Raw genomic sequence first — 72,089 nt, forward strand, 5'->3', positions numbered from 1 at the left:
ATATAAACAGAAAGTTCATATCAATAGTTGCTTATTGCTGGAACTACACCTCATTCTATATTCATACAATTTAAATTTTACTTAGAAGTGAAAATAAAATCATAAAAATGATAGTCATTACAATATTCAATATAACTAAAAATGACCATATCAAATAATTATTTTATTTAAAAATTCCCATGACCATCTCAAACTCCTAGGGCCACAAATCATGAAAATTACAGTACTTTTAAAAATTATATGAATATGATTATAAAATAAGATATATAATTAGCCCAGTACTTAGCTTGTTATTTTTATAAAATCATTGCATCTGTAAAATCATTGGGATAGAAGAATATGTGCAGAATTTGATTTGTGAATAAAGAAAATATTTGTTTAGTAATTTAAATATCTTAAAAGAAACAATTGATTGCATTTCATACTTGACATTACTTTAATGATAAATGATTGGACCATACTAACAAAATATCTATGAACTTCATAGAATTCATGAATATTTGCCTTTGGTATCTGTGGTGTGTGTGTGTGTGTGTGTGTGTGTGTGTGTGTGTGTGTGTGTGTGTGTGTGTATGTGCACATACCCATGTAACTATTTGTAGAGGTCAAAGGCTGACAAATGATTCACAGGATCTGTCTACATCTACCCACTGCTAGTGTTACAGACATATACCACTGTATGTGACTTTTTGCCTGGGTGTCAGGGATCAAGACTAATGTCTTGTATTTCTACAACATATGCTTTACCCACTAAGCCATACCACTGTTCCCATGCATTTAGAAGTCTATAAAATGAGATGGGTTTTTTCATAAAAATTAACTATAATTCCAGTTGCACTAATTAAGAGAACCATGGAAGTCAATCAGATAAAAATACATAAATCACAATAGATGTCAAAATCCTACTTTATTTATTTAGCTACATGGTTATATCTCGATTTTTATCTTATGTCGGGTAACATCACTTCATGAAATATATAGAAAAATGAGCTCTGCAGATTAATATCCTTTCTGTAAAACATGTTTCATCTTCAAAATCTGATGAGAACTTTTCAATCCATAAAACACTGTAAGAAAAAAAAAAAAAAAACCTGTGAATCAGGATAGACACACATTCCAAAGAACTGTTGAGATTGCAAATCACTTCTGCTTCACTCACCAGTCGCCACGAAAATGCTTAGCACTTCCTCAGTGTTTTCTAGCTTCAAAGAGCCTACAAACTTTGACTAATTAATCTTTACACTACCCAGGGAGACAGTGATAAGAACCCCCTTGAAGAGAGCATCTAACTACATATTAACACTTGCTTCTGGAGAATTTAACATATACGCTGTGCTGTCCCTTCCTATCTTCTTATTCCAATAAATCTTCAGAGGATGATATCCACAAAGGGGATTCATGGCCATTTACTGTGGATAAAGACATATATACTGCACTCAATCTTTAAGAAAAAGATAACAAATGAAGATATGAGGGTAGCCATCACAGGAAAGCCATCTGGTACATTTTTGTTGTTTTCTCTCATTCATTTAACATCTTATCTGCAGTTATTCTACAATGGAATTGTTAAACTGGAATGTTACAATGCAGAATATGTGAATGCATTGCTGATTACTTTATAACTGTTTTAGATCCTCAAATACCATGTTTGAAAAAAATCATATGTGCAAATTATGCTGACCAGAAGAGAGGACCATATGTGGAAGTTATACCCAAATGAAAAGAATATTTGACTATTTTATTAAGCATTCCGTGAGCAGGGATTGCCATGTCTCTGCAGGTAGCTGGCTACAGGGGTCTGCCAAAATAAATCTTTTCCTGCAGTAAAGGTCAACATTAGGTCATTGAGGGGGAACAGTCTGGAAAGGAATCACACAACTTTTCTCTGAAACAGGGGGTGTCCTTCTTGAGTTTCATTGTGAAACTTAAATCTTATTTGAAAAGTAATCATTTCCTGTTTAAATTATACATAATTTGTGGTTACATTCTAGTTACTTGTCTATATCTAATCTCTAAGAAATACAAAGTTACTAGTCACACACATATTCAAACACACAAGATCATGTTGCACATGCACACACAAAGGCAAACATGCACATGTATTTGCCTATGTCCACACATTCATGTTTACATGGGCACACAAACACACATGCGTATACAATGCATGACCATATGAACAGTCACAAACACAACCACACACACACACACTCATGGGAACAAGGTGAAGCAACAGTGTATTTGAAAAAGCATCCTGGGTGCTGCAGAAATCAATCAGCATTTGGTAGCACTAAAAACTTGGAGACTGGGAGTAGAAGAGGAGGAAATTGCAACTGGAATATATTTTATGAGAAAAGAATCAATTTCCAGTAAGAAAGGAAAAAAAGTACTAACTGCTCTCCCAGAGGACCGGGGCTCAATTTCAAGCACCCATTTAGTTGCTTATAGCCATACTGTTACAGAAAAAAAATGAAGTATTTACAGCTAGCTCAGAAGAATATGGACTTGGTAACTCCAGTTCCAGGGAGTCTGATGCTCTCCTTTGTCTTCTGAAGGCACTAAGCACTAGAGTGTTGCATATGCATACATACAGAAACCAGCTATACATATTAAATAAAATTGGCATAATACAAAGGGAAAGGCATCCAGAGTATATATTTCCTCTCTTTGTTTCATATGCTATTTTCATTAAGCCGATAATTACCGTTCAGTAGAAAAGCCATTTTATTAAGGTCCTCAACAGGCGTGCCCATCCTTGACTAAAAGGCTTCAGACAGCAAAGGATAGCAATGAATGGGTTTAACACAAGATCATAAACAAAAGGAATTAAGAAGTTGCTTTTATATATTGTAACTTAACTGTGTGGTTCTCAAGAGTGAATTCTGTAGACATTACAATGTTCAAGTACAGGACATATGCAAAACAGGTAAGAAATAAAGAAGAAATATATTCTTTCTTTGAAACTGAAGTGATATTAAGTGGTTAACTTTAACATAAAAGTTTTACTTTTAAACATATTCTTTATTACTAGTTGTTAATATGAATTGAAATATTGTTCAGAGATGTGGTTTTAATCTGGGCACAAATAGACCAAGAAGAATAGAGAAAGTCACATGCTTGGAACAGAGGTAAAGTTGTCATTGTTTTACCAACCCAAGCTTGTCATGGAAACAAAAATATGCACCTAGTTTTGTGGCTTGATAACAATTTTTACAGTGATACATCAGATAATCAAAAGAATTAGCCTAACTATATCCACAATTGGGAAAGATTTAAGAAAGTTTGAAAGCATTCTGACAAGTTTCACATGGTGGTTATACTTAATTTTATTGCAAAATTACCACTACATATGGTCTTTGGGCTGTGAACATATATGAATCATGAAGCATGTTGTGAAGGGAGAAAAAGGAGGGAACCTATAGAAATCATGAGGCAGAGGTGGATGTTTTGCTACATCTTATCCTTGATGGAAGAGACACACTGATTCTTCTCTTGGGTTGTCTTCTGTGTGATAAGGAAAAGCACAAAATGATCGCAAAGAAGAGCTGAGCTTGTTGTTTTCTACCCTGAAAATCATTTAGGCTATTGATATGGCTTCTTGCTCATATACTAAACTTTACATTCTGGCTTTGATGCAATAGCAGAAGGACTCATGTAGCAGCTGCCTGAAGCATCTGGCCTGAAGGTAAGAATCAATGTCATGTGTCTGCCTGGCAGTTCCAGACTTCCAGACTGAGACACAGATCAGCCCTTTAGGGATTTGGGGGAAATATGGGAAACATCAGAGGACATATAACTGGTCGGCCAATGTTAGTTGAGAAAACTAAGCAAATGGACATCAGAGCAGTGGGATCCTGATCAGGGCACTGAGAATGTGCACAGGAAATCAAATTTCTTTCACACCATAAATTAAAGATACACTCCAAGACAGCCTCAAAAAAAATATCAGTGAGCTAAAAAGCACAATCTTAAATTGTTTTCTATTAATTAAAAGGAAGAACTCTTGATAAATCAGTTTTAAGTCATACAATTTTACCATCTATAAAAATTAACATACAATGAATATTTTTCTGTATTAACATTACAGGATTAAATGAGCATGTATGTGTGTCCTCAAAACTTTTTAACCTTCATGTTATCATGATGCCTTTATTAACTGATAAATCTGAAGACATAATAAGTGGCTGTTTACATGCTGTACTCTTTAGTGAACTAATGTTTCTCCTCCTCAGAACAGAAATTGGGTTAAACCAAGAGCTTAAAAGTCATGTCTTCAAACATGAAAGGCTGAGAGATACCATTTCAAATATTATGATTGAAGCTCTTCAGGAGCAACGATGTGGAAAGATACTACACGTAGACATGCTGGAAGAGGGAGGAACAGAACTAACTCACTCTAGTGATATTCTGGGTATCTTTAGATTTTTGACACTAGCCAATCTGTGTTACACACACTCTGCCTGAGCTTTCAACAAGCCTTCCAACTGCATTATTTTTCTTTCTTTACAAACTAGACAAAAATAAAGCCCCATATGCCTTCAATTATTTTCCTGACCCTGTACTCTTTCTGAAGTTTATGTAGAAATTAAGATAAAACTCGTCATGGTATGGCCAAGAAATCCGCCCTGAACAAATTACCACAAGTATGATTTGACATATCTAATCTTCTTCATCAGTATTTTTACACTGTACATTAACTTCTCTGAGTCAGAGCAATAATTGTATTATCTTCTTTTTTACTGGTTACAAAATTTGAGACATTTCTGAAGTCAAGTTTTTTAGTAAGTAAAAATTATACTTATTTGAACCTTTCTCCTGCTTCCTCATTTTGTCCTGATTTCTGTGCTTGGACCACATTCTTCCTATGGAGATATGTACTGCCTACCCTTTTATTCTCTGTAGACCAATTAAAAGAGAATTCAGAGACTGTATAGCTTTTTGGAAAGAGACCTTTTGACTGAGTCATTCTGCTCTATTTTCGGGAGCGTCATGAGCAGCTCAGTTTTATAACTAAAACTGGCACAAAAATACTCAGAAGAAATGCCTAATATTTTTCCAGGGGCAGAGTCAGTCTTTAAATGTCTCAGGCTATGATTACATTCAATAAAAGATGTTATGAAAGCTTATTGCAGCTGAATATGGTTTTAATTAAACACAAAAAAATAAGAGCATAAAGGTTAAAAATATAATAATGAATGAAATTTTAACTATGAGAAAGTGAAATGAATAAAATACAGTTTCATACATATATGAAATATATATTAATTTTTTAAAAAATCATCAGCTTCTAATGTACATTTTTGGCTCATTCTCTGTAATTATGTGAACAAGTATCGTGCTGAGAGAGGATTAGTCCTGATGGACAATCAGAGACAATGCTTCCTTCCTGGTAAAAGGTGAGAAAAGAGGTAGGCATGTGTGCTTGAGTTATTAGGCAAGGCAGCAGGAGGTCCATATGACCAGTTTGTGAGCAAGATCAGAGTCCTGACTTAGAGCTATGCCCAGCATCTTCTCAGGCTTCTCAGTGCCATTATGGAAGGGATGCTTCTGATTTGGACAGTGGAGAGACTTCTCTGAGAACACTTCCCTGGCAGCTCTGTTTAGTGTACATCCTCAGCTAAGCATCACAATGCTGGCAGTGTGAAAAACTCCCTGCAGGATGGAGCATTTGGCATAGCAGCAGGATTTGAGATCCTGTAATTCTGAAAGTAGAGAAAACATTCTTATGCTTAAAAAAAAGAAGCAAGCAAGCAGGAAATAAGGAAATAAACAGAAAAAAAAGGTCATGGAAAACCAAGTCATTTTATACTATTTTGGGATGAAGAAGAGGTTAGAATTGTAGGATGGAGGGAGAGAAGAAGAAAGGGAGATAGAAAGGGAGGAAGGAAAGAAAGAAAGGAGAGGGAAATGTTTAAACATAAGATTCCATCACTTTGAATTCCCATGGAGATGTTGTATAGTAACCAATATGACAGGATGCTGGAAAAGAATTAAATTCCCTTTCAGTGGCCAGTTCAATTAATGAATGTAATGTAGCTTAGCATTCAGTCAGAGGTTTACTCAATATTACCTTCTTAGAATACCTTTAACATCAGAATCTTAAACCTTTAAATCAGATAATATTTCTCTTCTTTATACTGTTAAATCTTGTCATTCAATGTCAAAATTTAGTCATAAGATTTTCAAAACATTCATCATTTGAATAGCCTAATCAGTGTGCACTAGCTTATACATATGGTGCAGGATGCTGATATTAATGAGAAAACTACAGTTCTCCAAGTGAACTAATCATATAATACTAAATAAACATGCCTGAGTCTAAAGAATATGGGTTAAGTTACATTCCAAATGGACAGCGTGGAATAAAAACATGGTATCTTACAAATGAGTGTCTAACACAGTCATTATTAATGTACCTTCCAGAGATTGCTTAAAGGCAAAGGTGACCACAAGGCCAGTGGTAGATGGTTACAATCCATCTTCCTCAACATCTGTGTAAATAGATTCAGAGAACCATAGGCTACAGCTTCAAAACTGAAACTACAAAAGGCTATACCTTTAACTGTACACAAAATACCCTTGTCTACTTCTTCTTCTTACCCCCTACTACTAATGGGGCACACTTAAACAAAAAGAATGAGTGACCACCAAGGAGAAAGAGGGCAGGATGAGGCCATGGAGATAATTATTTTCAAGACTTTCTTGTAAAAGCATTTTGTCTATATAGAGGATTTATCTAAGCATGTCAATGCAGTGTATGAGTTCAAATGGCACTAATTCATAAAATATTATTTATAGTATGGATGATATTTAATTTTATTATTTTCCAACGTCTCAATTTGTAGCCCAAAACATTAATCATAGTTATAAGATGTTGATATTTGTCACCTCTACATAGAATTTTTTTCAGCAAATTACCAAAGAGAACCCTTACTATTTTTTAACTTATCGATCTTAAATAGATTTTCAGTAACCAAATATAAGAAAAAATATGAAGACAATGATTGAGTATTTGCCTATAGTGATTGGGGCCCAAATTCAATCTTTATTGAAAGAAAGAGATGTAGGGAAAAGGAAAAGAAAGATAGAAAAGTATATATAGAGAGAGGAAGGAAAGAAGGAAGGTAGGTAGGAAGGAGGGAGGGAGAGAGGGAGGGAAATAAGAAAGAATTAATGTTTTGATGAAAATCAGCTGTTTGAATTGGGGTTTCTGTTGCTGTGAAGAGACACAAGACCAAAGCAGCCCATATTAAAAAAAAATAGTTGAGGCTCTCTTTTCTTTCCTTTTTTAATTGGATATTCTCTGTATTTACATTTCAGATGTTGAACATTACTTAAGGTGCTTCTCAGCCATTCTATATTACTCAGTCGAAAAATTCTTTGTTTAGCTCTGTACCCCTTTTAAATAGAATGAGTTGATTCTCTGATGTCAAACTTCTTGAGTTCTTTGTATAAATTGTATATAATACCTCTATTATGTGTAGGATTGGTAAAGATGCTTTCCCAATCTATTGGTTGCCATTTTGTCCAATTGAAGGTGTCCTTTGCCTTATAGATACATTGTAATTTTCAGAAAATTTTAGAAAATTTACAGAAAATTTTCATGAGGTCCCATTTGTCAATTTTTGATCTTAGAGCATAAGTCATTGGTGTTTTGTTCAGGAAAATTTCCCTCATGCCAATGTGTTCTAAGATCTTTCCCACTTTCTGTTCTGTTAGTTTCATTGTACCTAGGTTTATGTGGAGGTCCTTGATGCACTTGCACTTGAACTTTGTACGAGAAGATAATAATAGATTTATTTGTATTCTTCTGCATGCTGGCTGCCAGTTGAACCAGCACCATTTGTTGAAAAGGTTGTTCTTTTTTCATTGTATAATTTCAACTCCATTGTCAAAGACTGAGTGACCATAGGAGTGTGGGTTCATTACCAGGTCTACAATTCTGTTCCATTTATATACCTGCCTGTCTCTGTACCAATACCATGTCATTTTTTAAAATCACAATTGATCTATAATACAATTACAGAGTTACAGAGGTTTGAGGCCAAGAATGATGATTCCCCCCAAAAGTTCTTTTGTTATTGAGAAAAAATTTCACTATCCTGGGCTTTTTGATATTCCAAATAAATTTGCAAATTGTTCTTTCTAACGCCATGAAGATGAGTTGGGATTTTGATTGGGATTGCATTGAATATGTAGATTGCTTTAGGCAAGATGTCCATTTTTACTATGTTGGTTCTTCCAATCCATGAGCATTGGAGATCTTTCCATCTTCTGAGATCTTCTTCAATTTAGTTCTTCAGAGATTTGAAGTTCTTGTCACACACATCCTTCACTTGCATAGTTAGGGTCACACCAAAATAATTTATATTGTTTCTGACTACTGTAAAGCACCTTGTTTCCTTAATTTCTTTCTCAGCCTATTTATTCTTTGAGTAGAGGAAAGCTACTGATTTGTCTGAGTAAATCTTATATCCAGCCACTGAAGTTGTTTATCAGCTCTAGGAGTTCCCTGGAGGAATTTTTTGGTCACCTAAGTATGCTATTCTATCATCTGCAAATAATGATATTATGACTTTTTCCTTTGTGATTTGTATTCATTTGACTTCCTTTTGTTGTCTAATTGCTCTGGTTAGTACTTCTAGTACTATATTGAATAGTTAAAGGGAGAGTGAGCAGCCTTGTCAATTAGTGGAATTGCTTCAAGTTTCTCACCATTTAGTTTGATGTTGGTTACTGGTTTGTTGTATATTGTTTTTATGATGTGCAGGTATGGGCCTTAAATTCCAGATCCTTCCAAAACTTTTAAAAGAAAGAGGTATTGAATTTTGTCAAATGCTTTCTTAGCATCTAAAGAAATGATCATGTGTTTTTTTTTTCTTTCAGTTGGTTTATAGTGGATTATGTTGATGAATTTCTGTATATTCAGACCTGCATCGCTGGGATAAAGCCAACATAAAAATGGTAAACGATCATTTTGATGTGTTCTTGGATTCAGCTTGCAGGTATTTTATTAAATATTTTTGCAATGATGTTCATGAAGAAAATTGGTCTGAAGTTCTTTTTTTTTGTATGGTCTTTGTGTGGTTTAGGTATAAGCATAACTGTGGCTTAGAAGAATGAGTTGGGTAGTGGTCCTTCTCTTTCTATTTCATGGAATAGTTTGGAGAGTATTTGTATTAAGTATTCTATGAAAGTGTGATAGAATTAATTCTGCACCTAAGCCATCTAGTCCTGGGCCTTTTTTTTTTTTAGGTTGGGAAGCTTCTGATGGCTGCTTTTATTTATGGAACAGTGTGGATGATTTATCTGATTCTGATTTAACTTTGGTACCTGATATCTGTATAGAAAATTGTCCATTTCTTCTAGATTTTCCAGTTTTATTGAGTATAGACTTTTGTAGTAGGATCTAATGTTTTCTTGAATTTTATCGTTTTCTATTGTAATGTCTCCCCCTTTCATTTCTGATTTTGTTAATTTAGGGTTAGGGTTAGGGTTGTGTGCCCCCTAGTTAGTCTGGCTATGGATTATAAATCAGATGATTTTCTCAAAGAACCTGCTCCTGCTTTTGTTGATTTTTTAGAGTTCTTTTTGTTTCTATTTGAGTGATTTCATCTCTGAGTTTGATTATTTCCTGCCTCCTATTCCTCTTGGGTATATCTGCTTCTTTTTCTTCTAGAGCTTTCAACTGTGTTGTCAGGCTGCTTGTGTATGCTCTCCCCAGTTTCCTTTTTGAGGCATTCAGAGCTATGAATTTTCCTCTTAGTGCTGATTTCATTACATCCCATAAGATTGGGTATATTGTGCCTTGATTTTCATTAAGTTATAAGAAATCCTTACTTTCTTTTGTTATTTCTTCATTGACCAAGTTATCATTGAGTAGAGCTTTGTTAAGCTTCCATGTGTATATGGGCATTTTGTTGTTTTTGTTGTTATTGAAGACCAGTCTTAGTCTATGGTGATATGATAGGATGGATGAGATTATTCTAATCTTTTTGTATTTGTTGAAGCCTGTTTTATGATGGTCTATATGGTCAATTTTGGAGAAGGTCCCAGGAGGTCCTGAGAAGAATGTATATTCTTTTGTTTTAGAATAAAATGTTCTATAGATGTCTGTTAAATCAATTTGCTTCATAACTTCTGTTAGTTTCACTGTGTCTCTGTATAGTTTCTGCATCTATGATCTCTCCATTGATTAGAGTGGGGTGTTGAGGTCTCCCACTATTAATGTATGTGGTCCAAAATATGCTTTGAACTTTAGTAGACTTTCTTTTATGAATGTGAGTGCCCTTGTATTTGGAGAATAGGTGTTCAGGATTGGGAGTGCATCTGGATAGATATTTCCTTTGATGAGTAAAAAAAAATCTTACTTAATTTTGATAACTTTTGGTTGAAAATGTACTTTATTCAATATTAGAATGGCTACTCCAGCTTGTTTCTTGAACCATTTGCTTGGATGTTTTTTCCCAACCATTACTTCAAAGGTAGTGTCTGTCTTTGTCGATGAGATGAATTTCTTGTATGCAGCAAAAAGCTGGATCCTATTTGCATATCCAGTCTGATAGTCTTTTTTTTTTTAATAGGGAATTGAGTTCATTCATGTTAAGAATATATTAAGGGGGAGGCGACTTTCAGACGCAGAGCGGAGCCTGGCCTACCTGCCACCCAGATCGGCGGCTCATACAGGCTGAGCAACTGCGATTGGGAACAGAAAATTAGAACTTCTGTTTCCACCCGGAGGCGACTTCCGGAGGCAACTTCCGGACGCAGAGCAGAGCCTGGCCTACCTGCCACCCAGATCGTTGGCTCGTAGAGGCAGAGCAACTGCGATTGGCAACAGAAAATTAGAACTTCTGTTTCTGCCCAGAGGCAACTTCAGGACACAGAGCAGAGCCTGGCCCATCTGCCACCCAGAACGGAGGCTCAAAGAGGCTGAGCAACTGGTGGGTGGAAGACCTGGGCTGCAGGGGAGCAGAGAGATCTCTGTGGAGTACACACAGAAAGTGCACCCCCTGCCTTGCCCTGCCCTGCCCTGCCTGATCCAGCAAACAGAAACAGAACGTTGGAACTTCTGCTCACACCCAACGACTCTGAGGCATAAAACAAAGCTTGACCCATCTGACACCTGAACCAGTGGAGAACGAGGAACACAGACCAGATACAAGGGAAAGGCAAGAACATATCACTGACAACAAAATGGCAAGAGGAAAGAGAAAGAGTATATCCCAAGGGAACCAAGACAATCTAGCAACACCAGAGCACAGCTCTCCCATAACAGCAAACATCGGAATTCAAAAAACTCCAGAAAAAAAAAACACAGACCTGAAATCATACCTCAAGATGTTGATAGAGATACTTAAACAAGAAAAAGAGGAAAAGCAAAAAGATTCAGAAGCTTTTAAAGAAGAAACAAGAAAAACACTCAAAGAACTCAAAGAACTAGAGGAAAACAGAACCAAAGAAATAAAGGAATGGAAGAGGGAAATTAAAACAGAGATTGACACAATAAAGAAAACACTAAAAGAGATAACCCTAGAGTCAGAACACCAAAAAAAGAAATCAGGAGTCACAGAAGCAAGCATTTCCAATAGATTACAAGAGATCGAAGAGAGAATCTCAGGGGCAGAAGACAACATTGCAAACATAGACAAAACAGCCAGAGAAGATGCAAAAAACAAAAAGCTCCTAACCCAAAATGTCCAGGAAATCCAAGACACTATGAGAAGACCGAACCTAAGGATAATAGGAATAGAAGAGGGAGAAGAGTATCAACTAAGAGGCACAGTAAATATCTTCAACAAAATCATAGAAGAAAACTTCCCTACCCTCAAGAATGAGATGACCACGAGCATAAAAGAAGCCTTTAGAACTCCAAATAGGTTGGACCAGAAAAGAAATACCTCCCGACACATAATAGTAAAAACATCAAGTGTCCAAAGTAAAGAAAGAATACTAAAAGCAGTAAGAAAAAAAGGTCAGGTAACATATAAAGGCAGACCAATCAGACTCACACCCGATTTCTCAACAGAGAATATGAAAGCTAGAAGAGCCTGGACAGACATCATGCACTCCTTAAGAGAGCACAAGTGCCAGCCCAAGCTGCTATACCCAGCAAAATTATCAATCACCATCGATGGAGAGACGAAGATATTTCTAGACAAATCAAAATTCACACAATATCTGACCACAAACCCAGCACTACAACAAATTATAGGTGGAAAACCCAATACAATGAGGGAAAATACAGCCTAGTAAAAACAAGAAAACTCCTAAACAAGAAAACTAAAAGAAGAAAAAAACACAGACACAACTCAACCCAAAAAAGCAATAATGGCAGGAAACAGAAAAAACTATTCCTTGATATCTATTAACATAAATGGTCTCAAGTCCCCAATAAAAAGACATAGACTATCAGACTGGATACATAAACAAAATCCAGCCTTTTGCTGCATACAGGAAACTCATCTCAGAGACAAAGACAGACACTATCTCAGAGTAAAAGGGTGGGAAAAAAACTTCCAAGAAAACAGCCCCAAGATGCAAGCTGGAGTCGCTATTCTAATATCGAATAAAGTAAATTTCCAACCAAGAGTTATCAAAAAAAGATAAGGAAGGACACTTTTTACTTATTACCGGGGAAATCTGTCAAGAGGAACTCTCAATTCTTAACATATATGCTCCAAATAACAAAGAACCCACATTCATAAAAGAAACCCTACTAAAGCTCAAAAAATACATTTCACCCCACACAATAATAGTGGGAGACTTTAATACCCCACTCTCACCAATGGACAGATCATGGAAACAGAAACTGAACAAGGACACTGCAAAACTAGCAGAGACCTTGAACCAAGTAAAATTAATAGATATATACAGAATATATCACCCTAAAGTAAATGAATACACCTTCTTCTCAGCACCCCATGGCACCTTCTCGAAAATTGACCACATAATTGGACACAGAACAAACCTCAATCGATATAAGAAGATTGAAATACTCCCATGCACCCTCTCAGATCACCATGGTCTAAGGCTGGTCTTTAACAACAACAAAGACAACAAAAAGCCCACATACACATGGAAACTAAACAATGCTCTGATAAAGGATAGCAGGGTCAAAGAAGAAATAAAGAAAGAAATGTAGGATTTTCTAGAATTCAACGAAAACAAAAACACAAAATACCCAAACCTATGGGATGCAATGAAAGCAGTATTGAGAGGAAAACTCATAGCCCTAAGTGCTTCCAAAAAGAAACTGGAGAGAGCTCACATCAGCAACCTGACAGCACAGCTAAAAGCCCTAGAACAAAAGGAAGCAGATATACCCAAAAAGAGTAGACGGCAAGAAATAATCAAAATTAGGGCAGAAATAGACCAAATAGAAACAAAAAGAACCATTGAAAAAAATCAACAAAACCAAAAGTTGGTTCTTTGAGAAAATCAACAAGATTGATAAACCCCTAGCCAGACTAACTAGAGGGCAAAGAGAGAGTATCCAAATTAACAAAATCAGAAAGGAAAGTGGCGACATAACAACTGAAACTGAGGAAATTCAAGAAATCATCAGATCCTACTACAAAAACTTATACTCCACAAAATTGGAAAATCTGGAGGAAATGGATAAATTCCTAGACAGATACAAGTTCCCAAAGTTACACCAGAACCAAGTAAACCGTCTAAATAACCCTATAACACCTAAAGAAATAGAAGAAGTCATCAAAAGCTTCCCAACCAAAAAAAGCCCAGGTCCAGACGGGTTCAGTGCAGAATTTTATCAGACTTTTATTGAGGATATAACACCAATACTCGCCAAACTATTCCAAAAGATAGAATCAGATGGAATATTACCCAACTCATTTTTTGAGGCGACAATAACCCTCGTACCTAAACCACACAAAGACCCTACAAGGAAAGAGAACTTCAGACCAATCTCACTTATGAACATTGATGCACAAATACTCAACAAAATTCTTGCAAACCGAATCCAAGAACACATCAAAACGATCATTCATCATGACCAAGTAGGCTTTATCCCTGGGATGCAGGGATGGTTTAACATAAGAAAATCCATCAACGTAATCCACCATATAAACAAACTCAAAGATCAAAATCACATGGTCATCTCACTAGATGCTGAGAAAGCATTCGACAAAATCCAACACCCCTTCATGTTAAAAGTCCTGGAAAGAACAGGAATCCAAGGCCCATACTTAAACATAATAAAAGCAATATACAGCAAACCAACAGCCAACATCAAACTTAATGGCGAGAAACTTGAAGCAATCCCACTAAAATCAGGGACTCGACAAGGCTGCCCACTCTCCCCCTACCTATTCAACATAGTACTGGAAGTCCTGCCTGGAGCAATTAGACAGCAAAACGAGATCAAGGGGATACAAATCGGAAAGGAAGAGATAAAAACATCACTCTTTGCCGATGACATGATAGTGTACTTGAGTCACCCCAAAATTCCACCAGAGAACTTCTACAGCTGATAAACAAGTTCAGCAAAGTGGCTGGATACAAAATTAACTCAAACAAGACAGTAGCCTTTCTATACTCAAAGGACAAACATGTGGAGAAAGAAATTAGGGAAAAGGTACCCTTCACAATCGTTACAAAAACTAAGAAATACCTTGGTGTGACTCTAACTAAGCAAGTGAAGGACCTGTATTACAAGAACTTCAAACCTCTAAAGAAAGAAATTGAGGAGGATCTCAGAAAATGGAAAGATCTCCCATGCTCATGGATTGGAAAAATCAACATCTTAAAAATGGCCATCCTACCAAAAGCAATCTACAGATTCAGTGCAATCCCCATCAAAATTCCAACCCAGTTCTTCATGGAATTGGAAAGATCAATGTGCAATTTCATATGGAATAACAAAAGACCTAGAATAGCGAAATCCATCCTCAACAACAAAAAAACATCTGCAGGAATCACTATCCCTGACCTCAAGCTATATTACAAGGCAATTGTGCTGAAAACTGCATGGTACTGGTACAGAAATAGGCAATTGGATCAATGGAATAGAATAGAAGATCCAGAAATGAGCCCTCATGTATGTGGTCACCTGATTTTTGACAAAGGAGCAGTAAACATTCAATGGAAAAAGGACAGCCTATTCAACAAATGGTGCTGGTCCAACTGGCACTCAGCATGCAAAAGAATGAAAATAGACCCGTTCTTATCTCCTTGTACAAAGCTCAAGTGTAAGTGGATCAAAGAGCTCCACATTAAACCAGATACACTGAAACTATTAGATGAGAAAGTAGGGAAAACCTTAGAACACATAGGCACAGGAGAAAATTTCCTGAACAAAACACCAATGGCTCAAGCTCCAAGATCAAAGATTAACAAATGGGACTTAATGAGATAGCAAAGTTTCTGTAAGGCTAAGGACATCATCACGAAAACAAAACGGCAACCAACAGAATGGGAAAAGATCTTTACCAACACCACATCAGATAGAGGCCTAATATCCAAGGTGTACAAGGAACTCAAAAAGCTAGACACCAGAGAATCAAATAACCCTATTAAAAAATGGGGTACAGAGCTAAACAAAACGTTTTCAGTTGAGGAACACCAAATGGCGGAGAAACATCTGAGGAAGTGCTCGACATACTTAGCCATCAGGGAAATGCAAATCAAAACAACCCTGAGATTCCACCTCACACCAGTCAGATTGGCCAAGATCCAAAACTCAGATGACAGCAGATGCTGGCGAGGCTGCAGAGAAAGAGGAATACTTCTCCACTGTTGGTGGGGTTGCAAGCTAATACAACCACTCTGGAAATCTGTCTGGCGATACCTCAGAAAATTGGATATAGTACTACCTGAAGACCCAGCTATTCCACTTCTGGGCATATACCCTAGAAACACTTTAATACACAACAAAGATATATGCACCACAATGTTCATATCAGCTCTATTTATAATAGCCAGAAGCTGGAAGGAACCCAGATGCCCTTCAGAAGACAAATGGATACAAAAATTGTGGAACATATACACAATGGAATACTATTTATCCACCAGAAACAATGACTTAACCAAATTCTTAAGAAAATGGCTGCATCTAGAGAATATCATCCTGAGTGAGATAACCCAGTCACAAAAGAACAGACATAATATGCAGTCACTGATAGTGGGATGCTAACCCCAGAGGCTTGCACTCCCCCAGAAACAACTCACAGACTGTATGAAGTCCAAGAAATAAAGAAAACAAAAAATATACATATATTTACAAAACAAGAAGAATTTGACTATTTCCATGTTGCGTTTTGTTTTGCATGTACTTTACGCTTATTGTAACTATTAGGTTTTCAATGCATAATGTCAAGCCCTTGAAAAACATCAAGTACTGACTAAAAAATATATTCACATGGTTTTATGTAAAAATTATTTTAATGTCTGAAAAAACAGTACTGACAAAAATGTATAATTTTAAGCAAAAAATTTTTAAAATCTGTACATTTATCTTTGTTTTGTAAAATAAATTCGTTTAAAAAAATAAACAAATAAATGAAAAAACTGAAAAAAAGAGTATATTAAGGAATAGTGATTATTGTTTGCTGTTATTTTTGTTGATAGATGTAGAATTATGTTTATGTTGTTTTATTCTTTTGGATTTGTTGCAAGAACATTATTTTCTTGATTTTCTTTAGGTGAAGTTTCCTTCCTTGTGTTTGAGTTTTCCATCTATTATCTTTTGTAGGGCTGTGTTTGTAGACAGGTATGTGTAAATTTGATTTTTTCTGAAATATCTTTGTATCTCCATCTATGGTATTGAGAGTTTTGCTGAATATAGTAAACTGGGCTGGCATATGTGTTCTCTTAGGGTCTGTATGATGTCTGTCCAGTATCTTCTATCTTTCATAGTCCCTGTTGAGAAGTCTGGAGTAAATCTGATCCTTCTGTCTGTATGTTACTTGTCTTATTTTCCCTTACTGCTTTTAATATTCTTTTTTTTGTTTTTAACATTTGGTATTTTGACTATTATGGGTCAGGAGAAATTTTTTTTCTGGTCTAATCTATTTGGAGTTCTGTATGCTTCTTGTATGTTTATGCTCATCTCTTTCTATAGGTTAGAGAAGTTTTCTTCTATGATTTTGATGAAGATATTTAGTGGCCTTTTTTTCAAAGTCTTGGCTCTCTTCTACACCTATTATCTTTAGGTTTGTTCTTCTCATTGTGTCCTGGATTTCCTGGAGGTTTGGGGTTAAGAGCTTTTTGATTTTTGTATTTTCTCTGACTGATGTGTCAGTGCTTTCTTTGTTATCTTCTGCCTCTGAGATTGTCTCTTCCATCTCTTGTATTCTGTTGGTTATGCTTGCATCTATAAATCCTGATCTCTTTCCTGGGTTTTCTATCTCAAGGGTTGTCTCCCTTTGTGATTTTTCTTTATTGTTTATTTCCATTTTTAATTCCTTTGCTTGTTTGGTTGTGTTTTCCTGTAGCTCTTTGAGTGATTTTTTGTGTTTCCTCTTTAAAGGTTTCTACTTTTTATGTGTTTTCTCCTGTAATTCTTTAGGGAAGTTTTTCATGCACTTCTCAAGGACCTCCATCATCATTATGAAATATTATTTTAAGTCCAAATCTTGTTTTTTTGGTGTGTTGGGCTGTGCTCTACTTACTCTGGTGGGAGAACTGGGTTCTGATGTGGCCAGGTTGTTTTGACTTTTATTCCTTAGGTTCTTGTGCTTGCCTCTTGCCATCTTGTTATCTGTGACGCTAGGTGATTTTGTTGTCTCGGATTGGAGCTTGCCTCTTCTGTGGGTCTGTGGGCCTGTGTGCTCAGGAGAAAGATTCCTCCTGGGTGTTCAGCTCTTATGTGTAGACTGTGAGTTCCGATGATGGTGAACTGGCTCTGGTTCTGTGATCAGTTGAGGGCTGAAGCAGTCCATTCCCAGGCAGCATTGTGCTAAGTGGGCCCTGAGAGTTCCCAGCAGTCTCTCCCCTATTAGTCAGTGGATAGGAAGTGGGGACTCAGCTTTGGGCTTACGAAAGAGGGTATCCTTAGGCTCTTCTGGGTGCCCACCAGTCTGAGGGAAGCCTGTGAACCCTGATGACGGTTGCCCATCTCTGGCTCTGGGCCGAAGCAGTGCCCTGAGAGTCCCAGACGGCCTCTCCCTAGATTGTCAGTGGAGAGAAAGTAGGGACTCACCCATGGGTTCAGGTGGCTGATCACTTCTGAAGCTCCTCTGGGTGCTCAGCAGTCTTTGGGCAGACCGTGGATCCAGAAGATCAGTTGTAAGCTCTCACTCTCTTTTTTTTTTCTTTTTTTCTTTTATTGGATATAATCTGCATTTACATTTCAGATGTTATCCCCCTTTCCCCAATCTTATCCCTCATCCCCTTCCCATTGCCTTCATGAAGGTGCTTCCTCTCCCGACCACCCACTCTTATAGTAGCAATGTTTAGTCCCTTGTCAACATGGCTGGAAGCATGGTTTCATGCAGGCTTCTGGTGATGAAGGTGAGGATAGAGAGAGTAGAGTTCAATATCAAGCAGCAGGAAGAGAGAAACTGACACTAGGTCTGCCTTTAACATTTGAAACCTCAAGCCATCTTGACGTACTTCCTCCTATAAGGCCATGCCTATGTCAACAAAGCAACAGGTCCTTCAAATAATGCTACTCATTCTCTATAAGTTTGTATGAGTCATTTTGATACAAAGTAACACATGATCTGTGTGCTTTAAAAGTGGTAGAAGAATAGTGGTGGTTTTTCACCTCTTACAAACTTATATTCCATTGAACTATTTGTTAGATATATAGCAGAGAATTTAACTCCTTCAGTAAAAATGCATAAAGAGAGATTTCTTGGAGAACATGCAGGGACATGATAATTTACAAGAAGAGTTTCCCCTTTTACGGACCTTGTTATATTTCAAGATCATTGATTCTTAGGCAAGGATTTTGGTGTGAAAATGGTTTATAATTAAATCTTAGAAATGGCTGCATTTCCATATAACTGCCTGAGTATTAGTCTTGCCATTTCTTGACTAGAAGTCTGAAGTTTATTGTGACTTTTCTGTTCACTAGCTTATTTCTTCTCCACTAGTGCACGTATACTACAAAGGATGATACATCTATTCTCTCTAATCCACGGTCAATTGCTGTTTTGAAGCTTTCTCATATTTGTTTCTTATTTTTATTGTTTCATTTATTTACACTCCAAATTTTGCCCTTCTTCTCAGTCCTGCATTCAAGAAATCTCCAACCCCTCCCCTTCCTCTTTGGCTGTGAGAGAGGGTGTTTCCTACACCTAGCCCTCCCCATATGCCCACCCTATTTGCCCAACCAGCTCACACACATCCCTCTTTCCAGGAACATCAAGTATCTACAGGATTAGGTACATCCTCTCCCACTGGAGCCAGACAAGGCATATGTGCGGGAGTCCACAGATCAGCCACTGTATGGTCTTTGGTTGATGTTAGTCTTGGGAAGCTCCCAAAGGTCTGGGTCGAATGATAGTGTTGGTCTTCCTATTATGCCATCCACTTTAGCACCTTCAGTCCTTCACCTAACATTTTTATAGGTGTCCCCAACCTCAGGTGAATGGTTGTCTGTAAATATCTGCATCTGTCTCAGTCAGATGCTGGTATTGTTTCTCAGAGGACAACCTCTGTCTGCAAGTACAACATGGCACCTGTAATACTGTCAGGGTTTGGTGCTTGTCCGTGGGATAAATCACAAGTAGGGCTGGTCACTGGGTGGTCTTTTCTTCAATCTCTGCTCCACTTAAAAGGAACACTCCTCCACTGTTAGTGGAAATGCAAACTAGTACAACCACTCTTAAAATCAATCTCAAGTTTCCTCATAAAAAAAAAAATGAACAAGAACAAAAAAATCTACCTGAAGTCCCAGCTATACCTCTCCTGGGCATATAACCAAAATGCTCTACCATATCACAAAAACATGTGCTCCATATATTCATAGCAGCCTTATTTATAATAACCAGAAGCTGGAAACAACCTAGATGTCCCTCAACTGAAGAATAGATACAGAAAATGTGGTCTGTTTACACAATGGAATACTATTTAGCCATTGTAAAGAAAAACATCATGAATATTGGAGGCAAATGCACGGAAATTGAAAATAGTATACTGAGTGAGGTAACCAAGAATCAGAAGGACATTCATGACATGTTCTCACCGATAATCAATTCTGCTTAGAAAGGGAAAGAAAATAATCATAGGAGACAGGGGGGAACCTCAGTGAGATAAAAAAGGAAGAAGAAAAAGGGGAACAGGATCAGGAATGTGGGGAGACAGGTGAGAAGCACAGAATGAATGGAAATATGCAGTCATGTGGGGTGAGAGGTTAGAGCAATCTCTAGAAAGTCCAGAAGATCTCTAATGTGATAAATGCCCAGGACTCAGTGGATATTATCACAGCTAAAATGCCCAACAGTAGGGAGATGGAGCCTGAGTAGTCCACTCCAGTAGGCAGGGCACCCAGTGGAAGGATGGTGTCACCAACTTCCCTTCAAAATGTTTTACCCAATATCATTTTTGACTAAAAAAAATCCAGAGATAAAAATGGAGCACAGATCTCACTTAGTTTTTGAAGATTTTATAATTATGTTCATATATGTATCTCTGTGAGTAATGTGCTCAGTATTGGTGCCATCAGAGGCCAGAAAAAAAAAAAAAAGGATCTTCTGGTTCTGTAGTGACAAACAGTCAAGAGCCTCTTGACATCGTTACTCAGAACCAAAGTGAGACCCTCCCAAAAAGAATTAACTGCGGAGCCATGCCTCCACTCCTCCCTTTCTTTTTCAAGGAGCTAAAAACACATTTTATTTCATTACTTAGAAAAGGAGGATAGTGCATATAAGTATTTTCAATTTCCTATTTTGTTTAGATTGTACTTTTTCTTTCCTCTGTAGACACAACCAAATGTTCATGCTGATTGTTATATGGATGATTTTTTATTTCCTTGGACAGTTCTGAGAGAACATAACTCTCTTTCTGTTTGTTGTAGGTTAAAGTGCATATATCCAATGGCTCCATGGTATATCCTTTGGAAAAGGTGGTGCATGGTAATATAAAAATCTCAAACTATTATATTGCCATATTCAAAATTGTTTATGAAAGCTAATAATAAAAGTCATGCAGAGAGCAAGTGTGGTAGCAGTCCCAAGATGGCTCTTGGAACTCCGGCCAAGTCTTGTGACTAGCACCTGACTTCCTCCTGCCCCCAAAATTAGCCACTCCCACCGTGCAAGCTGCGCAGGCACACCCATGACACAAGATCAGACCAGATGATTCGCCCTATGGACTGAGGAGGTGGAGTTGAGAGAGGATAAAAGGGACTGAGCTTGGGGGCGGAGAGAGAGAGACTGAAAGACTTTCACTTGCATGCTGTAAGGTTCCTGAATAAACCGCTTTGAGAAGAATGCTGTGTCATCACTCCTTTTCTGCTGGTTGGAGACAGTAGGGACAAAGTCACATGTTTTCTCTCTATTCTAAAATCCATGTCAAAACAATAAGGTTTAGAACTCAGATTTCTGGAGTGTCAGTTTTTGCTTTGCTTTATTTTTTATTTGTTTTTAAATAAGACACTAATAACAAAGCCCCTACATGTATAAAACAAACAGAGAAAGCTACCTGGGTATGCGACATAATGAAGGCTACACCTGGACCTGAGAAAGCTGAGGGGTCCAGACAATAAGAAACCTGCAAAATCTATCGAACATCTTGGATGGGGTGTATCAACCTTGTCTATAAAGAGAAGTAAAAGCAAGAGCTGTATTCTTGCCACTGAACAGGTGAACTCTTACCTTATCCACTAACCTAAGAATATTTGCAGTCTCATGAAGGGTGTCTCCTTTTCCTACACAGTAAAAATCATAGATTGTTATATTATATTACTAGATTTTAGCCAGAATTTTCCTGCATGATTCTGAAACAGCAACAAGTAAGCTAAACATCTGAGTAAACAGTAGAATTAGACATCTAAAATCGTTCAACCTGTCTTTATAAAAACCATAACCCATGCACAGAAAATCTCTTTTTTCTTGGAAACAATATTTAGGAAGAATCTAAAATAACTGCTGAGTTTTTTTTTTTTTATATTTGTATACTTTTATGCAAAAATGCTTAAAAATTTGTACATTTATTTTTGTTTTTTAAAATAAAGTTTTTCTTTTTTTTTTGTCTTCAAAACAAGATTTATTTTTTTTTAACATGAAAATACATGGAAAATACATTGGTCTCTTATCTGTTACAAATAAGACTCAAATTATTAATCATAACAAGAAGTGTTTCTTGAGATATTTCCATCTACACAAAAGACTAACAGCTTATTATTTTTTTAAAGATTTTAAACATTTTTTGCTTAAAATTATACATTTTTGTCAGTACTGTTTTTTCAGACATTAAAATAAATTTTACATAAAACCATGTGAATATGTTTTTTAGTCGGTACTTGATTTTTTTCAAGGGCTTGACAGTATGCATTGAAAATGTACTAGTTGCAATAAGCGTAAAGTACATGCAAAACAAAACGCAACATGGAAATAGTCAAAGTCTTCTTGTTTTGTGAATATATGTATAGTTTTTGTTTTCTTTATTTCTTGGACTTCATACAGTCTGAGAGTTGTTTCTGGGGGAGTGCAAGCCTCTGGGGTTAGCATCCCACTATCAGTGACTGCATATTATGTCTGTTCTTTTGTGACTGGGTTATCTCACTCAGGATGAAGTAGTGGCTTAGAGGAGATTTGAGAGGAGGGACTGGTACAAGATACTACTGAATTAAACTTTAATCTTGCTGAAGAGCTTGCCTTTCACTTTATATCTAAATACAATTTGAAAAATAAAAAATAAGTACACTTTGAACACTACGTAAACTCTGTCTCTCTGTCTCTATGTCTCTCTCTCTGTCTCTCTCTCTCTCTCTCTGTCTGTCTGTCTCTCTCTCTCTCTCTCTCTCTCTCTCTCTCTCTCTCTCTCACACACACACACACACACACACACACACACACAAACACACACACACACACTCACACCTTATCGCAGAGTCTCACTTTACAACTTAGTGACCAATACTCTGGATAGATCATAGATCACACTAGTCACTTTAATGCCTATGCAACAAGCTCAAATCACAGAACTAATAAAACAATTTACTGAAGAAATAGCACCTTGTTTTATTTTCAGGTTAGAGTAATAAATATCTTGGGACTAATTTTCTGGATGCAGCTGAACTTAAAGCTAGAGAAATTGTTCTTCTCTGTAGACATGGCAACAGCAATTTTGCTTTATCTTCTTTTTTTAATCTTTATTATTTAGTTGTGTGGTGTGTGTGTGTGTGTGTGTGTGTGTGTGTCAGTATGTCTGTGTGAGGATATATGTAGTAAGATTATAGTATCTACAGAATCCAGAAAAGGATATAAAATACCTTGGTGTTGTGGTTACAGAAAAGAGTGAGCCCCCACTGTGGGAACTAGGAACCACACGCAGGTCCACTGCTAGAGAAGAAAGTATTCTTAATGCTGAGCCATCTGTCTGGCATTGCTTTATGTTTTTCTTATCATCAGTTAATGTCTAAGGATATATTACCCACTTATTGGACATACATGATTTGCCCTTATAATTCCCTTTATAGTAGACAATGTAGATTGTTCTATCTATTGCCTTTGTTTTGAAAGAAATTTTCTCTTGGACGTTTAGATGTTTAATATATAAGGTAATTTTCTCTTAGAATATCAGCAACCACCCTATAGTATAGGATTATGTCCACAGACAGACTTTGTATTGATCTAAGCAGTTTGAATCTCTCTTCCTATTGGCAACAAAATAATCAACATCAAACATTTAGTTCCCTTTGATTCAAGTGTAGAAGCCAGGCATGGGGCCTTTGAAAACTCTGCTAAACCAGAGGATTTGGTGGACTAGGTGTAACATTTCATCAGTCAACACATACTTCAATTTCACTTAGATTAAGGGCGTTGGTGACAACCCAAATATACCCATGCCAGAGTGTGTGAGGATGACTTCAGAAAAAATGCCTGTAGTCCATCTTGTCTTCTGAAGATTTCTACCACACAATCTTTTTCAGAAGATCACAAAATCTGCTTCCCTGTTTTCTGGAATCCTAACTTATCTGTCCCAATATAATTTTTCCAGAGGTAAATTATGAAGATGGAGCCACAATCACTTACATCTCACACCAGAAGGTAGCCTTCAGTATTATTTCATATATATGTACACATACATGCTGCTTCTTGTTTATAAAGTCATAGCCAGAAAGAGCAAAAAGATTGTGTAGGAAAGGGTAGATGGTGGATTTTAATGATGTTATCACTTCAGAAAAAAGTTGCATTAAAGAAAGTGACCTTGGGATTTCTCCCCTACTCTGTCACACTGTGATTTAAAAACTTTGAAATGCTGATCGTAACTACCTCAAAGCTAAGCTAATTTTAAGCAAAGAGCAAATGATTTAGTTTAAGAAGTGACATTATTTTAACAAAATGGTGGTTCACCATTGGCTTTCTATCTTCTGGTGAAGTATCTTGTGCTTTATTTATTATCTAGCATACTAAACATATAAAAAGGTGATTTATGGAATATTTATAAGTTCTCAAGTAAATTAACTGCATAAATATCTGTCTCTTGCACCTATTGGCACTGTGACTAGTTCTAAGCTCAGCAAGCCAACTAAATAAATATTTTTCTTTAAATACAATACAATGATGTTACCTTGTCTAAGTTAATTTTGAGACTATGATAAAATATCAAGAAACTACATTTTGAATACAAGTTAAAAGCCATATTAAATGGTGCAAAATGTGGAATAGAAGATTATGATGCACTGTATAACTATAATCTATTGAAATAAAGGTTATACATGAAAGCTTAATTTTATGACTAAAAAGGGATTTTTTGGTTTTTGTTTTTGTTTTTTGGGTTACTTTATTCAATTGCATTCCCAATGTTACCTCCCTTCCTGGTTTCCTTTCTGAAAACCCCTACTTTTTTATTTTATTTTATTTTATTTTATTTTATTTTATTTTATTTTATTCGATACTCTCTGTACTTACATTTGAAATGTTATGACTTCCACCCCCCCACACTCCCAACTCCCCTCTCTCTTCACTTGTCTTCAGCAAGGTGCACTCACTCCTAATCACCCTCTCCACTGCATTGCTTTGGCAGTCCCCTACCTTGGAAAAACTTGCTGTCCCTGGACCAAAGGCATTTTCGCACATTGATGCCAGGCACAGCTATTTTAAGTTACATATACAACTGAAACCATAGGTCTTTCAACGTGCCCTCAATGATTAGTGTTTTAGTCCATGGGAGTTTTGAAGTGTTGTCGTGGTTGATAATGTTGTTCTTACCATGAGGCTGCAACCCCTTTCAACTCCTTCGGTTTTTTTTTTTTTTTTTTTTTTTTTTTTTTTTTTTTTTTTTTTTTTAAGCACCTTCATTGGGGTTCATGTGTTCTGTCTGATGGTTAGCTGCAAGCATCCTCAAATGTATCTATATGACTCTAGCAAAGCCTACAAGAAGGCATCGATATCTGGCTCCTGCCAGTATGAAACACTTGGCATCAGCAATAGTGTTTGGGTATGGTGACAGCATATGGGGTGGATCCCCAGGTAAGAAAGCCTCTGAATGATCTATTCTCCAATTCCTGCTCCCCTATTTGTCCCTGTATTTACTATCTTGAGTGTTTTGTTCTCCCTCCTAAGAAAGACTGAGGCATCCAAATTTTGGCATTTCATCTTTTTGTGTTTTATAAGTTCTATGAATCCTTTCATGTGTATTCAGAGTTTTGTGGGGTTGTATCCACTTATCAGTAAGTGCATACCATGTGTGTTTTTTGAGACTGGGTTACCTCAAAACAATCTACAGATTCAATGCAATCCCCATCAAAATTCCAACTCAATTCTTCATAGTGTTAGAAAGAACAATTTTCTAATTCATTTAAAATAACAAAAAAAATTAGGATAGTGAAATCTATTCTCAATAATAAAAAACTTCCAGGAGAATCACCATCCATGACCTCAAGTTGTATTACAAAGCAATTGTGATAAAAACCTCATGGTATTGGTACAGAGATAGGCAGGTAGATAAATTGAACAGAACTGAAGACCCAGAAATCAACCCACACATCTATGGTCACTTGATCTTTGAAAACGGAGCTAAAAATATTCTATGGAAAAAGGACAACCTATTTGACAAATGGTGTCAGTTCAACTGACACTCAGCATGCAGAAGAATGCAAATTGATACTTTCTTATGTTTTTGAACAAAGCTCAAGTAAAAGTGGATCAAAGATCTCCACATAAACCCAGGTACACTGAAACTATTAGAAAAGAAAGTGGGGAAAAGGTTAGAACACATATGTACAGTGGAAAATTTCTTGAACAGAACACTAATGTCTTATGCTCTAAGATCAAGAATCAACAAATGGGACCTCATGAAATTGCAAATTTTCTATAAGGCTAAGTACACTGTCAAGAAGACAAAACAGAAGCCAACAGATTGGAAAAAAGCCCCTAAAGAAATATTCAATATCCCTAGTCACCAGGAAAATGCAAATCAAAACAACCCTGAGATTATATCTCATACCAGTCAGAATGACTAAGATCAAAAACTCAGGTGACAGCAGATGCTGGTAAGAATTTGTAGAAAGAAGAACACTTCTCCACTTTTTGTGGGGTTGCAAGCTGGTACAACCACTCTGTAAATCACTCTTGAGGTTCCTCAGAAAATTGGACATAATACTACCTGAGGACGCACCTATACCACTCCTGGGCATATACCCCAAAGATGCTCCAACATATAACAAAAACACATGCTCCACCATGTTTATAGCAGCCTTATTTATAATAGCCAGAAGCTGGAAAGAACCCAGATGTCTTTCAACAGAGAAATGGATACTGAAAATGTGTTATATTTACTCAATGGGGTATTACTCAGCTATTAGAAACAATGACTTCTTAAAATTCCTAGGCAAATGAATGGAACTTTAGACTGTCAACCCTTTACTCTTAAATGTCACTATTGGTTTAAAAATCACTTTTAAAATTTAATTATTAGTCTGTAACACAACAGGTAAGTTCAAAGTGGGCTCTCAAAAAAGCAGAGATAGTACCAATGTTCTGGGAAGAAGGAGAATGACTGGTTAAACAGAAGGATTGTTACTGAGTAAACAAAAATCTAAATTAAGCATTTCTCAGGAATCTCATAATACAGGTTTCTATTTACTGGAATCTTCCATAATCTGCTCACAAACAACTCATGATCCTCCTGCCTCTTCTTCCTTCAGCAAATCCTACTAGCATGTTCCACCACTAGTCAAAATGGCTGAGATAAAAAACTCAAGTGACAGCAGATTCTGGTGAGGATGTAAAGAAAGAGGAATACTCCTCAATTGTTGGTGGGATTGCAAGCTGGTAGAACCACTCAGAAAATCAGTCTGGCACTTCCTCAGAAAACTGGGCACAGTACTACCTGAAGAACCAGCTATTCTACTCCTGGGCTTATACCCAAGATATGTTCCAACATATAAGAAGAACACATATTCTACTGTGTTTATATCAGCCTTATTTATAGTAGCCAGAAGCTGGAAAGAACCCAGATGTGCTTCAAAAAAGGAATGGATACAGAAATTGTGGTACATTTACACAATGGAGTAACTACCAATGACTTACTGAAATTCTTAGGCAATAGATGGAACTAGAAACTATCATCTTGAGTGAGGTAACCCAGTCAAAAAACAACACACATACCCTTACTGGTAACTGGATACTAGTCCAAAAGCTTAGAGTACCCAAGAAAAAATTTCCAGACTATATGAACCTCAGGAAGAAGTTAGACCAAAATGAGGGTGCTTCAGTTCATTTTAGAAGAGAGAACAAAATACTCGCAAGAGGAAATACAGGGACAAAGACTAGAGCAGAAACTGAATAAAAGGGCACCCAGAGACTCCCTCACCTAGGGATTCAATCCATATGCAGCCACCAAACCCAGTCACTATTGCTGATGCCATGAAGTGCTTGCTGACAGGAGCCTGATATGGATATCTCCTGAGAGGCTCTGCCAGAGCCTTACTGATAGGCATGAGGATGTTTGCAGCTAACCACTAGACTGAGCATCAGGACACCAATGGAGGAGCTAGAGAAGGACTGAAGGACCTGAAGGAGTTTACAACCACATAGGAATAACAATACCAACCAACCAACCCCTTCTTCAGAGCTCCCAGGGACTAAAACACCAACCAAAGAGTAAGCATGGAGAGACTCATGGCTCCAGCTGCACATGTAGCAGAGAATGCATTGTCTCACATCAATAGGAAGAGAACCCCTTGGTTCTGTGAAGGCTTGCTTCACCAGTGTAGGGGAATGCCATGGCAATGAGGTAGGAATGATTGGGGGAGTGGGAGCATCTTCATGGAAGCAGGGGGAACTGGAGGGAGCAGAGGAGGGGGGAAGGGGATGACCTTTGAAATGTAAATACATAAAATATCCAACAAAATTATCTACAAAAACAACCTGCTACCAAATGTCAGCAGCCCCAACTTGAACAAGGACATTCAGTTAATGGTCAATCTGAAAAACGTTTATCAACTTGAAGCCCACCACCTTGCCAACTATCATATAAAATCTGTTTGCTTTTTTATCATTTTGTCTCATTATATCCCCAAAGAGAAAGCCTTGGCAACTTGATCCCTTATAAAGCTTTCTTTCTACACAAAGAGTGGTCTAGTAAAGAGGGTTCAACTGAGCCCTTACTCATGAAATAAAGATCATTCAGACGGAATTGTAACAGTTAAAAATTTAAGGTATTTCTAAGTTCAAGATATATTTTAAAAGTTATTGGAAGAAATCTTTGGACTTTGTAGAATATGAAGTTATTCCTATAGTGATGGCATTTTAAAATTAATAGCCATTCAAATAAAGTGACAATAAGTTTTTAAAAATATACATAAGATCCATTGGCTCTGAAGTTCAGAAATTGGTTGTAATCTCCAGATCTCTCACAGTCAAATTCTCATTGTTGTGGAAATAAAGGAACATTTACTGTAGAACAGTTTTTTTCAAAAAGCCTTCTCAGACCCAATTCTCTCCTGATTCCCATTTATAGTTTTAAGTTTACCTGGCAATTGTGTTGTAAAAACAAGAAGATAAGGGGGAGCACACGCTCTAGTCCGCATTTACCCATCAACCCACATAGCCCAGTTTAGATAGCCTAACTCAGATGATTTACTTGCATGGCACTTAAGGCACGGTAGCCTAGAGAGTTTTCTTAGTTTATCAAGGGAAATAAAATACTAATAAACTAGCTAAGACTGAAAAGTAAACATCTATTTTTTGATTAGATACCAGACTGAAAGTAATAGAAAACATAAAATTAAAGCAAAATATTATTTAAATAGTATTTACTAACAGAATAAACAACATATTTACTGAGATGGTCTGTTTCAGAACTTATTAAAAATTATCAGAATTAATTATGTTTAATGTACTTGGAAGATGAACCACCCTAATTTTATGACAAAAAAATTGCTTGAGGGCAACAATGAGTCAAAATATGTGATTATTATTGTTATTATTACTATTATTATAATTGTTATTTTAAATGTTTGGAAAATAACTCCAACACAAAAATTTATTTTCTACAATGTATAATGTTAAGTACATCTGTACAGTTTTACCCTTAAGAAAATTAAATTATGATTTTTTTCTTGCTATATATATTTATGTCATGATTTGTTAATACTTTTGAACTTCATGTGTCAAAATTGAGACATCTGCCCAAATGGTTCCTCACTTGTAAAGACCACAGCATTTACAGCCTTCATGACTGGTACTCATTTCCACTAAATTGGCCCCTCCCTGTCATTCTCTGATGACTCCATCATTCACTTTGTCCCCCTTTCTCAGTTGCCATGCTTCTTAAGGGAGCTCAAAAATATAAAGGTTTTCTTTGTTCCCCACCCCTGAAAAGCCACGGTTATAGGACATTTTTTCTGATAGTTATACTTACACAAAGTCCACTAAGAACTCTGAAAAAGCTTTTTCTTCAGGGAAAAATGTAGAAGAATGTTTCTCACATAACATGAATGCTCTGGCGAGGGATCACATCCAAAGTCATATGCTACCTGGCTGGAATGCAGACACATGCTTCATTACAGTATGATCTGGCTGGAATATAGACTTGACATAAGTACACACCTTAAATTCTAAACAATCAGAGTTAAGTTAGTTTGTAGAAGGAAGCATCCAAGTTTGAAAGTATCAATTACATTGAGGGGCAGACAATGTCATAAATGAGAGAAATATTTGACACAGTGTGTCAGAGATTAGCTACACAAAACTTTCAGATCAGAACAGAAAGAGAAGCTACTTCCCTGCAGCTGGACTGGGGGGGGGGGGTTATTGGAATGGGGTGTGTGTGTAAGTTTTACCAGGACAGCTTTACGGAGACAGGCTACATACAAAGAAGACAAAAGAAGCCAGAGGATGAACAGGAGCCAGAAGCTTAGAACATATTGTCAAACTTAGTTTGAAGCCAAGCAGAGCAATTCAGTCAGAAACCGAGAGAAATCAGTTGGAATCAACCAGCGTGGAGAGAAGTTTGAGTCAGAAAAGGCTGAATTGAAAGAGACAGCCAGAGTTCATAAAGAACTAGAGAGCATGAGCTTATTTAGCAATAAGTCTCAGAGGCTGTAACATGTTAGGCCTAGATTAGACTGTTACAAAGGTTCGAAGCTTCCAGTCCTGGGTCCAGAGTAATCAGTACAGAAATAAAAACACTCTGTGCTCAGCCCAAGCCACGTATTGGTACAGCTTGGGTACAGCTCTTATCACAACTCATCATCGGAGGAAATAAAAACAATACAGAAAAGGATGTACACTTTGACAATACAGGCTTTGTCCTTTTCACTCTCTAAACATGAACACAATCCTGATGATTAGACAATTCACGGAAAAGCAGCAAAAATGGCTAAAATGATGTCACCTACTAGCTGAACAACTGAGCCAAAGTCAGAGTCTGCCTACCAAAGACTGAGAAGAAAACCCCTTTCATCTAGTTCAAGATTACTTTGATGTGTTAACATACACACAGAGAGAGACTCACACAAAAACCTCTTAGTGGTACAATTTTATTTTATTGTTTTTGTTTTTGTTCCCTCTTCCATATTTTTGTCTTCTCATGAGTTACAGTTTATAAGTTCTTTGCCATACATATGAATGAGAGAGCATTGTTGTACAGAGCAACTGGAACAGAATCAAAACATATTTAGCTTGTTTGTATACAGTGTTACAGATTAAATCTAGGCCCTTGTACATGAAAGAACTTCATCCCTGAGTTTATAGACCCAGTCATTTTTCCCCTCCAGCTTGTTTGGGTCGGCATTCCACTTCCAATCTTCCTGTCTCAGTCTCCAGAGAAGCATTTAATATTTAAGCCTCCAAAATTAACATCTAAATACTCTAGAGGAGACAACTCAAGTAAATGGTGCTATTGGAGCACTGAGTTAGAGAAATTACACAATGTCTCTATCTTGTCAGATCTGCGATCACCATAAGGACATAATCTGGTTACTCTTCATCTTGTCCTCTCCTCCCCTGTCCTGCCACTCCTTGATTTGTACTGTGGCAGCAGAGCCAAGCAGCACAGGGACAGTAAGTCCACCTCACATCAGCAAGAGACTGATCACACACAAGCAGGACTCTCCTAATTCTGAACAGTCAGCCTCAGAGTGGACTGTGTTGTAACACTGAAGGTAATCAGGTCCTGAACTGTATACAGAGAAAAATCAGACACAAATTCATATTGGAAGACTAAAGAAGGTATGGTTCCTGATTGGTTTGCATATAAAAAAATATGTGAATCACAGGTATAAAATAGGACTCATGATATTTTTTTAAAATATCTTCTAGAAAAATAGAAAAAAATAAAAATAGAAAGAGATTTTAAAGATTTTAAACACAAGTATTTTTCCTTTTCTTCTTATGATACTTTGTAAACATTCTTCTTTTCATCCTTTCTGTCTGTCTGGCTTTCTTTCTTTCTTTCTTTCTTTCTTTTTTGAAATTTACCATTCATTCATGTGAGGATATTTATTGAACATCTGCAATATTCCAGAATATACGTACATAAAATCATATCCATTCATATTTGTATTAGTCAGAGTTCTCTAGAGTCACAGAACTTATTAAATGTTTCTCTATATTGGGGGAATTTATTGTGATGACGTATAGTCTGTAGTCCAACTAACCCAACAACTGTCAGTAGTGAGTGGGAAGTCCAAGAATATACTGGTTGCTTAATTCCACTAGGCTAGTTGTTTCAGCTGTTCTTCTGTAAAACTAGGTTCCAACAAATGAGCTGGCCAAGTTCAAACAGGTGAAGAACTTGAAATCCTCCTTCTTATAATGACCTAACAAAGGTCTCCAGCAAAAAGGTGTGGCCCAGATTAAAGGTGTGTTCTACCATGCCTGCATCTTGCATCTACGACTTGCTTTGTTCTAGGCTGACCTTGAATTTAGAGATCTGCTTGTTTCAGTCTCCTGGAATTAAGGACATATACTGCCTTGAGCCAAAGATTTTCTTGGCCAGTATGCCTCAAGATCTCCATGCCAATATCCAGGTCAGAAACTTGTGTCTTCTAGAGTCACTCTCTGAATCACAGGTAAGCCCTCCAATTCTGAATTGTAGTTCATTCTAGAGTCAAACTGACAACTAGGAAGAACCATTACAATATTATTCTATACACTTACATATCTTTTTCCCACAAATCAATTTTCCAAACACTGTCTTTGAAATTCTTAAACCTTAACATTCCAGCTAACTGTCCCTTGAAAGATGTTTAAATGATGATGTTCTGATCAAAGGAGGATGCTGCTGGCATTGTACTAATCCTAATTTCATAGTATAATACATTATTATTTAATAATTATAGCCATGCTTATATTAATTAGCCTTCTTCAGAAGAGTAGAAGAAAGGTGTAATGGCATCAGCTTCATAGGCCTTGTATTTCCTACATCTCTGGCTCACATCCAGAGGCCATGTCCTGTGTCCTGTGATAACAATTCCTGTTCTACAGAATGTAGCTCTATCATGTTGTGTATTTGAAGAATAATGATGAGACATCTTACGAGTCCATCACTTCCTATTTCGTTTGCCCTAAGCACTGAGCAATTATGTGCACTGAGAAATGTTACCATTATGAATTCAGTATGCTACTCTACCAATATGCAAACAAGAATTCATGCTTATTATGAAGATCAAGCACAGCAATAAGGCATGTAAAAACTATCTACAGCTTAGAACTCATTCTCTAATAATATGTCCCCAACTTTGTGTTTGCTTTAAATAAAAGAGAAACTGAGACAGCTAAATGTTTCTTTATTGGAAATAGCTTATATCATCTGCTTATATCATCAAGCAAATATGAGCTTGAAACCAAGGCAAGCATTTTAACATACTATTGTAATTTAGATTCCCCTTGTTTTAAAACATTTTCACCAGAGTTCTGTCCATTGTCCCTACAGCTGAGACACGCTATGTGACATGCAAAGAGAAACCCTGAAATACATATCTTAGTGATCAATTTAGCTTTTGCAATTCCCCAAACTTTGTTTTAATCAGTAGCTAATGATGTATGGCACTTCTAGTAAGTAAATGAATGTTTGAATTGCTGTGAGTTATTTTAGTAATTGCTCAGCTAACCATTTAAATTATCAAAGATCTTTACTTGTGCAATGTCATATAAATGCGGAAAATTAAAAATTAATCAACACGATTTACGTAACTAAAAGCTGCCTTCTAATGGGATATTTTTCAATAAGATGACAGCAATAATTATGTGGAAAAATATTCATTCCTGTAGTTTGAACGATTATAGCAATTTCTACCAGGGGATTTCGCAGTCAGATTCTCATTCTGGGCAACAGGGATTAATATAATGGTTATTAATGAGAAGTCATTTGATACTTCTGGCAGTGCTTAGGTGTCAATGCCTTGGAATCAATGTGTTTAGAATTTTAATAACAAATATTAAATTGGACTGACTACTAAGCAATCATCAGTATTCCTTATGTTCTGTCATGTAGAAAGTCAATGAAACATCTGGAAACCATGGTACATTGCACAGCCTGCCCTATTCCTTTCCTGAGATGGTACCTCTGTATCCTTCTATTCCAATTACTAAAAGTACAAGGGCAGTACTGTTGTAAGAAGCTCCTGGCAGGGTTAAAGGTTGAAATTCATAGCAGGCTCAATCCCTTACGAATGGGATCCTAGGAGCAGAATTGGAGTGAGAATCTCCTTTCAGCCAGCCAACAGAGAATGAGAGAATGATGCCACCAACAGTTAATATCATTGAATTAATCAAAATAATTAGCAGAGATTTGGTTGGATATGCATCACACTAAGTGCTGATAAGGCATACTTTCATTATATTGTACAAATGTAAAATGTATGTTAAATGTTACATTAAATACATTTATAATTATGCCCACTTACAAACACATAGTATACAAATATGTGTATTTGCTCAATGCATAAAATATCACTGACCCAGAATTTAAAATATTATTCTGCCATACTACTATGCTGTTTCCAAAATATTTATGACACATTATTTCCACATCTTCATGGAGTCTGCTGTTGAAAAGCAGTTAATACATGAACATAATAAAAAAACATCAATGCTTGATCTCTGAGAAAAGAGCAATCAATGTCACACGTTTAATTGTAAATCAAAATGACTGTAGGTTTCATCCATATTATAAAGCAGTACATTAATATTATTTCTAATGTATTATTAAAAATTGGTCATTTGGATGATAATGAGATGGCTCTCTGTAAAATACTTGTTATACAAACATGAGGACATGATTCTCAGCATCCATGAAAAACACCAACTACAGGATCCTGTAATGAGCCAGGGCTGAAGGGTCAGAGACAAGGAGCCCTAGAGTTTGCTTACCAGAAAGTCTAGATAAATGAGCGAGCTGAGCTCTGGATATGGAAAGGGACCCTGCTTCAAAATATAATATGAAATAACCAAACAAGACACCCAGCACCAACTTAAAGACTTCACATGCACCTGAGTACATATTCACCCTCACACACAAGAACAGAAACATACATGTATCACTCATGTATGAATAGGTAATGCTTTTAACTAATTTTTAATTAATATTCTCAGTTAGCTTACAAAGTTACGAGTTTCATCATAGCATCTTCATACATTATTTGCTTGTGCTCATTCATTTTTCTTTCTTACTACCATCCACGATGCTCCCTCTCAACGCTTACAAGGTTTTCTTGCTCCCTGTGGTGAGTTCACATTCCAAATTCCCATTACATGTATTTTATTACTTAATTTCAAACCCCCTTTTTAGTAATTCTTCCTTCTTTCTATTTTTAGGCCCTCCCCATACATATACATAGAATTAAATGCATACACCTATAAACCTATGAATATAAAATTTTACATCTTAAATCTTAGTTCAACATAAAATTTTAAATAAGGGTTCCACATACTCTTACATGGCTGATTTTGCTTAAAATATGAATTTTCATTTATATCTATTTTCCTTCAAATTTCATGACTCATTTATTTATGATGGCAACAAATTCCACTTTGTACATGTGCCACTCCCATTCTGTCAATGGGAATGTAATGGTTCTATTTTCTGACTGTTCTGATAGTGCAGCAATAAACTTTAGTGTGCAAGTGAGTCTAAAGTACTTTGAGTCTTTGCAGATATATCTAGAAGTGATAACGGATTCTTATATGGTAGCTTAGTTTTTCTATATTAATGTCTTAGTTGGGGTTTGTATGGCTGAAATAAAACCGTGTGATGAAAAAGAATGTTGGGGAGAAAATGGTTTATTCAGCTTATACTTCCACATTCCTGTTCATCACCAAAGGAAGTCAGGACAAGAAATAGAGCATGGCAGGAATCTGGAGGCAGAAGCTGATGCAGAGGCCATGCAGGGATGCTACTTACTAGTTTGCTTCCGATGGTTGCTTACTACCAAATCAGGGATGGATCCCACAATTAGCTGTGCTCTCCCCCATTGGGCACTAATTGACAAAATGCCTTACAGCTTGATATCATGAAGGCATTTCTTCAACTTAGACTCCTTCCTCTCTGGTGACTCTACCATGTGTCAGGTTGACATACAAAACCAGCCAGTACAGTGATTTTTCAGAGTGAATGCCTAAGCAATACTCCAAGCACTGAACAGGCATTGTATTTTTCCATACCCTCTCCAGTATTTGCTTACTTGATGATGAGAATTTTGATGGGGTGAGTATCTGAAAGCACCTTTTTCCCTTAATTTGTAATAATACAAGAATAAATGCTTGAGAAATTGCTAGGCATTCTCTAGTCATTGAAGAAATGCAACCAGGGTAGCCCAAAATCCTAAGGCAAACCCAAAGAAGCAATTAGAGGGAATTTGATGCACAATCCCCACTGGAGCTAAAGTGTTTTAAGATCTCTCATTTTCTGCATGTTGTCTGACTGTAGGTCTCTATATTTCTACCTGTCTGCTACAGGGAAAAGCTTCTCTGATACTGGCTGAACACAGCACTGATTTATAATAAAATATCACTTGGAGTCATCTAATTGTTACTTTCTTTTAGCAGAACAGTAGAATTTGGGTTTGCCCTAGGACTTTGGGTAACTGTAGCAGGAACAGATGGGTCAACTCTCTGTAAACACTGGGGGGGGGGGGCTTGCAGTCATAAATGCAGCTCCTGAAGGAGCTGATTGAGGACCGTCTGAAAGACCAAGCATTTCTGGTGCAGACAGTATCAGTCAACTGGAAACTGTTGTTTAGAAGAGAGACTTTCTTGAGATCAGTGGGGACCTGGGTGGAGGGTATTAAAGGCGCTTAAAAGAGTGTTCAGACAGGTCGCTGTGGTTTTTCTTACCTACTCCTAGAGCCTGTGTTGTTGAATCTGTGCCACCTCACCTCCAACCCCAAGGGCAGGTAGGGTAAGGTAGCCAGTAGTCCAGGGTACAGGCAACAAGCAACCCAAGTTGTATTTCCCCAGTAACTAGAGAATGTTGGCCAGGTTGTGAAGTATTTATTCTCATATTTATGAATCTTTTGAGAGATATGCATTTAACTTATTAGGTCTTTTGCTGATTGAATTTGGGGTATTTAGGTTTGTCACTTCATATATTCTGGATATTATTCTGTAGTCGGATATACACTTGAGAAAGATAACTTTTGCCGTTCTCTAGACTCTGTCTTCCGTTGGGTAATTATACATTTTACTTACCACAACATTTAATTTTCTAATATCTCATTTGTCAGTCCTTGGGATTGATTCCTATTTTATTGAAGTCCAGTTCTATTTGTATTTTTAAAATGTCCTTTCAATGTTTATTCTAGGTAATTCAAAATTTAAGGAGTTGCATTAAGGCCATTGATTCTTTAGTTTTTATCCACTTCTTTCCTTTCCCCATCCAGCCTCCTGTTTATACAATCTGTCAGCCTTCTCTTCTCTATGGTTCTAAGATCCCAGAGGGAAGGGATTTGATGGAGACTTCCCATTATGAGATGAGTTTTCCAAGACCTCGCAGTCTCTGCAAATTCCCTGGCTGTTGGTCTCTCTATTTGTTTCCATCTGCCACAGGGGGGGGGGGGGGGAAGATTCTCTCATGATGGCTGAGAAAAGCACTGATCGAAAAATAGAGCAGAATATTGTGAAGAGTCCTTTGTAGCTATGGTCCTTTAGTAGAAAGGTAGAATTTTATTTCCTTTTAGGTTTCTGGCCTATCTGTCTCAGCTTTTGGTTCACTTAAGCAGTCTCAGAGATGGGTCTCACCTTGTGGAGGGGGACTTATATCTAATCAGATATTAGATGGTCACAATCACAAGCTCTGTACCATTATTACACTTAGACATTTTGCATGCATGGTTTTTAGAAAGCCTTTTTTCTTTGTCTCATATCTAGCATCTGGCTTATAGAATTTTTCAAGTAAGCACAAGTCCATAGGAGTGAAGGTTCAAAATAGGAACCAACTATCTTGAGTTCTTTGTGTTCAAAGAACTGGGTCCTGTTTACGTCTGTAATAGGTTCTTACTGTCAATATGTATAGTTCAACTAATAGCAATAGCTGAAGGTGTTTCTAGTCCCCCATGGGAACTCTTTGGCCAACAATTCAATTAGATGTAACACATTTTTAATGATGGAAGCTTCCTTGAGTGATAAGAGAAGTTTGGATAGGGTTTGGTAGCCTCTTGTTATTTGGTGACTTCTGTTAGATAACCTTCATATATGTATGTATTAGAAGAAATGGCTCAAGAATTAAGAGCTCTGGCTGCTCTTTGATGGAACCCAGGTCCAATTTCCAATGGTTAGAATTTATTAACAGAATGGCTTCTTCTGAGGCAAAGGGAATATCATTCATATGTGATTGTTGCTCCTTCTACATCTTAGGTATATTTCCCAAGAATAATTGGAATTTCCTCAGTTAACAAAATGTTTATTCTACTTTAAGATATTCACGCTATAAGATTTTACAAATGTTGAGTCTTTTCAGATGAGTCATTCCCCTCAATTAACCCAGTTATTTTTTTAAAGTTTCTCACAGACATGCTTACATGTGAACTTAGGCAACTTAAGGCAATTTCTTACTAAAATTCTCTTCCCAGGTGGTTCTGGGTAATGTCAAGACCACAACAACAACAACAAAAAAATCAATGTTAGAATCTTAGAAATCAAATACCTCTTATAAATTTGTTTCAATACTATGCTTGTGAGGTTGGAAATTAATTATATTAACATCAAACTGGGCGTGTTTACTTCTATTATGTCACAGTCGATATAATGTAATATAATTCTATTTGCTTTTTATTAGTTCTTTAAGAATTATATACAATGTATTTTAATCATATTCACCTTCTTCCATTTCTTCCCAGATCTTATTCCCCTTCCACACCCATCCAGCTCTGTGTTTCATTACTTTTTAAAAGTATAAAATCAAATGTTTTTTATTTTTATATGCTGTTGGGCATGTGGTTAAATACTGTACTGTGGTTGATTTATTAGGAACTGTACTCTAGGAAAGCATAATCTGCATCTCCTGGAAGCTATGAATTGCTTAAATCTTCTTGGGTATCGGTAGGGTTTTGTGGGTAAAACTTTTATTTGCCGTAGATGATGCTTAACACAGAAACTCATGATTGCTCAAGGTGCTAATACCAATTCTATCTGTAGCCTTTTAAGTTCATTAACTGTGATTACTATTTAGTTAGCAAAAGTAACATAGTCTATAATGTCCAATTCTATTGTGACATCGACATCACATGATTTTCACCAGTCTTAAAGTTCTTTGCAGAAAAAAAAATATGGAGTGACAGTAAGTTCCAGAGATGACGAAGGACTACACATGAGCAGTCTCTTCTGAACCATTTTTTGTTTATGTTATTTACTAAAATTGTCTTAAAAGTTTCAAATGTTTCTCTAATCTTTATGTTTTACAGTCTTATTTTTGAGAGTAAGTGTTTGTGATTAACCTTCTTGGGGCTCTTTTGGTAATGTTTATTACAATGATTCCACCCAATGACTTTTCACACCTACCTATTGAGATACTTCAAACGGTGTTTTTTAATACAATCAATAACATAATAAGGACAAGTTATTAACCCAAAAAGTTTCACAAATATAAAGTTAGAAAAATGAATCTTTTAACTAGTAAATTCAGGTGTTTTAAAAAAGTAAGTGGAATTTGGGTTGCCCTGACCTTACACAAGTCATGTGCCTTTGACCTAAACACCTGGGAGTTCCTATATAAATCTGTACTACTGTGTCTAGAAGACACTGTTTGAGGGAAGAGCTATCCCCTCCCACTTCTGTTTGTAGCCTTTAAGTTCACTAACTTTGATTTATTAATGAGTTAACAAAAATTGTCTTATAAATCATATACAAAACTCGGTGATATTTGAAAAACATAAATGTAAAAATTCATGTCTGAATAGAAAAACACCAAAATTAAACATCATTTCAGTTTTTTACTCTACCAACATGAATATACACTATATTTACAATTAAAACTATAATTAACACAATCATATTTTACATCTTTGAGTAATCTATTTTCAAGTTTATATATGAACTGTACATAACACTGTAAAAATATAACAACTGCAATATAAAGCCCTTGAACTCTTCTAGACATGCAAATTATATTTATAAAAAATGTTATGGTAGTTATAGGGAAAACTCTCATTGTTTTAACCCAGGATTCAGTGGAGGCAGGAACTTAGAAACTTTGAGAGTTACCTAGGAAACACAAGAAGACTTACTTTTTTAAAAATCTCTTTTGCCTGAACTATGTCAAGTGTGGACCACACTTAACATTCCTATCCCTATTCAGTCTACCAAATGTTAGTGACATGCTTCTCTGATTCTCTCACTAAGATGAACAGTGTCCTCATCCTCTTTCAACATGCTCTAGAGATGAGAGTCATGGATAGAAAGTGATTGGGTAAATGACAATCACCTGATCACGTAGGTTCACCAGTGGCATCCGACTAACACGGTAAAGATGTCAAGATACAAATAACTGATGACCAAACTTGCTTGTGATGCCTTCAAATTAAAGCATCATTCCTCGAGTGTCCTTTAAATCCTCTAGTCCTGAGCTAGAAGTGTGTACTGAATCAGTTTCACTCAAACTTTCTATGGCAATCAACCTAGTTCACTTTCCAAAAGCTGCTTCACTGTCAGGATCTGCTTTTGCAACAATTTCAGTTTTATAGTTTCAAGGAATATAGTTTTTCAAACATTTTAATGAATGTCTTTAGAACTTTTACTATGAAGTAAATGCATATGAATATGATATACAGCTGGCATCCCCTTTCCAATGTCTACTCAGAAAGAAAAATCTCGTTAATATGTCCTGCTTAAGGTTAATTGAGTAACTCCTTAACTGTCTAAATGCCTTTAATGTCAACATGAAGACTTAAAAGAATAGTTGTGAGCAATGATCAATACTTCAGGAAATAATAAACAAAAATTAGGGAGAGAAAAAAGATCCTAAAGTTGTAAAAATAATCATCCTTTCAAATCAACTAGCTTAGCTTACACTAAACATAAAAATGGTGTCTTGAATGACAAATCATTTTCCACATAGTTAGATCAGGTGCCTTTGTCATATTTACCATCTGTATTTCTACAATTATCAGCAGTACTATTATTTTAATATACTTTTCTTCCTCATTATGCTGTAAGTCTAAGAATGAAGGATTATATAGGAAACCAATATATCTGTTGTTTTATGTTACTACTGTGCATTGGCAATCATCATTGACCCAACCTTACTTTTGGACTTTTGGATCTTAGACAGGCATTAACAGTAGGGAAAGAGAAATATGAAAAGAAATGGGAACAATGAAATGAAAGCTTCCCATGCAGAAGCATAAAGAATAGAGTGCTGCCTTCTAGCTGGTTCTCGGTGCACATCTTCTTGCTGGCACACGGTGAGAGCCATTGCTGCTGGCAAGTGATAGGATTTGATTTTCTACAGGAGATCTGTAAACCTTTTCACATCTCCTCCATGCCTCGTGCACACACAGAAGCTGACCGTCTTCATGTCTTCTTGCAAATGTCTAGGTTGCTTTAATTTACCTCATGTTTTTAATTGTTCCCTAAGATTTATTTTTCCTCCAGACAAAATGATTTTTCATATGGAAATAATATTTTCAATTTTGATGCTGAAAGTACAATTTATTTTAACTTAAGATTTCTGTGATCTTTATATGTTTGTTACTTCCTCTTTACATGCTATTTCTAAGAACAATCATTCTTGTCATAATAAGGACATAATCCTTATTATGTTATATGTTATTACATATGTCACTAAATTCATTTTGCTTATATTAAGTTACATATATTAATCTTTCAAAATAAAAATATGGCTGTCATGTAAAATATCAAAAACTAATAATTCCTATATATATGCTTTAGACATATTCTCAAAATTACTTAAGGCATTGTTACTAGATTTTGGAGTTCATTAAAAAATAATTTGAGATTGTTTTACATTTTCTAAAAGGAACTAAAAATATAGTTTGGGTGGCCTTTTGATATCTCAGAATAACTCAGTCAAATAATTACCATGTAGAAATGAACACAGCTTCTTGAGTTTTCCCTCTGGTTTTGACAACAGAAAGATTATCATAAAAATCACAAATACATTCATTTTATAGTAGCCTGCTAATTATGTCAAATTATATTACCTTATCTCTATGAAGATGCCATGCCAGGATGCTAGAACACCAAAACAAGGGATATTAAACAAAGTCAAGAAAGACTATGTATATATAAATGCATATGCTGTAGATTTGTTTTCATTGGAATCTTAGACTCATTTTAAACATACCGAAAACAGAGATTTTTAGCTCTTTTCCAACAAATAATGCCTTGCTTTGGTTTTTGAAAAGCAATTGAATCAAAGGAAAAATATTCATTCTGCACTCATCACTTTATCGTGGGTAGAGAGCACCCTCTACTTTCTCCTGATTAAATAGCACCACTCATCTGGAGAAAAAGAAATGACCGGATTTATGTGGACAATTTGCTCAAAACATCAGAAAAAGGGATTTGTTTATAAGGTTCATTAGCTCATGGCCTCTACTGGCAATAACCCATGTTGAGGAGGCCACCAATTGTGACACTCTCCAAAGATCCCCCAGAAGGAGGCAAAGTCCAGGAGGAGAATGTCTGCTCTGAAGTCTCCCACTTTCCATGAACTGGGTCTGCAGAGCCACCCCAGGAGGGGAGAAGGCAGCTTTGAAAACTAACACCTTTGTTATTCCAAGTGTTAGAGATGAAGCTGAGTCTCAGATGCCCCAAGGTCTGTGCATCCTTCACCAAACACAGATGGAAGCTGGACTCTTTGAACTGCTTTGAAAATCTGTTACTAAGCTTTGCTTTGGGTCTGCAGAGCAGCCATTGCTAACCTCTGACTGCTTGCAATTTTTATGGCTGTGTGATGACAAGGGATAAAATAGCTTCATTTTAGAAGCAAATGGTTCATATGCCAAAGATTTAAAAAAGGGTGCCACCTTAGAAAGATTTTATTACAACTACATAGTAAGTATAAGTGATGGTCTTTTAAATATAGAAATTATAGATAAATCGCAAACATTAATGTAATATTAATTCATTTGCTTTATTGTGATAGTATTTGTTTATCATATCAATAATTTTAAATACCAGAATAAGCAAAGATGAATAGGGGCTTCTTTAGATAAGTTATTGGCATACAGTTCCTCAGAGGTTTGCAGTGATGTTAAAATATATTGATTCTTGAATTCAGAATCAGAAACATCTGCTGAAGTAAGTCAATGTCATGCTCTCGCTTAAATAGTGATTCCATTTAAAAGCATTTTATATTTATCACCACAGTTTTCATTTTCCTGTGGTAGGAAAAACGTTCAATTAAAGTCTCTCTAAATAGACCATCTCCCTTAAGTCAGATTTAGTCAACAGTTTATCGTGCACTTTTTAGCCTGTTACATGTGCTGAGAGTTCTGCTGTTCTCGTTTTCCTTTCAAAGAACATTCAGTTTCTGCATAAAGAATCAAGACCTTCATACAAACCGGAGGATCCCAATTCTGTTGTTCTTAACAGAAAAAGCCATATTTGATTAAGACAGACATAAGTATACAAGGGTACATTCTCAAAGTAGTCCATTGCAGCTTTGGAAATGCCTAATATTTCACATTTGTATAAAAGTGAGTTTCCATCTGCACCAAAGAAAAAAACAAAAAAAAAATATCCCCCCATTTAGTTAGTGTCATATAGTTAAGTTATACCTGTGACATGTCTATGGAGACATTAATGTAACACTTGTTTATGGGCAACTTTTTAAGCAGGGGTTTAACAGGAACAACAGACGCCCCATACAGTATGTATTTAATAAGAATGCAGACTTTAACCACAGCAGGCTTCCTTCTTGAAGCATGGTGAGAATAACTGTATGACCTACTACCCTGTCTCAGCAGGTCAGCACCTGCAGGAACTAGCCGACTCAGTAATCTCCATCCAGGACCTCTTGAACTTGCTCTCCTGCTAGCTTTTTTAATAGATGTGTACATATATAAAAAGAGCTTCCTCCCAGCTCTCAACCCCAGGATACACCAAGTGACTATAAAATTCTTTATTCTATCCTCCCTGCCACAGCGTTAACCATGGTGAAAAGAAGACACTTAGAGCAAGAGAACTTACAGTCCCAGCTTCATAGTTGGGTTTTAAATGTTTATATAAGTCGCTACTGGCACTAAAACATCAATGATGTTTCTAGAAGGTTATGTTAGTTGTGATGTTAGAGTAGTGATGACCAGTGTGTCATAATAGCTACCTCATGTGAGAAAAGGGAGGGGAAAGGAAGGAAGGCATCCTGTGGTCAAGAGGAAATAAGTAGATGGAAGGAAGGATGTTTTGTCATCTGCTCATTGCCTACCACTTGACACTGACAAAATCAAGATGTACAAGAGCTCTTTATCCATTCCCCAAGAAAACTAAGTCACTTTACTGAAAGAGAAGGAAATAAAAAAAAATTAGTGCTCACACATCTATTTTTTAATTCTTTCAATTTTTGTTTAATTTTAAAATATATTATAATCAAATCTCTTCATTATTTCCTTTCTTCCCTCCATAGCTTACTCCTCCCAGAAAGAGTCAGAGAAAATCGAGACATAAGTGATGACGTTTTCAAGTGGCAAGGCATGCGTAATACGCTGAGACATCTCTCAATACATATCTGTCATTTGAGAACTGAGGCTTATATCAAGTGCTAGAAGCAGAACTGTGCTGATGGTAGACACTCAGAAATCTCCAAGCAAAAGACAAAGCAGCACATGACACTTATGTGGCCTGCGCACCATTGAGTAGATTCACAATGCAGAATGCATGATAGGGAAGAGATGGAGAGATGCTGCGTAATTCACATCCAGAAATTCACACTCCTGGTCTACAACTGTTCGAACACTGAGCTTGCTAAAAGGAGATCCACATGCCTGACAGAAGCTTTGTTGAGCATTTCCAATCTAGAAAGACAACTAGCTCCAGATTTTTTTTTTTTTTTTTTTGATTATGTCTCTTTTACTTAGCTCTCAGAAGAATCTTCATTCACAGGGCTCAGGACTTTTGTCAGTGATTAGCTCAAAACTTGCATGGATGCTAAAGAGTTGTTTTCTTCCTCTCTTGGGGTTCTTTAGTCATCCCTTTGTCATAAAACCTCACAAGTCTAACTAGGAAGAAGGTACTTCTGACAACTCTTAAGTACTTTGTATTCCTAGTCTTGTACTTATAATTTTTTATTTAAATTTGTTTCAGTGTAAATTGAAACATTTTTAAAATAATATATTGTATTCTGCAAGGATTATTTTGATTATTGTCATGTTTTGAACATAAAATCTCCCACATTGTTTTAAATGTTGACCACTTAGCCTTCAGCCAATGGTGCTATAATAAAATCAATGTATTGGAAATACTAGATGGGAACTGGTAGGGGACATGCCTTTGAAGATTATGCTCAGGCTATGTTCATTTTCTTCTCTTCACCATGAGGTAAAGACTAACCATTCTTACCAGGTTGTTTTGCTCATGTTCATAGATTGAAGCAACCAAGACCTTAACTCTGTAATGCAATTAGTTTTAATTAATTTTTCATGTATTTTGGTCAAACTAAGTACAAAATAACTCAGACATACGACAGAAGAAATGAAAGTGGTAAATAATTTTGTGTGCCATAATATTATATTATCATCCCCTACAGCATTAAGTTTCATATGGCTCCTAACTGAGAAAAGTGTTAGGCCACATATAGCAAACTGTAGAATAAGCTTGCTATGCATTTGAAGATTTAGCTCTGATGCTGATAACCCAAAACTGACACAGCTCTTCACAGATGCCATCAACACTACAGATTTATTTTATCTATCCAAACAGCCTCTCTTCTTATGTGATTTTTCTCCCTGAGGATCACAGCAATGTCTTCTCCTTCACCCTTTGTTACATACTCCAGGAAGTAAGGGGTGATTGTCAAACACATATTTCAGTCAAGGTCAACATTACATCAATCATTTTTCAGAATTTCAAAATAGAGAATTGTGGTTTTTATAGCTCCCATTACACAAAAAAAGGCAAAGCTTGCAAGTTCTTAGTAGGATTCCTTTTCATTTTTATTGAAATCAGGATTGGGGCTAGAGAGGTGGGTTAGCAGTTAAGAGTTTCTATTCCTTTTGAGGATCCAGGTTTAATTCCCAGCACCCACATGGTGGCTCACAATCATGCATAACTCCAGTTCCAGGGGATTCACCATCTTCAACAGGCACAAACTATGCACAGAGTCTACTTGTATATGTGCACACAAGACATTCATACATATAAATATATAAACAAATATTAAATCAAATTTGCTTATAAAAGAAATAATGAGGAAGACATTGTCATATAGCTTGTTACCATTGCTGGGACAGTAGTAGATGTCAGTGTCAACTAAAGACCTGCTTCTATGTAAAACACTGCTTTCTCAATGATAATTTACACAAATCTTCAATTATATTTCAATTCAGTCAATGACAAGATTTTATAAAATTTTGGCTCATAAAGAATTTATTCTAAAAATATCATTAAAATAATTATTGCAGCAAAAAAAGAACTATGAATATGCACATTCCCTAAGATTCCAGTAAAAAAGAGATAGATTCTCAGCCCAGTTGACAATAAAGAAACATCAGCTTCAATACAGGAGTATTACTTTATGTCCATCAGACATACAGGAACTGACAAGTTGAACAACAAACATTTGCACCATTGTGAGGAAATGACAGCTTCTTAATTCTAGCTGAGAGTGTAAATTACACACTTTTAGAGAAATTTGGTGCTAACTCTTAAACCTGAAAATGCGCTTACTTTTTCAGAACGTATGCACTGTGCAGAAACATTTTTACAGACCCAGAAAGCACATGAACACACACACAGACACACAGACACACACACACACACACACACACACACACCACTTTATTATGATTATCTCTCGCCCTAGTTAAATTGCATAGGTGAGCATATTTTTGCTACACCTGGAATTAACTTTTTAAGTACTTTCCTACTGATCACTTGTATTGTCTGTTTTATGACTGAACATGAGATATTCTGCCTACAAATTGGGTGGCCTTGTTCAGTCTTCTGCCTAGAAAGCAATGCTGCTGTATGAACCATTTACAAGTAGCTCTTTTAGATATTTCATTTTGTATTGAGGTTCAGAATAAATGTCCTTTTGTTTTATTACTGCTTTAAAACTTAAACACAACAATAAAAATAAATGTTTTCTCTGAGATTTTTTTTCTAGTTTTTTGTCCTGAACTTAGTATCTCAAACATGCCAGGTAACTGCTCTACCTCTGAGTTATAGCTCAGCAGTAAGACGCACTTTTAGGTGATCATCCAAAAACTTCTGTGCTGATGAAGTCATCGGTAAACACAGTGATTCTTTTTGTTTTTTTTTTTTAGAATATGAGTAATAAATTGGGCAAAATTATTCTGTAGAGTGAGGATGCAGGTTACACAGATACTTAACATTATAGATCAGGATCTTAATCAAAACATTGAATTTCTCTAATAAATCAACCACAAAACAGAATGTGAATTAATTATATTTAAAATTTTATGTTTATGTTTATTTGTGTCCTCACAGTAGGTGCTTCCTTGGAGTACTAAATTTCAATTTTTATACTCACTAGTCAAGATGTCCCTTAGATGGTATGAATGAGGAAAACTCTTTCTGAATAGCATTAGTGGTTTGCATGTATATTTGTCATGGCCAGACTTCCTTCTCCTTCATGCTTCATGCAATTTTCATTGCCAGTGGGTAATCCCACAGTCTAGTTCTGCTTTCCCTGATTGGATAATTAAGCAGTGCTGTCAATTGTTTGGATACCCCCCCAAAATTGTGATATGAGGGAAAACTGCACTATTATGTTAGTGATAGTATTTGAGTTCCCAAGAATAGTATACTTTTACAAAATTAGTAAACCACGATTTTAGATGTCTGTATTGAGATTAGTGATAATAAGTTTAGCATTGAGTGGTCTCTTGATGTGGTAAATTAGAATTTTGAACCCAAACTGAAAATGACCTCTACTGTCAAAACTCACTCTATCTGAAAAAGAAAACCTAATGGCCGCTAGGCAATCAACCTTCTACAGTAAGGTGTCTCCCAAGAGCAGCTTTTTTTAGGAGATAATAAAATGCTGAAATAGATACTAGTATTAAGTTCTCTTAAGTTCTCTTTATCACACCTTAATGTTAGCCATAGTTGACACAACAGGTAAACTAAGGTAGGTTGTAGATTTGGTAGTGATTGATTACTCAGCAGATTATTCTCCGAGGGAACAAAGATTGATTCTCTGGGGCTGGTGAAACACAAGAGAGAACTTTCACATTCACATGCACACACAAGCACACACACAAACACAAACACACACTAGATGGATGAAGCCGGGTTTCACAGGCACCAACCTTTTATATTTTTTAGTTCTTTTAGACCATCGCGTACCAAAATTTTCAATGTAAGAAAAAGATTATCTCATAACCATAAGTTACATATTCTCCAAAATGTCACCACAATGACATATTCAAGAACAGATTAAAGTCATTATATAAAAGGAAATTACAACGGGATTATTGATTATGTCTTCTTCTTTTGAAACCTGTTTCTAACTAAATGTTTTCCATCTACCTTTCTCTCTACAAGTTCTTTTGAACTCCAAAGCAGTGATTCTTTTGTCATTGAGTAACAATGTTTAAGCAACTCAAGTTGATAGTAGCAATTGTTGTTATACTTAGCTGGCAGCAATTTGTATGTAACAAAAAAAAAAAGATCATCATCTATCTTGTGTTTTATTTTTGAAATCTTGTTAAGCTGAACTAGCTGAGGACCAATTCTCTCTTCTTATACTCATAATAGAATTATTTAGCCTTTATTCATAAATCTGTGTTTTCATGGTGTACATAGTAACTCATGGCCACATCCTGAGACCACAAGATCGAGCAATTCAGAACCAGCTAGAATAAATGTTTTCTATGATCATTAACTTGTCCCAAACCTATTTTTTCTCTTCCAAGTACAATTACAGCTTGAAAGATACAAAGTCACACTGCACTTCTTTCCTAACCTATGCATCCCTCAGTTTTCAACAAGGGAGGAGGTACTTTCTACAAACTACTTCAACTTTCTACAACTATTTAAATCAAATCATGAATTCTATAAAATCATTAATTTATATAAATATATTTTATGAAAGTTCCTTTTCATATTGATCTGCGAAAAAAATTGTTCAATATAGTGGGCTGTCTTCCAAGATGCAGTCACCGCAGATTATAGACAGTGGGGGTCTCTTTACTCCCAATCACACCATGCTAGGTATATGAGGAATAAGGCAATAACTGGCATGGGAAGGCACAGCAGCAGCAAGAAGCAATATGCAGACAAAGCCCTTGGGGCTGTGGATGATTAATCTCCAGGAAGCTCACTTGCCCATTGCAGCTCCGTCTGCATAGTGTCCACCACCTTAATCAGCTCATTTAGTCATTCTGTACAGTGGGTATCAATGGAAACATCACCTTATACCATACAAAATATAATTGTTTGTTGGTTTAAAATTAATAAGTTTAATATAAAAATATTAAGTGAGGAATCATGACTGTACAGTTACATGTCATGTTGTATAAGTTCCATAGAAAGGACTTCTTTGTTCTTATATGATAATTTTATATTTATAAGTAAACAAGCCAAGTATATACATATATGTGTATGTGTATGACTTTCCCTCACAGTAGCTGTTTGATGAATATTTATTACAAGAACACACTTAAATACTAGACATTCTTTTTGTTTTTCAATTTTTATTTAAAATATTTTTTCATACATCATATTTTGATCATATTTTTTCTTCTTCCCAAACTCTCTAGATCTTCTTAACCCACTTTTATGTCCTCTCTCTTTCTTTCTCTCTCTCCTTCAAAATTATAAAAAACAAAAGAGAATGATCAAAACGAATAATAAAAACTATTAAAAATGCATTACACACACATCCACACACATGCACACACACACACACACACACACACACACACACACACACTCGCACGCACACACGCACACATCCTGGAGTCTATGTTGGTCAACTATTCTTGGATGAGGGGTCTGCCTTGAAGTATGGCTGATATACCCTATGACAATCAAGTGGAGAAAGCTGATTTGCCCTTTTCCAGTAAATATCTATTACAAATAGCTTCTTGATTAAGCGTGAGATTTTGTCTCTTTATCTTAGGGCTGGGTTTTATTTTTTCGGCTTTAAACCAGCACATTTCTTGTACCTGATGTCACAGTACATGAGAGTTCATACAGCCTCAGTCCTGTTGTATCTAGAAGAAGCTGTGTTTTTGGAGTCCTCTCCACCTCTGGTCTTTACAATCTCCACATTTCCTCTTCATCAGAGGCGTCTGAACCTTGAATCAGACATATTTTTTCTCACTTTCACCTTTCAATTCCCTTCCTATTACTCAGAATCCAACATTTATTTTCACTAAATTTCTTAAAATGTTTATTAATAAACACTTTTAAATAAGATCTCCAAATTCAGCATTAAAATGTAAATTTTCCAAAGGAAACATCTATAAACTATTTTCACATTATCAATCTGCCTACTTCTATCAATAGTAAAACATACTAATATATGCTAAACATCACCATATGTTCATTCAGGCATACGTGTATGAACTTAATTCTAGACATTTGATCTGTCCACTAGTTCTTAGTTTTAGTGAGAAGTTTTTTAAGATGACTATATTCACCACAATACTTACCTTGGCTTTTGAGAAGTCATTGTGCTAAGTAAGTTTATGCTTTGTCTTTTTCTATTGAAACATTTAGACACACAAAAAGCATCACATACACCCATGCATACATGTACATATGCAATATATACAGACCCAAATAGATAACAGCTATGAATAGGAAACAGAGATAGCTAACTCAAAATAAAATGAATCTTTGCAAATTCAAATTCTGCTTCCAATGATACACCTCTCCATCAAGGTCACACTTTATAGAATTCCCCAAATAACACCAACTGGAGATCAGATATTTAAGCATATAAGCCTATGGCTAGGCATTATCACTCCAAACACACTTTACCCACTTGTCGCCTTAGGATTGTGGCCATATAATAGTGAAAATTGATTTAATTCAACTTCAAAACTTTGGATATTGTCAGTATCAATACTACTTTTAAATCTTCAAGAGTCTCTTCTGAGACTTCTAACAGTCTCTTAATTGTAATCCTCTGTAAAATCAAAAGCAAATTATATACTTTCAACATGGAAGGACAGTGAATACAAATTACTATTTCAAAAGAAGAAGAATCAGGGTATGCTGAGGAAATATGAGGCCAGAGCAAAATTGAAACCCACCAGGGGTATCTCCAATACTGGAGTTCTATGCCTTGTATCAAAAGGCTCAGTATCTCAAGCAGTTTCCACATTCTGTGTGCAGATCTTCATTGCAGGTATTGCATAACTCTGACATCTCTAACATCCTGATGTCTCCAATACAATCCAGAATTTACTTCCCTAATTTCATTCAAAGGCCTCTCAGGGCCTCCATGCCAGTACTCCCCTTCCATGCAACTGGCCTAAGAGGCTCTCTTTAATCATGGAGGAGAAAGAATTCACAACTCCTTTATGCATGCACCCTTCATCGCTAAAGAACAGTGTAAACAACACTGAAAAGTCTAGCTGCTTGTTGAATCATATTGGCTTCAGCTTTCATTTGCTATTGTCTTTTAAAAGCAGAGAGTTCCTAGGTTTTTGTCTAAATTCCAATCTCTGTCTGTACCTCTGAGTTAACCCTGTGGCACAGCTCTCCAGACTCAAATCATACCCTGATAGAGCTGGTCTCCCAAGAGAGCTGACACACCTAAGATCACAGCTCACAGGAGAGACAGCAAGACCAACTAACAGCAGAGATAATCAGATGGTGAGAGGCAAGGACAAGAACCTAAGCAACAGAAACCAAAGTTACTTGGCATCATCAGAACCCAGTTCTCCCACCACAGTAAGTCTTGGATAGCCCAACACACTAGAAAAGCAAAATTTGAATTAAAACCACATCTTATGATGATAATAGAGGACTTTAAGAAGGATATAAATATCTCCTTTAAAGAAATACTGAAGGACACAGGTAAACAGGTAGAAGCCCTTAAAGAGGAAACACAAAAATCCCTTCAAGAATTACAAGTAAATACAACCAAAGAGGAATTTAACAGAACCAACCAAGATCCAAAATTAGAGATAGAAACAATAAAGATATCATGAAGGGAGACAATCCTAGAGATAGAAAACTTAGGAAAGAGATCAGGAGTCATAGATGCAACCATCCCCAACAAAATATAAAAGATAGAAGAGAGAATCTCAGGTTCAGAAGATACCATGAAAAACACTCACACAACAATCAACGAAAAATCATCCTGAGTAACCCAGTCACAAAAGAACACACATGGGATGTACTAACTGAGAAGTAGATATTAGCTCAAAAGTTCAGAATACCCAAGATAAAATCCACAAACCACATGATGTTCAAGTAAAAGAACTACCAAAAAGTGTGGATACTTCAGTCCTTCTTAGAAAGGGGAACAAAATACTCAAAGGAGGAAATATGGAGACAAAGTGTGGAACAAAAACTGAAAGAAAGTACATCCAAAGACTGCCCCACCTGAGGATTCATCCCATAAAAAAGACCAAACCAGCAACTATTGCTGATGCCAAGAAATGCTTGTTGACAGTAACCTGATATGGATATCTCCTGAGAGGCTTTGCCAGAGCCTGACAAATACAGAGGTGGATGCTCACAGCCACCCTTTGAACTGGATACAGGGACCCCAATGAAGGAGTTAGAGAAAGGACAGAAGGATCTGAAGGGGTTTTCAACCCCATAGGAAAAATAATATCAACCAACCAAGCCCTCTTATCTCCCAGGGACTAAACCACCAACCAAAAGAGTACACATAGAGGGACCCATGGCTACAGTAACATATGTAGCAGAGGATGGCCTTATTGGACATCAATGGGAGGAGAAGTCTTTGATTCTGTAAAAACTTGGTTCCCAGTGTAAGGGAACGCCAGGGCAAGAGGGAGGATGGAGAAGGTGGTTGGGAACGTGGGTGAGGGAGCACCATCATAAAAGCAACCTCATAAAAGCAAGGGGATGGAGGATGGGTTAGGGGGTTTGTGGAGGGGATACCAGGAGAAGGGATAACATTTGACATGTAAATAAATAAAATATCCAATAAAAAAAGAAATCTTAGATGGATGAGGGTTTATGCTGGAGCCACTTCTTTATTTCAATGTAAATCCGGCCTTTGATTAATCTCCTTATAATGTTCAGCAAAAGCTTTAGCTTAAGTGTTAAATTTCCTGGCTCTTTTAGTCTTAAGACTGTACATTTTGTATTTCTTTTCCACCAAGTTCCTATTTTTATTATAGACCTATGTAAAAGTACTTATTAATAGCCACACTGCACAGTCGACATTGGACTGCCTTGAAATTGTTCATCAAAGAACTTTACAAGTTAGCATTGGGCAAATTCTTTGGGCAAGCGCAAAAGCACGCAAATTCTTTATCAAAATTTCAAAGAAATGGTCTTCAGTCTACTAGACATTATTCTCTAAAACTCCTTGACCTGGGCTTCCATAATCAACCTTGGACTCAGCACCACTCTCTTCTGAATTCCAAATACACTGGATGATGAACAAAAGTGGTCATGGTCAAGCCTAGTTTTGAAACCATACCCATCTCATTGGGTTTATAGTTTCAGAGAGTTAGAGTTTATGATGGCAGAGGAAAGGCATGGTGGCAGGAACAGCTGAGCGTTCACATCTTGATGAACACATAGGAAACAAAGAGAGCTAAGTAAAAAATCAAATAAATCATTTGAAATCTCAAACTTTTTTTTTATCAGAGGCATAATTCCTACAGCACACACAAACTTCCTCTTGCTCCTCGAGCAGCCACTGAGTAGGCTCCAAGAATTTAAAACATATACAATGACCATTCACATTAATCTACCACACTGTCACAATTGCTGTTAGTTAATATGTGAAACTACCCTGACATATCCAGAAAACACTAGTTTCTTGTCATCACCAACTCTGGCTCTTATGTGTCCACAATGATCTCTGAGGCTTGAAAGAAGGAGATTTAATATAAATGCCCCATTAATGGCTAAGATTTTTCAGTTTGTTTTTCTGTATGCATTGACCTCTTATGAGTATCTCTGCTAATCAACATCTACTACTCTTAGATGTTTGTCTCATGAGATTTGAGAGGCACACTAATCATTAGGAATTAGTTTAAAACTATGTATAGTAAGTGTGAATACTATTTTCCCCTCCAGTAGCAGGCAGATCAGCTTACAGCACAATAAAAGTTAGACAATAAGAACAGGACTCCCAAGTCAGTACTAGCTTGATTGCTCCGTGTTCTATTGATTATTACTACCTCTGCTATAAAGTCTAACTGTCAGATTCTTGGCTATAGTCTGTAATGTCTGTGAGTCTGTAGAACTTACTGGAAAATAAATCCCAAATGGGGTAACTTAATCCTGGAATTAGGATTTCTATTTGTGAGCCTGTCTTTTCTAGTGTGAACATTTTCATCCCATTATGGGTTATTTCCATTTAAGTTGTTTTTAAGTATGTATGTATATATGTATGTATGTATGTATGTATATGTATATGTATATGTATATGTATATGTATATGTATATGTATATGTATATGTATATGTATATGTATATGTATATGTATATGTATTAAGAAGTTTATATAAAAATAGGTTCCTAATTTAGGTTCTCTAAAATTTCTAAAGTTTTTAATGTTAAATAATAGTCCCCATATTTTCTCTGTTACGTTGCCCCATGTCACCTTTTCTGTTTCAATATTCTCCTTCTTAAAGTTAGAGTACATAGTGATTTGAATGAGACTTGCCCCCTGATACATATATTTACATGCTTAGTCTCACCAATTCGTTAACTATTTGGGAAGATTATGAAGTTTGTTCTATCTGGAGTGGGCATGTCCTTGTAGGAGGAGATAACGTTTCTGGAGGTGGGCTGTGAAATCAAAAGCCTATACCAGGCTCATTCCTCTCTCTCTCTCTCTCTCTCTCTCTCTCTCTCTCTCTCTCTCTCTCTCTCTCTGCCTGCTGCCTGAAGATTAGAATGGAACTCTTGGTTCTTTCTTCACCCCCATGCCTATCTGTGTGCCACCATGCTCCCAACCTTACAGCAATGAACAAAGACTCTGAAAGTATGAGCAATTAAATATTTTGAATTTCTTCAGTAAAAATGTCTCTTCACAACAATAGAACAGTGACCAAGTTAGTATATAAAATAACTAATATTACATTTTCGTATGTAATTAGTTCCGATTTACTCTCTTAAATACGATTCCCTTTTCTTTGCCCCACTTTTGAACTCACATCACACATATTCCAATGCCCTCTTCTCTTTTATTTTTACCTATAGGCATAGATTTTTGAAATCAACTTTTAATAAGAATTCTCAAACACTTTGACCCCCTTCTAACCCACCATCTAAATGTAGAAGAGAAAAGATGGAAATTGGACAGGGAGATGTGGATCTGTTGAGATGTAGTTTTTTGGGGTGATTCCAATCTCTATTGTCAAAATATCAGTGTACAGTTCTATAATGTCAGGATTCCATGACACAAATCAGTAATAGTGGCACAATTCAGTAGGAACCTCCAGTCCTTCCCCAATTCAGCACCAGATCAGGGAAAGTGAAAATCCAATGAAGCTTTGTAGAGCTAGCTTTGCAAATGCACTGTTCCTGTCCATTGAGTACTATATATACTCTCTCAAAACACTAGGTCTCCTCCCATGTATTTTGCCTCAGCAAAACACCACATGTGTTTGTATCATAATAGCCAACCTTTCCCACTGCTTCTTTAGAAATATTTATTTTCCTTTCATGGGATACTTTCCCTCTCCTGGGCCATTTTTTGTTTAATTCTAAACACACACACACACACACACACACACACACACATATACACCATGTATACATGTGCAATAATGCACATACAAATTAAGATATAGTATATGCATATGGACGAAAAATACAGTGTTTGTCTTTTTGAGTCTGAGTCTGGTTTATTACATAATAATCTTCAGTTCCATCTATTATTTCTTATGGATCATGATTTCATTTTTTATATGGCTATAGAACATTCCATATTATTATTATGCATGTTGTTAGAGTTTTTATTATTCATTCATTTATCGATAGACATAAAAATTGGTTGGTTATATCCCATAGCTATTTTGAATAGTAAAGAAGGAAATACAAATGTACAACTATTTCTGTGGAAGAACCTAGAGTATTCTAAGTGGATTCCCTGGAATGGCTCACTTGAATCACATGCAAATTCTCTTCTGAGTGATTGAGAAAATCTTAAGATTTCCACAAATTATATCAGCTTACCCTTACAGTAGCAGTATATAGAGTTGCTTTTCTTATATTGATACCAGCATTTTTAGTTTTTCTCTTGGTAATAGTCATGGTCTTTATGGTGAGAAAGATTCTCAAAGCAATTTTAAATTGCATTTCACTAATGGAAGTAGATATTGAACACTTTTTCAAATGTTTTCCATAAATTGAGCATGATGACATATGCTTTTACTCCCAACACTTGGGAGGCAGATGCAGGTTGATGTCTGATTTTCACAGAAGCCCAGTCTACACAGCAAGTTTCAGAACAACCAGGGGTACACAGAGAAACCCTGTCTCAAAAACAAAAGAAACCTAAGCATTTTAAAATTAAAAAAAAAAAATGTTTCCATAGTTTTAGCTTTTTATACTGTATTCAATTCATTAGCCCATTTATAGACTGAAAGGCTTGTGTTTGGTAATTTTCAGGGCCTTATATATTCTAAATATTCACATAGAGTAGGAAATTTTCCGTGGGTTCTAGAGTGATTAATTTTTCTCGACTGTGTAGAGCCCTTTCATGAAGTCTCATTTTTCCGTTCTGTGCTATGCTTACACTCCGTTTCAGAAGGTTCTTGTCTGTGACTAGACACATCTTGGAGCGTTTCTATAGAACATGTTCATGGCTATGGATCTTAACATCTTAACATCTTTGATCTACTTTGAATTCATGCTTGTGCAAGATGAGAGGCACACACCTCAGGCTGCTCTTTTACCTTAGGACATCCAATTGCATCACTGTTGTGTTTTGTTTGGCTGAAAATTAAAAGAATAAGGGAGGTGTCTATGAGCCTTCGATAAAAATAATAAAATGTATTCTTAAGTAAAAATAAGACCCTAAATACATATTTGCATTCTCAACATTTGCAAGCTAAGGCAGAAGGTTTGTTGCAAATTCTAGGCTAGCCTGGGCTACAGCATCAGTTATAGTCCAGCATTGGCTATAGAGTGAAACTCCATGTTCAAAATCTACAATCAGAAATAAAAACAGGCAAAAGAGATGCAGATAAATGTTTTATTTTAATAAAATTTTGATTTTAGTATTTATATTCAATAAAAATCAAAACAAAATACTATGCTGTGAACTTTGGTCAAATATAGGTGATTCCACTTTTTTACTGCATTCACATCCATTGCTTTCAGGTTTTAAACTTATGGTTATAAAGAGAACTTTTGCAACCAACTTATCATTATTAAAATCCTGTTTCTACCAGGAGATAATATGTTAATACACAAAGCATAACATCAAAATCCCTCTATGTATACTGGCACAACCTTTGTGAAGAAACAATGATCCAAAATCGCTTAATTTCAAAATGTACACACAGTAGAAATAGTAATTGTTTTCTTGTGTTATTAAAGTCGTTGTGTGTATTATTTCTGCATGGCACTGCAGGACATAAGGACATTCTTTGTACAAGTGCACACAACATCATGCATTCCCTCCCCTCTTCTTACTCTGTTACTGCTCATATCCTAAAGTTTTACTTTTATGTCCATGTCAGATCTACATACACCCTTTTATTAACCTTCATAAAAATTTAAGAAACACAAATGAAGAAAAACATATATATATATAGGTATGTATGTATGTGTATATATATATATATATATACCTTTTAGACTTCCTCAATTCTCTTAATGTTAATGTTCCCAATAGCATCTCTTTCCCTAAAGCTGACCAAAATTCATTCTTGATTTGAACGTGCATTTTAAGATAGCGAGATCTTCAGAACTTTCTCTTTCCGAACTTGAAATTTTAAGATAATAGAGTTTGAAAAGATATATCACCTCCAATTTACATGCTGCCTCTGTCACCAGAAGCAGGCTTTTTAATCAGTCCCTGTACCTTTATGCTGTTAAAATACCTGTGAATTTCAAGTGCAATATAATTGGCATTATAACAAATGATCTAGCTGGGTGTTGTTGAACATTACAGGACACAGAGCTATGATGTTCCATTGTTGCTATGAATAGAAACACGCAGACACCAATTACCATCTCATTGCTGTGGCTGCTCCCTGATCCTGGTGTGCTCATCAGACTTATATCTTTCTCGTTCATATTCTGATTCCAAAAACTTGTGTGAAGAAAAGATTAAATTTATTATGAATGCAAATAAATGTGAAGCACACAAAGCTAATTAAGTTTATAACCACTGAGAATAAAATGAATAGGAAAATTAAATTGCTTTGCTTCAAGGAAAATCTTTTAGGAAACATTTGTTGAGTAAACACAAGTGCATTTAAGAATATTTCCTTATGCAGTTGATATTTGACGAGTATTTTCACCAGTGACAACTATATGAATTTCCTTTAATTTTTTTAAGACACTTAACTACAGTCTTTAGATCATATCACTTCTGTGTATTGTGATGTGTTGAGTGGGAAGAATTACACTTCCTAAACATTTAAATAGAACTTCAAAATTTGTCAAAGCTAGTGGTGGGAAAATAATACATCCTAACAATGAAAACCTTGAAATCAAGCCAAGAAAACTGATAAGAAATGGGAAAGTAAAGTTGAGAGTTTCCGTGCTGAAATAATATGAACTAATAATGTTTTCACAGTTGTGGCATGAATAGTCTCTTCATTTCTTTCTCTACTATTCTGTAAACACTTAAATATCCGGCAATCATATTTAGCGCACACATATTTAAATCATTATGGGGAAATTTTTTAATTTGAAATGCATCTGTGATCATTTTTATTAGTTCTAAATCCTATGCAACCAATCAGTTTGTTCAGCTGGACATTTGGCAGTAATAACATCTATTTTGTTTACCCGCTGACAGGTTTGTTGATGTCCCCATGACGCCTTTCCATGGTGAGGCAGAGTTTAGACTGACTCTGGGGTATTTACACATGATGGAGGTAATCTCTTTCTTTTTCTGAGACTCACAAACAAAGCAGTTAAATCCCCATCACAAATGACTGTATTGGGACTCATTACACTTTTCATAGGCCTGGATCTTTTTGTTTCTGAGTCCCTAAAACATTTATATAGGGCAATGAAATTTTCAAAGAACCTGAGCCAATTCCTTTAACAAAGAATAAGACCCATTGCTTTGAAAGGCTTCATTTTCTTCTGATGGTGAAGATATAATCCAAAGACTAAAAATCAGAAAAATGAAGAATAAAATCTGCAGACAGTATGGATACACTCTTAAAACACTGCTAATTTTCCTGGTGTTAATTTACTTATTGTAACAGACTTTTCCTGATGGGATACTATATGCCAGGCTGTGTGAGGAGGACCTTAGGCAAGAAAGTGAAATGACCTCCAAACAGCCTCAGTTCAATCCAGCAGATGGGAAAAACCTGTGAACATTTTTTACAGTAATAGGATAGGTTTTGTAAAAATGAGAGTAGAGAATCCTGGTATATGTTACACACACATTCAGCACTGGACAGAGGGGAAAACATAACAAACAAGCTGTGTGAGTGTTTATAGATATAGATTCTCCACTTGTGAAGGTAAAGGGGCATCTGTTGAAACTTTGTTCTGAGGTTTCAAAATGTTGATGATTTATAGAATGAAATAAACACAGCTTTTAAAGGGGAGATTGTTTTGTCGTCTTTTTTGCATCTTATGAATACAAATTTGATCTATATTACCTAAATATGGATTTCAATACTGGTATGTATTCAGACACACTTTAGTAACACCAGGCTGAAAGCTAAAGCTGTTACTTGCACAGGTAGCAATAGACCTTTAGGACTGTGCATATTGTAATACTACATTAATAAGACTGAAGAATGAGAAGCAATACAGATATGAATGAACAGAAGGCTGGTGTTAAATAGGGAAGCATCTCTCACTTTGTAATCTACTGTGATCCTTCTAAAACAATATGTCTTCATATAAAATATATGCATATTCTTAAAAACCTCAAATATATTTTTAAATTTATATTATTTGAAAGTTCCATGCAATGGCTTTCATCACATTTACCACAACTGTTCAGGGCACTCTCCCTTCCCTACCCTCCCAAGTTTGGGGGTTCCTTTTTCTAATGAATTCTATCATGTACTTTTCATATGCTCTTGAATGAGTGGCTTTTGTTAGAAGTTGGTCAACTTCACCAAAGGAAAGAGTCTTAAGGATGTTGATTATCTCTCTCCAAGAAGGTACTGAATACAACTAGCTTCTCACCTAAAGAGGTGTGTTAGATTTCATCATTGCCTACTAGCTTCATGCTGGATTGGTCTGGATTAATTTTGATCAGTCAGAATTGCTTGGGTTTAACATGTTCAGCTGTTCTGTTTCTCTGGAAGGCATTGTTTTCCACCACCTCAAATTCTAAGAGTCTTTTCCTCCTCTATTCTTCAATGATCCATAATCCTTGGGTAGAGAGTATGTGATATACATATACGATTTAGGGATAAAAGGCTACAATTTATTTGATTTTCTCCAATGTGAAAATGTTAGGCCTCTGCTAATTACCATCTACAATTCTTCAAAGAGAGATGGGGGAGACATGTACTGTTTGTCTCTGTCTTTATGGATCTGAGCTCATGAGATCGTTTGAGTGCTGTCATTTTAATCTGTTAAATTCACAAGTGTTCATCTTTTAAAATGTGCAGTATTTCATTGTGTGGGTAAAATACATTTTGATTGTCCATTCTCCAGTGGTGGACATATAAGCTGTTTCTATTTCCTAAATACTGTGAGTTTGAGATCAGCAACAATGAACATACACAAAATTTATTCTAGATTGTGATGTGAAAGTATTATGTGTGTGCTCAGAAGAGGCATAGATGGATGATGTGGTTGGTGTATTTCTACTGTTTTGAAGGGCACGATACAAATTTCCATAGTAGCTACACTGATTTTCAGTTCTACTAGCAATGAACAGGTATTTCTCTTTCCGCATCAATGTCAGTGTTTGCTGGCACTTGACTTTATTATCTAAGCCACCACTCTGAATGAGATAAGATGAATTATCAAAGCAGCTGTAATTGGTATTTCCCAGAATAGTTAGGATATTGAACATTTTCAGAAATGATTCTCAGGCGTTTTCATTTCATCATCTGAGAACTATTTATATAGCACCATGCTCCAATTTCAATTTTTCTTTATGTTTAGTTTCTTAGTTTATTCTATGCTATAGATACTGACCTATCAGATATATATCTGGTGAAGGTTTCTAGTTTATTAGGCTAATTTATTTTCTGTATAAGCTTATTGGTTTCAAGAGCCTGCAATTATTATTACTTGTTGATTTAAATTTTATCCTGTGATAATAAATTCAAAAATATTGCACACTTTATTTTCTACCAGATTCAAGGTACCAGATCATATTGAGATTCTTGGTGCACTTAGAAAAAAACCCTAGGATAGTGAAGACTATTCACAACAATAAAAGAACTTTCAGGGGAATAACCATCCTAGACCTTAAGCTGTATTACAAATCAGTCATGATAAAAACACCATGGTATTGATACAGAAAAAGATAGGCAGATCAATGAAACAGAATTGAAGACCCAGAAATGAACCCATACACCTATGGTCACCTGGTCTTTGACAATGGAGCTCAAAGCATACACTGAAAAATAGACAGCATTGTCAACAATTGGTGCTCTTCAACTAGCAGTCAGAATGCAGAAGAATGCAAATCAATTCATTCTTATCTCCTTGTAGAAAGTTCAAGTGCAGGTGGATCAAAGATCTCCACATAAAACCCGGTACACTGAAACTAATAGAAGAGAAAGTGGTGAAAAGTTTAGAACACATAGGCGCAGGAGAAACTTTCCTGAACAGAACACCAATGGCTTATGCTCTAAGATCAAGAATTGGTAAATGGAACCTCATGAAAATACAAAGTTACTATAAGGCAAAGGGCACTGTCAAAAAGACAAAATGGTAGTCAACACATTGGGAACACAATGGTACAACACATTGTACCAATCCTACATCTGATAGAGGGCCAATATCCAATATATACAAAAAAACTTAAGAAGTTAAACACTAAAGACTTATGTTCTGTTCTATATATACTTTATGCTTATGGTAACTAGTAAGATTTCAATGCAGGCTATCAAACCTCTAAAAGAATTAAGTACTGACAAAAATATATTCATATAGTGTTATGTCAAAGTGCCTTTAAAAATCTGTACATGTATTTCTCTTTTTTAAAAATAAAGTTGTAAGAGAAAAAAAATGTGGTACAGGACTAAACAAAGATTTCTCAACTAAGAACACCGAATGGCTGAAAAGCACCTAAAGAAATGCATCCCTAGTCATCAGGGAAATGCAAATCAAAGCAACCCTGAAATTCCACCTCACATCAGTCACAATAGCTAAGATCAAAAACTTAGGTGACAGCAGATGCTGGCAAGGATGTGGAGAAAAAGGAACACTCCTCCATTGTTGGTGGGATTGTAAGCTGGTACAACCACTCTGGAAATCAGTCTGGCACTTCCTCAGAAAACTGGGTACAGTACTACCTGAAGACCCAGGATGCCTTAGTCCTTCTTAGAAGGGAGAAAAAAGCACTCATGGGAGGAAATACAGGGACATATAGAGGAGCAGGAATTGAAGAGAAGATCATTTAGAGATTGCCTCACCTGGGAATCTACCTCATATGAAGCCACCAAACCTAGTCACTATTGCTGATGCCACGTCTAACAGGAACACATGGTCTACTGTGTTCATAGCAGCCTTATTTATAATAGCCAGAAGCTGGAAAGAACACAGATGTCCTTCGACAGAGGAATGGATACAGAAATTGTGGTACATTTACTTAATGGAGTACTACTCAGCTATTAAAAACAATGACTTCATGAAATTTCTCGACAAATGGCTGGAACTTGAAGCTATCATCCTGAGTGAGATAACCCATTCACAAAAGAACACTCATGGTATGTACTCACTGATAATCGGATACTAGCCCAAATGTCTCAGAATACCCTTGTAACAATTCACAGAAAGTATGAAGCTCAAACAGAAGGACAGAAGGTGGATACCTTTATCTTTCTTAGAAGGGAGAACAAAACACTCATTTGAGGAAATAATTGATCAAATAGAGGAGAAGGGATTGGAGAAAATATCATCCAGAGACTGCATTATCTGGGAATCAATCCCTTATGCATCCATTAAATCCACACACTAATACTGATGCCAAGTTGTGCTTACTGGCAGGAATCTGATATGAATGCCTCCTTGTATGCTCTGCAAGAGCCAAACTGGTACAGAAGAAGATGCTTGCAGCTAACCATCAGACTAAAAATGGGGACACCAATGAAGGAGCTAGAGAAAGGACTGAAGGAGCTGAAAGAGTCTGCAACCCCATGGGAAGAACAAAATTATCAACTAACCAAGCCTACCACAGCTCCATGGACTGAAATACCAACCACTGAGTTTGCATGGGGTGACTCATGGCTCCAGATGCATATGCAGCAAAAGAGCATACTCTAGCCTCAATGTGAGGAGAGGCCCTTGGTCCAGCAATGACTAGTTGTTCCAGTGTATTTCAATGCCAAGGCATTGAGGAGGGTTATGTTTGTTGGGAGGGAGAGCACCTTCATCAAGGTAATGAGAGGGGAAGTGGAGAAGGGATTGGGGAAAAGCAGACAAATCTGAAATGTAAATACAGAGAATATCTAATAAAAAAATTGCTTACTGGCAGGAGCCAAATATGGACACTCCCTCAGAGGCTCTGTTAGAGTCATACAGAATCAGCTGAGGATGCTTGCAGCTAACCATCAGACTGAACATGGTGACCCCAATGAAGGAGCTAGAGAAAGGATTGAAGGAGCTGAAAGAGTTTAAAACCATGAGGGAAGAACAACATTATCATCTAACCAAACCCTCCAGAACTCCCTGGGACTAAAATACTGACTAGTGAGTACACGTGAAGAGACCCATGGCTCCAGTTATGTATGTAGCAGAGGATAGCAGTGTCTGCCACCAATGCAAGAAGAGGCCTCTGGTCCAGGAAAGGCTCAATATTCCAGTGTAGGGAAATGCAAAGGCGCTGAGATGAAGAGGATGCTTGAGAGAGGGAGCACCTTCATAGAAGCAAGTAGAGGGGAATAGGGGATGGGAGTAGGAGTTGGAGAATTGGATAACATTTGAAATGTAAATACAGAGAATTTCCAATAAAAATATTGAGCTTTCAGTAAGGTAAAAGATAATGATCTACTTGCATTCTAAGATCTTTATAAATACAATGACATTATATAAGAGACGAGGAACTTCCCCAAGATACACACAAAAGACACACACACACACACACACAAACACACAAACACACTCACACACACACAAACACATACACATACACAAAAACACAGACAGAAAAACAGATAGATATAGATATGTGTATATGTGTGTGAGAGAGATATATACATGCACATACACACATACACACACACACACATACACATATGGTTTCTAAATTGAAATTATACAGTAACATGATAAAGTTGAAAAGATTACATGGTCTCACAAAGATGACAATCTCATGATTTTAATTAGTCAATCCATTGCTGCTTGTGGAAGTAGCTTGGAAGTCTGGAATTTACATGTTCAAAGTCTAGTTTAGATTAACTCATTTCATAAACAAACAAACAAATAATTTAAATTATCTCTATCTTTCTCCTGATACAATTGACTGAGAAAAAGAGAAAATGCTACAAATAATCTCACTCATGCATAAATGAATATTCTAAGTAAACTCTTAGAAAATGATGTGGGTGGTAAAGCACTAGGGGGACATTGCAGTTGTGTTTCTGTAGAGTAACAGAGGAATCTTATGAATTCTAACAACCTAAACTGTGGGGTCAGCAATCAATAGAAAAGCAATGTGGCCATTGTAGATGTGCACAAAAAAAGTGATTTGAGGCCATTTCAAATAAAATTGCCCATAAAATGGGAATCGAAGATAAGTACTTACATGTCAGAGAGATTGTCAAAAATCACTTAACAAGCTCAATTTTCAATCGTGAAAAACAAAACTGTTTATATTGAAAAAAGGAACAGGGCAAAAAGTGCTTTTTTCCTGATTATTCTATGTTCTTGGAGGGGGTTGTAAAATATAATAAAACAGATAATAAAATAGACATGCCTATAATTAATCTAAAAATATATAAATTTACATGGAAATCAACTTGGGTGGGTTACAGATAATTTATTTACTAAATGACAGTAATGGGGATAGCAGTCCACCTCCAGGAGCAACACAGGGCATCACGTGGAGAGATGAGGTTGCCATCCCACAGTCAAAAAAAAAAAAAAAAGAAAGAAAAAAAAAAAAAAAAAACTTTGACCCAGAATTGTTCCTCTCTAAGAGAACTGCAGAGACAAAATTGGAGATGAGCCTGAGGAAAAGGAGGTCCAATGACATGTCCAAATTGGGATCCATCTCAAGGGGAGGCTCCAAGGTCTGGCACTACTTCTGGGGCTGTGGTGTGCTTACAGACAGGAGCATAGCATGGCTGTCCTCTGTGAGGCCTAACAAGAAGCTGAAAGAGTCAGATGCACATACTTACACCCAACCAATGGACAGAAGCCAGAGACCTCTCTGGTTCCATTAGGGAAAAGCTGAAAGAAGCTGGGAAGGGTGACCCTATAGAAAAACCAGCAGTTTCAACTGACCTGGACCCCCAAGGTCTCTCAGACACTGAGCCACCAACCAGGCAGCATACCTCAGCTGATATGAGGCCGCTGACACATTTACAAGCAGAGAACTGGTTGGTGGCCTCAGTGAGAGAAGAACTTAATCCTCAAGGGACTTGGGGCTCCAGGGAGTGGGAAAGTTTGGTGGAATGGGAAGGGGGTAAGGACATCCTCTTGAAGATGGGGGAGAGGGGGCAGGGGAGGAGGTTTGGGATGAGGAACACTCAGAGGGTAGACAGAGGGGGAATGATGAAAACCAAATTATGTTCAATAAATTGAAATAGATAAAAATACATACATCCTAAAATAACATAGAAAATGTTTGAGCAATATCTCCAATAGTGAGCACACCAATTGTAAGAAACTGTAAATAGGAGTAACACACACCTCATTCATCTTAGGAAAATGAAGTCATCTATGAAATGTAGTCTGCTGACTGCCACAATTCTCATACCTTGCTGGTAGAAAAATATGTTGTTTAAAATGTTTGGAAAAATTAACTGATTGTGTAAATGCTGAGTATGTAATAAAAGAAGTCAGCTGATCTTTATTTAAGCAATATGACACCTGAGAATACATATAAAATCTTAAGACCGATTATTTTTATAAACATAGATATTTGTATATTTTTTCTTACCGCTTTATTTTTTTTTAAAAAAAAAGTGGGGCACATATACAGATTTTTAAAGGCATTTTGGCATAACATTATATGGATATTTTTGTCAGTACTTATTTCTTTTAGAGGTTTAATAGCATGCCTTGAAATCCCACTCGTTACCATAAGCATGAAGTACATGTAGAACAGAATGTAACATGGGAACAGATTTCTTGTTGGGTATAGATTAACCATAATGATCTGTGAATACCAAAAACTGCCACAAGGTATTATCATCGCTCTTGTATTATTAATGATTTGAGGTCCAGATGTACCACACTCTAAGAGGGTGCTATACAATTTTTTTTGTAAGAAGGACTGAGGCTTTTTTCTTTTTCTTTTCTTTTTCTTTTTTTTTTTTTGGCCTTTGTTTTTCTTGAGCTTCATATAGTCTGTGAGTTGTTTCTTCGGTGTTCAGAGCTTTCTGGGATTAGTATCCCCTTTCAGTGACTGCTATGTCCAATTTCCTGAGGAACCTGATTTCCAGAGTGGTTGTACCAGTTTACAACCCCACCAACAGTGGAGAAGTGTTCCTCTTTCTCTGGGAAAAAGAAAAACAAGAAAAACTCCACATCAAATAGTTCATGCTTCACTATAGCTGTTGTCTGGATTATCATAGTGTATAAAATGAAGAATACATTTTTTATTTAATAAGAAACATGAAGCTAGTCACTTATCCAAATATCACTCACTTTATTTCACAAAATTCAATGTAAAGTACCTTTATAAGTATATTAATTAATTTATTTATTTTTGCTACCTAAACCACATAAAAGTTAATGGAAAAATAACAGATTTACTATGTCACTTGTGACGACATTGGTAGATTTTGAAGGCAAAGTATAAAAGATGTATTAAGGTTCTTCAGGAAAACAAAATCAATCCATGTAAATATGTGACAGGGGAGTAGGTAAATAGAATCATATGTATTTATTTATTTTAACTCTCAACAATTCTTACTCTATATATTTTCATAATAGTCACCCACTTTTTCTCATTTCTCTTCCTCTTCCACTGAAAACTTTTCTCTCAAGAAGTCTCCTTTTAACTTTCATGTCTTTTGTTTCTAGGATGCCTCACTAAGTTTGATTATGGCTTCTTGGATGCTCCCAGGTTGGAGTTTAATTACTAAAGAATGAGCTATATTTTGGTGAGCATGTCACTAAAGATAATGGCATCCCCTTGCACCAGCATCCATTAACTGCCAACAGTACCTCAAGGAAATAACTCATAGGCCACCCCCTCCCCACAATACGTGATGAAATGCTGAATGACACAATTTTATGGATGTGTTATGTAATTACCACACCTGTAGTGAGATCATGTACATGTTTTGTCCATGAGACATTAATTGTGACATATCACCTTATCTTCTAGTTCTTATATTTTTGTGCCACCTTCTCTTACAAGCCCAGATCATTAGCAGGGTTTACAGAATCTCACACTTAGGATCAAGCACCTTTCCTCCACTCACTGTTGGCACTTTGGTCAGTTACGAACTTCTGCTCTAAGAATCCTCAACTGTAAGAGGCACTAGCCATGACTATAGAACAGATTTTAGAAGGTAGATTAGTACACCCATCTAGCAAACTAATAGTCATGATTTGCTCCTTAAAGCCCATGGTGTCCCCAGACAGTGGCCCCAGATGAGGTTTCTAATAGTACACATGACTTCACCTCTGTGGAACAAGCCTGAAAACCTAGGAGAGAGAAGTTTGTTTTCCTCATCATAATCATACCACTATTGTATCAGTTACAACTTCTGTGGTATTAGGGTTATGGTAACTGCTTAAATCCAACATAGATCAGGTCAATGTAGATGACAAATATTTATTTTAATCAAGCCACTATTGATCTAACAGGACGTCACAACAGACCCAGGCACTGAAAAGTAATTGCACAGCATATTTAATGGATGAGACTACAAAAGAAGGGGCACTTGGCCTTTGCCAGTGTCCTGTTATATTTTGACATAAGGGGTTGAACAATGTAGCTTCTACCAATCATTTTAGGAGTAGGTTCTGGGGCCTAGGAATATAAAATTAGTTTGAAATTGCCAGTGAAATGGAGAAGTTGTCCCTGAGATGTCCAGACTCAGACAACTGTCACTCATTAATAGAAGCTGTTAAGTTATTGGGAAGTCCTCAGATCCCATAGGGCCTGGGACCTTGAATTCAGATTTTCCCTGTGATTACGTGGAGTCTGAAAATATAGTGGTAGTATTTAAAATAAGTTTCCTTTGCTTGATCCAAACAGTTAGGGGGAAATTTCTGGTCTTCCTTGTGCTGCGACACTGAGCAAGATTGTAAGTCTATCAAAGAATATTTGTTTAATTTGATTAATTTTTAGTGATGAGAATTTATTGTCCAGGCTGGACTTCTGGACTCAAGTTATTAAGATTCAGGATAAGGTAGAACTCTGGGAATATTTCACAATGCATGGTTATTTGAAAATGTATTTATTAAGAGAATTAAGTGATTATTGTAAAAAATTGTTATTCCAGGTTTGTAGCAGCCTAGAGAAGTGGAGAAAGCAGTTGATGCACCACAATGGAAGTCCTGAAGACATAAGAACACCTTTATGTCTGAGAGCAGGAGACTGGATACTCTGAAGACTTAAGGACCAGTGTCTCTGATGTCTGAGAGCAGAGGAAAATAGATTCTCTGTGTGTGTGTGTCTGTCTTTCTGTTTGCCTCTCTGTCTTTCTGTCTCTGTCAGTCTGTCTGTCTGTCTGTCTGTCTGTCTCTCTCTCTCTCTGTCTGTCTCTGTCTCTCTGTCTCTCTGTCTCTCTCTCTCTCTCTCTCTCTCTCTCTCTCTCTCTCTCTCTCTCTCTCTCTCTCTCTCTCTCTCTCTCCTACTCTCTCTCTCAGAAATAAATGAGAGACAGAGTGAAAGAGAAAATAAGAGAGTGAGGAAGAGACCCTCGCCCCTGATGTGGATTTTATTTTATCAGGTTCCTCATAGATTGGAAGCTGATCATTTACTTTAGTGAGTGTGACTTACTTTAACTAAGTCTACTAGTTCAAATAGTAATCTCTTCCAAAGGACTTATCTTTTTCACAGACACACTCAAAAGTAATATTTATTATCTATAAAGGAATTACATAATTCTTCTTAGTTGAAAACATAAAATTAACATGACAAGATGAGAGGAGATGTGAGATACAAAATAATAAAAGATCCATATATATATATGGTGCTGAAGAAGATACATGGATCATTATAAGTGCTGATTATTTTTGGAGTAGGAATTTGACTGATTTCTACTTTTTTCTTGTGTCATTAAACAGTTTTTTATTATTTTTGCAGTGTGTGTTTGTGTCTGTATATTATGTATACGCATATATATTTTAGGCATAATCAGGAGAACCCACAGCTGTTTATGTGGAGAGTGGGAGAACAACAAGCTTCAGCAAACAACACTGATGGGAAGTCTTGATGCTATTGAGCCTTAAACATCACATAAAGAAGAACTCATTATCATTAAGCATCATTTGGAGCTGAACTTGTGTGCATCATTCTGCAAGGAAAGATAAGTTGCTTAAATTTACAAAAGCCTGCAATTCACTGATATGGCTTTTTTTCTGCATTACTCTTTTGTAATACACTAGCAAATACATGTCTAGATATTTGAGCAGACTGAAACACATGCACACAGACACAAACTTATACACATACACACACACACACACACACACACACACACACTATTTCCTAGCATAAAGAGCAGAATACATATGCTCACTTGAGAACATTTTAATGGTAAATAGTGTAACCCAAGGTTATTAGTCATTAGATTTCTAATTAATATTGCCTTTAAGTTCATTTCTTTCCATAGTATAACATCCCCATTTTTTTCATCTCCCTTTTTCATAACTTTGTTAGACTTGAGAAGGATTATTAACTCCCTTTCCTGAGCTCTGTAACTTTGTATTGATACTTTCCCTGGTCCTTATATTAGGTTCTTTAGATCTGTGTGAAACCGAAAATCTGGACTATGATACTCTACACCATTACTCATGTCCAATCTTTGTACTTTAGTGTTTTCATTTTATAAAAACTACACCCAGTAGGTAACTCCTGGCAAAAACCGATTCTTCCTCCCTCAGCAGCTATTGACTGTCTGCAGTTCTCCATCTTTGACTGGAACTTGTGGACGCTATATCCACTGATCATCGTACAAGACAACTATGTGCAACCATAAGCAAATATTGTTGAGATTTCATAGGTGCAAAATCCAGGTCATGTCTAGAAGACACTATCTTGGAGTAAATATCTTGATTTTCTGGAACTTGCATTCTTTTGGTCCCTCTTTGGTGATTGATGTTTGCTAAGTATGGGTGTAAGCTTATATGGTACATATAACAGTTCAGACTAGGAGCCCCACACTCACTAATTCTCTACATTTTTATCAGTTATGTATCGATGTAGTAGTCTCTATCTGCTAAAGAAAGAAGATTCTTAAGTGGGAAGTGAGAACAGTACTAACCGGTATTTGTAAGAATAAGTATTTTGAATACAGTTGGAATCCCTATTGATTTAGAAAAATGGAAGAAGTAAGTTCCCCACTAGGGTCCATTTCCTCTCCAGCCATGAGTAGGTTTACAAAACTGTGAGTTTTCTTCAAATAAATGGCCCTTAACTTTTTTATATAGCTGTAGGTTATTCCCAAGATTAAAGTGCCACTGGTCTACTATTTGACCTATCTTGCAGAGCTGATCATTGTGTCTTATGGGCTTTATGGCTGGGGAGACTATTGCTACTTTTCTTTTTTGACATCTTGTATAAAAACTTAAAATGCTATGAGAGCTAGATTTCATGGAGAGGTTTTCAGGGTTGGATATAGTTTGATTCCTCCACATTCTGAATCCAAATTATTTGGCATCTTCAGCAATGTGGTCTTTTCTTCAAGTTCTCAGGAGAAACTGTGAGTAATGGAAATGCCCTACATTGTTTCACGTGTCACTTGGACACTTCTGATCAAACTGAAGGTTAGATTACCCTTTCTGGTACTACAGTAATTTTCACATGGTGTATGGTTCTTGGGAAAATCTCTCTCTCTCTCTCTCTCTCTCTCTCTCTCTCTCTCTCTCTCTCTCTCTCTCTCTCTCTCTCTCTCTCTCTCCCCTCTCTCTCTCTCTCCCCTCATACACACACACACACACACACACACACACACACACAGAGAGAGAGAGAGAGAGAGAGAGAGAGAGAGAGAGAGAGAGAATATCCTG

Source organism: Micromys minutus (genome assembly GCF_963924665.1).
Source record: "Micromys minutus genome assembly, chromosome: 21".
NCBI classification, from domain to species: Eukaryota; Metazoa; Chordata; class Mammalia; order Rodentia; family Muridae; genus Micromys; species Micromys minutus.